Source organism: Malania oleifera, chromosome 13 (genome assembly GCF_029873635.1).
Source record: "Malania oleifera isolate guangnan ecotype guangnan chromosome 13, ASM2987363v1, whole genome shotgun sequence".
Taxonomy (NCBI): domain Eukaryota; kingdom Viridiplantae; phylum Streptophyta; class Magnoliopsida; order Santalales; family Ximeniaceae; genus Malania; species Malania oleifera.
The window spans coordinates 8,109,584-8,180,416 of record NC_080429.1 but is presented as its reverse complement, the minus strand read 5'-3'; the positions used below and the strand labels follow the sequence as shown (position 1 = coordinate 8,180,416).

The window sequence follows — 70,833 nt, the reverse complement described above, 5'->3', positions numbered from 1 at the left end:
GGGGTTCGGCCAACTGTGTCTACGTCCCCACCTCTAGCTCGCAAGCCCGAAGATTCCACTAATGCTCACTTAACGGGTAGAGCGAGACCGATTACAATTAGGTCAATTAACGGGGCTGACCTTAACCAACACGTTTTACCAGGATGGCGCACTTAACTTTCCTAATCAGGTCTAAACCAGTTCAGGATTATTCCACAGGGCTAGTCTTCCTCTTTAGGGCCATGCTTGGAATACAATCAATGTGTATAAAAATTGTACACGGAAATGCTTCTTACACAAGCGAATATGTACCACTACGCACAATATAATCAATGCACCTCAATGATGTAAGAACTATAAGCTCGGTGCCCTACGTGTGCAATCAACACTTAGTATAGTGATTATGTCAAGTCAAGCACATAAGTGTTTATACAAAGTAATATTTGAAACTAGGCAATGATGAGCTCTCAATGTAATGACCCGAAGAATAATGATATTTAAATAATAAAGAGAGAGGAAAATGGAAATTGTAAAAAGTGGGCAGCAGCAGACTTCGTCGATGAGGGCATGCTTCATTGACGAGAAGATACAGAGAGACTATTTTTTTTAGCTCTGAATTTCATCAACGAGGAATAGTATTCGTCGACGAATTGCCTTATTGACCTCGTCGACGAGGTGACGTGGCACGTCGACGAAGGGCAATGTATAAATAGCCTTGAATGCGATTTTTCAACTGAGTTTCACAGAGAAACCCTCTCCTCTCTCTCCTCTTCGGTTTTCATCCCTTCTCTCTAAGTTTCTGGACCAAATTTATGTCGGTTCGACAATCTGAAGCCACCACGACACTCCTGGGGAAGTTCTCTACATATCTACTAAAGTGGATCATCGGTGGGGTTAGTTTGAAATTCATCCTTGATTCAAGGTAAGACTATTTATTCAGAATTTGGTTTTCCCATAGTTATAGGAAATTTTATTTACGAAAAAATACTGAAGTTTGGTTCTGAGAGTTGTCGTTTTCAGGGTGTTGAATAGGGAACCCTGCGAGTGCAGGACTAGTGAATTTTAGAGTGATTTCTTTTCAGTTATCAAGTAAGGGAATAAACTAAAACAGTTATTTTTTCATGAAAATTATTATTAAATTATTAGAAGAATTATGTTTAGGAAAGCATGTATTATATTTTTATATTATTGAGAAAATGTTTATTTTGGAAAATACTATTATGATACTAAAATGTATGTATTAGTATGAAATGACAAAAAAAAAATGATTTTAGAATAGGATGCATGGTTTTATTCAGCATTGTGTAGCTTGAATATTATTTTACGTGAAAAGTATTATGTTATGACAATTTTACAAATAAAGTATGCTTTCAGAAATGATGAATTATTATAGTACATCATGGTTTCAAAATACATGATAAACATATTATTTATTCAGAATAATATGAATGAAATATTCGGCGCAAGGTCGTGATTGATAGTTGGCGCAAGGCCATGTATTATGTATGATTTCGGCGCAAGGCCGTATTTATGAATGTTTGGCGCAAGGCTGTATATATGAAAGAACTTGACGCAAGACCGTAAGTATGTATGTATGTATGTTATTACGGAAAATGCTATCAATCTAATTATGTTAGACAAGTATATTATCATGTATTATATGTTATCAGAATCTAAATGATAGTTCAGTTCAGTTTTAGGAGCACGGTACCATAGCTATACAGATCAGATTATTATGTTCAGACTTGTGCTAACTGCCCATGCAAGTAGAGGGGGTGGGAGATAGATAGTTGATGTGGCTTTCAGTGTAGAGTTGTAGACGTCAACCTGACAGTTTGGACCAGGGTGTGGCGGGCCCATTGTACTTACAGATATTTTTGACTCAGCAATGGTTGGCCAGCCATTGTCGGGTTCCGCCTTCGGGCTGCACAACCCGTCATGGGGGGTAATACATGACATCAACTAGCTATACATCCTAACTATAACACCTTGTGAGATATTGTTGAGTCATTTATCATTCTTTTGAGTTTGGACGTCAACTCAGAGTTCATGAAACTCAATTTTCCCTTTTATGGATATTCTTTGTACACTAATCTTTATTTTTGACTTGCTAGTCTAGAGGTGACATCAAGTGGGGAGATAAAAATCTAGGTCTTGTAGCCTACTCAAGATATGAAGATTAAGCCACCCCTAAAGATATACTTATTTCATAGGCTCATGTTCGATCTTAATTCTCATTGGTGGTATGAAAATAACAAAAGAGTTGTAATGATTGTCCTAAACTGACCAAGAAAAGAAAGACATTGAAGAATGAGCAGAAGAAGAGAAAAAGAAAAAAACAGAAATACACTAGAATGAGGTGAAAACATAACACCTGCTCCAGACTGTACAAATACAACAAAAGTCAAGTCAGGGACATGACACATGTCTTACACATAATAAGACTCTTCAGCCGCCCAATGCCTCAGATGTATTCATGTCCAATTTGTGAATAAGTTAATCTAGGGTAGTCTTGGTTGGATGTGGTGAGTAGGTGAGAAGACGCTAGGGTGAAGGACCCAACACCTCACAAATAGGCTAGATCCTTTTCAGATTAGTTCACTCCATATTTTTAGCATTCGTTCCTTAAAATATATGGGATGTTTGATCATGATTCTCCTCCTCACATATGACTAGAGAACCTTTTTTCATGAGTGTTTTTGAGGGTATACTAGTGAGGCTGATTTAAGACAATAGTTCTATAGGTGTCTGGGGATATCCTAAGTATAACGAATCACACAATTTACACATGCCTCAAGCATTTACCTATCTATACTCGAATTTATACAGCTACTTTAACTCTGAATTGTAATTTCCGGTTGACTTTATGTGAATTTACTGTTCTTAATGGCTACATAATGATGAGACTTATATGAGTAACTTGCTTCGGAGTTGCGAGTATAGCAGAGTTGTGTATGAATGAGCTTGTGTGTAATATGGTGATATGCCTATATGTGAAATGGTATATTTTTGTGCATGTGCATTCATTTAATATTCATTAGAATTAATATTTGTGGGTGTCGCTATGAAAATCCTCACGAGACTATAACTCGTCCATTAGGATAGACCTAAGGGTTTAAAACCTTGTTGCATATGGTAAATGCAACTGTGTTTCCCGCGAAAGAGGAGGTATATAGGATTTGGTAGCTTTCTTAGTTTTTGCTTTGCTCGAGGACTAACAAAGTGTAAGTTGGGGGTTATGATGAGTCCCTCAAATGCATGATTTTAGATCCTTATTTACCTTTGTTTGTCTTCCTTTATTAATTAATTACCTGTTGTTATCATTGTTTAGAGTTATGCAAGATTTGTCGGTCTTTTTAGGAAAAACAGGTTAAAACCGATCAAGTGGGCATACGAGAAGCTAAAGGAGAATTTGAGAGACACAAAGCTTAAATCAGATGCTCAGACAAATACCTAAAGCTCCAGATCATCAAGGGAGAAGAAGGTTTTCCTCGACCAAGCAGTGCGACTAGCAACACAAGGGGCAATGAAGTCTTCATCTGCAGATTCCCAAGTTCAAATTGAGGAAGAATTGTTACAAGGTTCGACCAAGTCCTCAACCAAGTGACTCTCCAGGGTGACCACGTCGAAATACTAAGGCAAAACTGAGACCAGAATTACAGAGAACATCGACGAAGTTCTCGACCAGAGAGATCATGATGGGTGACTATGTCGAGTTCTTGAGAGTCCCTGAAGATTGAGATCCTGCTAGTTTCGACCATCAACTCGACTAGTAAGACCCCATGGCGCGACAGAGTCGACAATGCTGAAGATTCGAAAACCTGTTTTCCCAAGAGAATCGACCAGGGCGCGATCAAACGAAGTATAGGAGCGAATTGGTTGACAGCGACGATCTTCTACGCGAGATTTGCAGCATACTTTCCTAAACTGTCAAACAAACTTTGTAAACCCTAGAGCCTATAAGTATTCGCTATGAACATAAGTTTTGGGTTCCTTTTTGGCCTCTCATAGGTTAGTGAGAGACCTAAGATGTAACGACCCAAAAAATAAATAAATAAATAAATAAAATAAAAAAATTATTAATTAAAAAAAATTTTATTATTATTATTAATTAATTATTATTAAGAAAATTAATTAAATTAATAAATTTAAGGATTTGGATAATATATATAAATATATATATATATAAAAGTATATATTTAATTATATATATATAAAATTATATATAATTAAGTATATATAATTATATATATATATATATATATATATATATATATATATATATATATATTAAAGAATGGATAAAGGAGAAAGAAAGGATAAAGGAAAGAAGAAAAAAATAAAAAGAAAGAGAAAAGAAAAGAAAAAAAAAACGAAAACTTAGTGTGTAAGTTTTCTCGCTGGAACAAAACAGAAGGAAAGAGGAGAAAAAAAAATTCACGCGCACAGAACAGATAAGAAAGGAAAGAAAGAAAGAGAAAGAAAAAAATTAAATATATTCTCTCACTCTCCACTCCTCTTTCTTCTATGATTTTACGGCCGATTCTCGCCCAATTGGAAATCCGAAGATATCACCGAACTCCATTCTTCACCACCGACATATCTACTGAAGTGGATTTGTCGTAGGAGTAACGTGGGAATATCTCGTGGGGTAAGCCAAATTCTCATTCTTATCTCAATTTTTCCTAAATTTTAAGCCAAATGGGCGATCGGACACCACCACGAGAATCTAGGGATGATTCTCTACAAGTCTAGCGGAGTGAAATTCTCGTGGGGTTATTGTAGAAATAGTCCAAAATTAGGATAAATGTGTTATTTAGAAATTAATTATCATTTAATTATTATAAATTAGGAAATGTTAAAATAATATTTTATTGGGGTTGATTTGATTGAATCAGGGTTCGGGTGAGCGTCGCGGGTATAAGTTTGGGAGCCCTGCAAGCGTAATTCAGGGAATCAGGTAAGGGGGAATAAAATTATATCAGTATTTTATTAAAGTGAACCAATTATTTACAAGCATACGAAATTTATTATTTATTTATATGATTTTCAGAATAGTTTGATTACTGGAAAAAAAAAATGATTATTTGGTTTACGGTTATATTTGGGATAATTGTTTATGATATTAAATTCGTGTGACATGGGAGTAATTTTCCTAATAAATTGGATATGAATTACTGTGGTATTTGGGTTTGCATGTGGGGGTGTTTGAAATGATTATGGTAAGATGAATGAGTTGTTATGTTTGATTCCTGTGTGGAAATGATTTAATGCGTTTGTGTGAACTAACTGTGTGGTTATTCGTATGCATCTCAATATAACGTTAGCATGAGGAGGTTGTTATATTGCCTATATATAAATGATGATGTGACGTTGGCAGGTCGAGGAGCTCGTCATATCGTTATTTATATGGGGTAGGACATTGGCAGGTCGAGGAGCTTGTTCTACTGATGTATGACGGGTAGGTCATGGGGATTGGATACTGGTGAATAATGGCGCCTGTGTGGGCCATGTTATATACCCTGTGTGGGTAGTGGTGCCTGTGTGGGCCACGTTATATCCTGTGTGGATAATGGCGCCTGTGTGGGCCATGTTATGTACCCTGTGCGGTTAGTGGTACCTGTGTGGGCCATGTGTAGATAAGAAGTACGTAGGTGCCTGTGTGGGCCACGTACTAACATATACGCAGTTGCTCTGTGTGGGCCACGTACTGAGGACATTGGAAGATGAAGTATGAGATGCATGTTTCCTGTGTGGATGTGTTGTGTGCATGTGAATTTAATTATAGCATAAAAATAATGGTATAGCATATTGTGAATGCATGTGTGTGCATGCGGCGAGGTAAACATACCACCGGGAGCTTGCTGAGAAAGGCGAGTGCTCTGTTAGGTAGTTTCTTGGTATCAGTGCAAAGGGATGCTACTTGTATGGGCGGGTAGACATCCCGATCCTCGGAAACCTTTGCCTTTAAAATAATAATTATCTGTGGACTAGCGGCGAGGTAATACTTCACCTAAGAGCTTACTGAGTAAGGTGAGTGCTCTGGTAGGTAGTTTTTAGTACCAGAGCAGAGGGAAGCTACTTGTATGGGCGGGTAATCTTCCCTATCCTTGGAGACTTTCGCTTGCATAAAAATTATATACTTGTGCATATTGAATGTGTGTGTGATATTGGATTCGGGAATGTTATTAATGGTACATTTTCTCAGTTGTTATTGATGTTATATAAGAAGCAGTTTATTTTGAGTTATAAATATTAAAACTCATTTGTCACACACTGTTATAATTTATTCCACCCTTACTGAGAAGTGGCTCACCCTAGTGGATTAACAATTTTTCAGGTTCTTCTGGAGACCGGGTTTGAAGGCCTAAGCTGGGACTGTTTGTGATAGTTTCTTTTTGGGGTATTGTGAGATACTAATATATGTATAGATATATTTGTACGGAATTACGTTTTAAATGCTGGTTGTGGATACAGATATTTGGATGTTATAGTGTTGATTTTTGGTTGTTATATAGAACTCTGGTATTTATTTGAGGTTATTTATTCATGTGCCGCTGCGTGTATGTTAATTATGGTATCAGATACAGGTGATTGGAACACGTGGCACTCGGGCCCCACTTGGCGGGTCGGGGCGTCACATCTTATGTCATTGAAAGCGAAGTTAGATTAGGAGTAGGTTAGATTTCAGTTTGTGTATGAAGTGTCTGACGGCCTATGACAACTGGTGGCGTTCATGTGCTTTCTATAGAGACCCCAAAAAATAATCACAATAGTAATAAAAATAAAAAGAAGGAATTTGGTTTGGAGCAGGCCAAACCGTCAATGGTTTGGTGGAACTTAGGAAAATCGTCGAAAGTTTTGAATTACCGAGGCACAGTAAAGGTTAAACGGTAAAAATCAGTTTGGTTAAAAACCAAACTGTCGACAGTTTTCCTACCTGCATACCTATAAATAAGAACAAGCTCATTTTTAATTGGAAAAATTTCTCTCCTTCTCACTCTCTCTAGGACTGCGGATGCTCTCTCTCTCTCTCTCTCTCTCTCTCTCTCTCTTCATTTTCTCCCAAAATTTCAGCTAAAATTGAAGAATAAACATTGTTTCTGGGTCCTAACTTCAATCCTCAACATATTAACCGGAGTTGATTCATCATTTGGGGATCCTAGGCACCACTCCAGGGATAAGGTAAGGAGAATAAATTATGTCAGTTGTTTTTAGAGATTAATCGATTAAAATGGAAAATAAGAATATAGGGATATTAGGTTGGTTGTTATTTCAAAATCTAACCAGTTAATTTGGAATATGTGAGCCTAGGGATGTTATAGTAGTTGTCATTCCGAAGTTGAATTGATTAAACTAAAGTATAGGAATACAAGGTTTTGTGCTCTGAACGTTGCAGGCATCGTTTCAAAATCCCTGCAGGCATATCTTCGGTAAACAAGTAAGGGGGATAAATTATGTTAGTTATTTTCAAAAATTTAACTGATTAAATTTTAGTATGTGATTACAGAAAATATATATACATATATATATATATATATATATATATGTATGTCTTGTGAGTATTTAGGCATACGGAAATGGGAATTTTGAAATTATTATATGTATGTTTCCAGAAAAATTGGGTAATTGAGTAAAACCCTAGAGATGATTATACCGTTATTTTTCAGCAGAAGAATATAGTGATCCCAGGCAGATTATTATATTATAAATTATCACTCAAATTGTGTGGCATGAGTAAGGTTATTTTACTGTATAATAAGCATGTTAGAATATTTTATGATGATACAGAACTAGTATGATTTTATACTGATTTTAGAAAATGTAATAAATAATGTGGTTTCTGTATAAATATATATTTTGTATTTCCTTTTTGATTTAAGTTGTTATTTTCATGAACTTATATTTGATTTGTGTGTGAAATTAAAACTCCTGCTAGACGGGATATACAAATTTATTAGTTTGTAAACACCTCAATTTTAACCAAGCCTTTCTAAGGAGGCTCTACGCATAAGAATCTAACTTTGTATCCCAGGAATGGGAGGATTCGATTGAGTCCTGATTTTTTTCAAATTTGAGTTTCGGTTATTTTTAATTGAGTCATTTATTCAAACTCGAGTTCTTTTATTTGAGTCCCGATTACCTTTAAATTGAGTCTTTTAATTTTAAAAGATTGAGTTCTTTATAGTTTAAAATTGAGGTATTCTAATTAAGCATTTTTATTTGTTGAGTTCTCTATTTTCCTAAAAATTAAGTGCCTTTTATTTTATTTTTTTGAGTCTTTTATTGAGTCCCGGTCCTTTTCATTTTGGGGAGTTAAGTTCATTTTTAACCGGGCTTCTTTGTTATAAAATTGGACACTTAAATGGGATGCATGGGCCATACAAATAAAGGCCCATGCAAAAGAAGGCCATGCGGCCGGAGAATAGGGCAACACTTTAGGGTTTCAAAGTTTTATAAAAGGGGAGGGGGCAGCACTTCTCTCTCACGGCGCTGGGCCACCATCTTCTTCTCTCCCTCACGGCACTCACACACCCACGGCTGGGCAGCGGCCTTTTCTTCTCTCCCTTACAGCTTGAGCCTTCATCCACACACAGCAGTAGCAGCGTCATCTACTGCTGCCAGTTTCTTCTTCTTCTTCACTCACGCTCCATCCCTGCAAAAACACCAAGAAAAGCAGCCGCCACAGGCCGCCTACACAACCCCTCACCTCACGGCCAAGCACCCAGCTCCCCTGCAACCTCACGGCATTCCCTCCTCCTCCTTGCACAGCCGCAGACAGCCCCCACAGCACTCCACGCAAAAGGGCAGCGGCCACGAACAGACGGCAGCAAAGAAGGCAATCCTCATCTCTCCGGTCTTGCTCACCACCTCCGGCGACACAGCAGAGAAGAAAACACAGAAAACGTAGCCGGAGACACTCAACCACCATGGCCCCACAGCAGCCCCACACCAGCAGATCAACTGCGGCAGCCCAACTCCAGCCACCCTCCACGGTCAGCCTCCCAACTCCGGCCGCGGCAATACACAGCAGGGTCATTATAGAAAGGAAGCACTTTTAGGTACTTTTTATATATCGTGTTGCTTTTTGTTATGGGTTATATTTTGTTTTTTATTATTAGGTTTTTTCTTCCTAGTTATTATGGTTAGTATATTGGTTAGTTTATTATTTATATTTATGTCTATTATTCTTTTTATTATCTTGTTTAGGATATTATCATGCTTATCTTTATTAGTATGTACAGTTTATGATGCTTGTGTTTATCATTATGTTGAGGTAAGTATTTTGGTTATGTTACTGTAATATTATTACGGTGTTTATGTTTATTATTATATTATATATATTTATGATATTTTTTAGTATTTTAATATACGCAGCATTATTTATTATGGTAAGTTTATTATTTTAGTATTATGCTATTATATTATATGTTAGTATTATAGTATCATAGTATTATGGTATTTTATTATTTTTTATGGTACAAACTAATTAATAAAGATAATCCATTATTTTGACATCATATTTCATTAATTTGACATCACTTTACTCACTTTGGCATGCATGTTACGATTAGCTTTCTCATATGTTCATTGATTTTGTTAATTTTTTTTTAATAATTTATGAAGTACACTATAATCTATAAAGAAACTAACAATGTCTTATCAGCAATATATAAATTATACCAAATGGATTCAACATGTACAATATCAACAATGAATTTAAAACTTCAGAATTCCTGTTTAATTTTAAAACTTCTATATATAAAAAGGATTCTTTGGAAATATGCTATGTACTTTGGAAATATGAATCTTTGGGTTATTAAATACTGTAGAAGATTTGAGTTGTTTTGTTCTTTCAGCTCCTAAAATTAAATTAATTCATTTTTTTTTAAGAAAGAAATAATATTAGTTTTAACCTATCAATCTTTTCATATACATATATTTTGTGTTTCCTTTTTTATTTAAATTGTTATTTCCATGAAATTATATTTGATTTGGCAGTAAAGCTTGTACAAATTAATTAATTAAAGATACAAGTAAGAATGATCGATTAACTTGACTTCATGACATGCAACATAAAATTTATTAACACAGTTAAATGATCTAACTTAAAAGGATTTCACATCACTTAAGTTATATTGACATGCATGTTACCATTAGCTTTCTCATATATTCAGTGATTTTGTTGACTTTTTTGATAATTTATGAAGTGTCCTATAATCTTTAAAGAAATTAACAATGTATAATCAACACTATGTAAATTATGGCAGATTAATTCAACATGTATAGTACCAATAATCAGTCCATTACCATCTTCTTCGTCGACCACCAAATTAAACTAAACGTAATTCCAATTCAAGGAAGTTGCTTGGATTCTTTAAATAAGAGGCGTGATTAAAATCACCCCTGCAAATTAGAAATTGGAAGCCTAGTAGTTAGGAACTGCATAGAATCAATGTCTGCTAGCTACAAATTATAATCTATTTACCATAATTAAAATAATCCAGAACACCCAAGGCTAAGAACTAAATGACATAGAAATAGAATTAATAATGTCTCTTAAGTTATGTGGGCATCTTGAATCGGCAAATCCACAAACGCTTCCAGACATATGGTGCAGCGGCTCATTCTTTGGCAGTCGTCCTCCACCGCCGCCTCATTCGTCGGCATCATCGCCGGTTGGGGCATCGCCATCGCCGTATAATAGCTTTCGTCCCTCACTTGTTCGGCCTGCTCTGATCTGCTGTTGCTGCTGCTGATCTGTTCTGCTGCTGCTCTTGCTCTGTTCTGCTGCTGCTGCTGCTGCTATAATGTGAATAAAGAGCAGCAGCAAGTGTAGATTAATACGGTCACTGCAGATAGCACGACGGAGAGTCGGAGGGGGTCGGCGGGGTTACCATTCGCATGGACGCGGTTTCGGATTATGTGCCGAGTTTCTTGAATAAGCATGTGAACGAGTGAGACACGGTTGGCGAGGTTTACATGGAGGGCAGACAGGATGCCAGAGACGGCGCGGTAAGCGGCGGCGGTAGATGTGAAGACTTGAGCTTCCGTGTAGTGTTCATGGAGAGACTCCTCTCGCGACCAAGAGAAGATTTGTGTGGATGATCCAGACGCACAAATCCACCAATGATGGTTTATGAGTTTGAACGCAAACTGAACGAGGAGGAGGATGCTAAGGTTGATGATGATGGATGCCCTACAAAAGCTTGATTGACGTATATATAGTGATAGGGAAGATTTGGTTTTCCAAATTAGGGTTAATTTTCTCCAATAAAAATTAAATTATCTCGAGATTGTTGATTTTAATTTTTGAAATAATAAATAGATACCATTCACTAAAATTAGCTATGTACAAATAAGCAAATTTTAAATACATAAAATCCGGTAAGTATGAATGTCTGCTAAAATATTGTTTTAAAATATTTATCATCTGAAGACAAAACTTTCCACATAAAGAAGTTATGTAGTTTTTTTAATAATTGTATACAGTCAAATAAATATAAATGTCTTACAAAATAAATATTTTACCATAAAATATGATTGCCTTTCTTTTTATATTTTAAAGTTTGGGTTTAAGATAATTAGTGATCAAACTAAGAGATTATATTGCTTAGTAGAATATCTAATTATAGAGTTACAATAAAAAAGAAGATAACATGAACATTACTATAAAATATAGCCAAATAGGTGTTAAAAAATATAGCATAAATGAAAGACAAGAATTAACTAATATGTTAAAATGGAAAAATGCATTTATCATTTTGTCAAGTTTGTTGCAATCAAATGATGGCAAAATGTAAATAAACAAGTAAACAAATTAAATAAAAAGAACGGATGAATCAAAAGCAAAAGAGGAATGAGAGTAATTGATTGTTGTAGTGTGGAGTGGACATGGCTATTGCTATAATTATAGATCTAGCTAGCAAGCATGCAGGAAATTGGGGAGATATATCAATCAATTTGGAAACAAAGTTACCTCGATGATGACCGAGTAGGCTAATATTGATATGGGTAATGACATTGCGAGGAGAGATGATTGCGTGAGTCACGAGAGGGCTACCGATCGATTGGTGTCTGTGAATATATAACACGACGTGAAGCATTGATTCTTCCATAATGAAGCACTGAATTGACCATGCAACAACTTCTATCCAACATGAAATCTTGAAAAATGAAAAGAGTTTGCTTCGAGAAGACATGATCTACTTAATTAAATGGCACCATTAATAAATATCTTAAAATAAAGAGAGACCAGACCTTAATATTGTAAGGGTAGATGAAGAGGTGTAGAGATAAGTAATAACCATGTTGAAAATGCTGATTTTTTTTTAAATGTCACATGGACACATAGAACAAAGTCCACTAGAGAGCTCTAAAATCTTTTATTATAAGTTATTATTACAGATGTGCCAATTTATATTTCAAAGAACAAAGAAATATGAATATGCTACATCATTTACACATATCATTAATTTTTTTTTTTTTGGTTCTTTCCAATTGTAGTCAGTAGCAGGAAGAAAAGTTGCCTATATACGTGTGCACGTTTTAATCTTTCCATTTTTATATATTTTTTAATTCAACTGATTTTTCATAAAATTACATTAAACTTGGTAACTAAGGGCCTAACCTTACTTCATCAATTTCATTATGATCAATGCATTAGGTTTGGTCGCCATGAATTGCTACTTCACCACTCATCATCATGCGTTATACCACTATTGTATTATTTCAGAACCGGAACAGCCCAATACCGCCGATACTTTTGATAGCCTTCGTGTTAAACTCGACTTCAAACTCAGAGCAATGGTGGGCTTCTGCTCTTGACAACGGACCATCCCCCCAAGTTTTCTTCAAGAAACGATACGAGTCATTGTATGAAGACTTCAAGCAAGCCTAGGTGTTCACATCTTATGTGGATGCATCCCGTGCCATCTCTCGCATCCTCTTTGCCCTCCAAATCGACCGCACCTTCCACCCCTACTTCTCAGAGAACTTATTTGCAGGGTCCACAAGATGATCGCCAATCGTGCCTCGCAGCTCCCCTTATTGGCACCCCAACTCGCGCCCTCCCGCTTTCCGTCAAGCTCTTGGTGGTGATTGAGCACATCTACGACGAGAGGAATCTGTCTGCAGTGGTGGAGATGCTCAAAACCTCAATGGCATGGCCGCTGGACTATCAATCTCTTAGTCTTTGCTTGGTATGCTTAGAAGATTTTGCGGCGGGAAAAAATGTGGAACGGTTGCCTTGCTCACATGTTTTTTACTGAGGCTGCATCTTTTCATGGTTAGGGAGTAGTTGTTGTTGTCCTATCTGCTCCTTCGAGTTGCCCAAGTAAAGTTAAAAAGAGACATTAACTCTATTTTTAGTACTGTTTTTATTTTCTTGGTTTTAATTATCATTGGTTTAGATGCTCTTATAATAAATGCACAAGTAATCAATAATGATTTTATGTTGTGTTTTCTTCCAATTGCAGCTGAAGCATATTTGGAAAGCTGAGCTGAAAAAGTACTTTAGTAATGAAAATGGCTATACGATCTTAACAGGAATGGCGAAAGTGGTCTTTTGGTTTTTGATGCTTTACAAGGATTTTTGAAATTTTAGGTTTGTTATTCTACGCATCATATTTCTTATGGTTTAAATATTTTGTGGGAACTTTGCTGTCGTAGCAGTGTCTTCATGCTTTAAGTTTGATTCCGTTTTTTGCTAAGAAATTATTTTATAAAGAAACTGTATATGGTTGCACTAAGTTTGTGATCTAATGTGGTATTGATATATTTATTCTTTCGTGCTAATCATTTGCTTATTGGAACTGAAATCACTAAAGATAAATTGTGATATCAGAACATTCTTTATATATCACCTGATTATTTTTTGAACCAGTAATAAGTTGTGTTTGTCGTGTTCAATTGTTTAAGTCTTTAAAATTTAAAAGGCTAAAGTTGGATCACTACCTTTTCTTTAAATGAATCTTACTATGCTACTAATTTTAAAGTCAGATTTCTAACTTTACTTGGGCAACTTGAAGGAGCATATAGGACAACGACGACTACTCTCTAACCACGACAAGATGTAGCCTCGGTGAAAAACATGCGAGCAAGGCAAGCGTTCCACATCTGTTCCCACTACAAAATCTTCCAAGCATATTGAGCAAAGGTTGAGAGATTTACAATCCAGCACCCGCGCTACCACTTGATTTTGCAACGTCGTTGCGGGCTTGAGCATCTCCACCATTGCAGGCATATTCCTTTTGTCGCAGACGTGCTCGGTCACAACCAAGAGCTTGACGGAAAGCAGAAGGGCGCAAGTTGGCGTGCCAGTAGGGGGAAGTTGCGGGACACGATTTGCGATCATCTCGCGGACCTTGCAAATAAGTTCCCTGAGAAGTAGGTGTGGAAGGCGCGGTCGAGTTGGAGGGCAAAGAGGATGCAGGAGACTGTGCGGGATGCATCCGCATAAGACGCGAACACCCGGGCTTGCACAAAGTGTTCATACGACGACTCATTCTGTTTGCTGAAGAAAACTTGGGGGGAATGGTCCGTTGTCAAGAGCAGAAGCCCACCATTGCTCCCTCAAGAGTTTGAACTCGAGTTTAACACGGGGGCTGTCGAAAGTATCGATGGTATTGGACTGTTTTAGCTCTGAAATAATACAATAGTCGTACAACATAGGACAATGAGCGATGAAGTAGTGATTCATGGTGGTCAAACCTAAGGCACTGATCATGATGAAACTAATGAAGGAAGGCTAGGCCCCTAGTTACCAAGTTTAATGTAATTTTATGAAAAATCAGTTAATCAAAACTAAATTGGCTACTCCAGGGAGAACCAAATTTTGGCGGTTCGGTTATGATTTTTTTTTTTTGTTTTTTTAATGACTTTTTTAACTATATAATGAAATTTTTTGCAAAGGTTGTTGAGATTGAAAACCTAGTGGACGTTTTGCTTTCTTGTCTTTGCCCACAAAAGATAGCTTTGATGCATATGACCATATGGGAATAGACCCATCAGCCATTGTCAAATCAAATGCAAAGAAAGATTAAAGAGGCATTCAAAACAAAAAAGGAAAAATTAAAACAAAGATAAAAAAGAGATGTGTAGAGAAGATATAGTAAGTTGATGGTTTAATCCATCGAAGAGCTCAAATCGATAAAAAAAAAGACAAGAACAGGAAGATCCAAGTAAGTTAGAGAAGTTTAATTAATTTTATCATAGAATAATGTTTAAAAGTTTTAAGACAAGTCAGAGAAGTTTAATTAATTTTATATTTATTTTAATTTTACTTTGGATGATGTAATGGTAATAAAATGCATTTTGTCCATTTTGGGAGGGTAATTGGGTGTTTGGGGGGGGGGGGGGGGTTCCTTTGGAATGAGTGAAAGACTCTCTGTGGCCTTGATCGATTTGCTGCAGGCTTGCTTTTCCAGTTTCAGATTAGGGACGGTATTGGCTTATTGGGAGATAAGCTCTAGTTCCTTTTTTAAGTTTTTGTTTTTTATAGCCGCTGTTGCATTAAGTTTTTCATACTTAGTTTGTTGTCTTTGTTGTTTTGAAATGTAATTGTTCTGTCTTCTCGAGTCTCTCTAAAAAAATTTGAATTTAATTAGCCTTAACCTATCAATCTTTCCATATACACATATTTTGTATTTTTTTAAAATTATTTCTTAATTAGAACTTCAATACATTTATAATTAGCTTGATTAAATTTTTTTTTTTTTTTGTCGATAAATCCGTTACTATTTTTTTCATCAACCACCAAATTAAATTAAATGTAATTTCAAGAAGAAATTAGTTGGATCAAGAGGCCTTTAATTTGTATTTGTACTAAATTTAGATAAGATATAATGTAAAATTAAATTTAAATTTATTCAAATCTAATTTAAATATTCAAAGTCCATGCTTTCCACCACAACATAAATCTATATTATATAAAATTAAGATCATTCTTGTTGATAGACAAACACAACATATTGATTATTGATTGCGAATGCAACCAAATCTATATAACTCCACAAACTATGCCCTAACTTACAATACCAACCTTTCTATTCTAATATCTCTATTATATATATATATGTGTGTGTGTGTGTGTGTGTGTGTGTGTGTGTGTGAAACCCTCTCTTTTATTTTATAACTTCAGAAAAAATAAACAATGCTTTTTTATTTATACATGGTTTGATCAAATATCTATTTTATTTTTTAGCAAATTATTCCCCTACTTCTATTTATATATTATCTTTCCCTTGGATGACCAAAAAAAATTAAATGTAATTCCAAGAAATTAAAAAACAGTTGAATCAAGAAATAAAGCTAAATATTAAATATTATTTATTTCTCATTAAATTAGAACACTAACTAACAAACTACAAAAATAATGTCTTAACTCATCATACCTACGTTCAGAACGTGAAATCAAAACCTTAAATTTGATCAAATATGTATCTACTTAAATAGAATACAATATAAAATTGTATTTGATTTTTAAAAATCTACTGTAAAATCAAATAGATGTGTACAAAGAACTTGCTCCTCAAAGAGCTAGTTAGTACAACAATTACAGCACAACTAATATACTTCAAAGTAAATTCAAAATATGAAATTCAGAATTGAAGCTCTAGAATTGTATCACTGTAGAGTTCTTTCAATAGATGAAAGAATTAGAAATTGAAGCACTAGATTGGTGAGAAGATCAGCAAGACTTCAGTACATTTCATGCAAGATGTGAGCTTTGAAGAACTTTCAGAATTTCAGAATTTCAGAAGGCTAGAGAGATTATAATTGCTGAATTTGATTTTTTGATCTCTCTTTTTGTTTAAAAAACAATGTATCTTGAGGTATTTATAGAGGTAGAAAACCTCATTTCTTGTTCCTCAAGAATACTTAGAGTTGTTTCCAAATATTAAAATTATTTAAGCTTCCAAAAATTTGAATTTCAAAAATTATATTCGTTGGAAAATTGAAACATGCCACGAGCCAAACGATTGTGAAGTCCTGGTAGTCGTCTATCCATATGTTATAACTATAAAAACATAGGCAAAGAGGTGGCAGTCGTCTATCCCTTGATTGACAGTTGTCTATCACCAGAATAATGTAGTTATAATACAACTCAATAGGGTGATAGTCGTTTGTCCATATGGTGACATGCGTCTGTCCATAAATAATTCAAATTTTTTAATATACACAAAGGGTTGACAGTCTTCTGGCAAAATACTCACAGATTTCTCACTTTGCACTGGCAGTCATCTGTCAAAACCTTGACAGTCGTCTGTCAGGCTTCTGTCTTTAGTTATACTTCTCCAAATTAGCCAGTCGTCTGTCCATAGACAGACAGTCGTCTGTCAACTGATTAATTTTCTTTTTCAAGTCATTTTTTATTTCTCTCTCATTTTTTTTCTTAGATATTCTTGGAATATAGATTTATTTAACTTTGAAAAACATATTCCAAGACTTAAGCTATGGTCTCTAAGTCCCCTTTGCCTAATGAGCTTCAAAATGAAAAATTCATATTTGAACCAATCTTGAAGTACTTGCAAATACTTTGACCGAAGCTGATTTAACACCTTTTTTGCTTTAAGGTCTATTGATCTTCTTTGCTGAACTTCTGATCTTCCAGACTTCTCCGAGCTTTCAATTTGGATCACTTGCATTTATATAAGGCTTTCATGTTCCTTGATCCTTTTGAGCTTTCAAGATATATCATTTGAAGTTTGAGCTTCATTTGATTTTTGAGTTTTCTGTGTTGAGTTTTGGCTTTTGGCTTTTTATTCTTGAATTCATGCCTCAAGCTTTGATATAATTATCCTTTTCTGAAGTACAAGCTCTCATGAACTCTTTATCCTTGCATTCTTCATTTAGTCCTGAAAATAAAAACACTTAACCAAATATGTTAAGTTATACTTGTTTGTTAGTATCAAAATAGGATATTAAACCTTGTAAGGCCAACAATCTCCCCCTTTTTGATGATGACAAACAAGAGGCAAGAATAAAATTGGTGTGAGCCTTAAATAAGACTCCCCCTTTCAATAAGCATCATTTTAACAACATTCAAGTTCAAATACTTCTCATCCTTTTGATATATATATATATATATATATATATATATATTATGTTAAAGCTCAATTTTTGTAACTCAATTTTTTCTAAACACTTCTGCCCCTTTTGACATCAATCAAAAAGAGAAAATATATATATATATATATGATGATCAAGTTCAAATGTCATTTTGAGTATATCATCAGACATGTGTACACCTCAATTTATTTTTCAATATAGCATGGGTAGTGTGTGTTAATAGGCATATCTTTACTAACATCTTTTTCTTCCTTTGTTATTATCCAATTTAAGATATGTTTCATGGTATCAATTGACTAATGGGGAAATAAGCATATACATGTGATAAGTCATAACACTCCCCCTGTCAATCAGCATACTCAATAATTTCTTTTAAGTCATAAGTTCAGAAGATTCAAAGTTTCAAATTTAACATTAACATTAGAACTTATAGTAAATCAAACTGTTAACAAAACATTACATAGGTTCAAAGCTTTAGAACTAGAAACAAATACATACAAAAACTCATAGACTTTGCTCACACATACTCCCCCTTTTCACATTAACAAAAAAAAACAAAAAAACAAAAAAACAAAATACATCTAGATTTTGAGCATGTGTAGCATACAAAGTGGTAAAAACAACATCAAAAGTCTATGTATCAAAATTAGTGTCACTATCTTCAGCAATTCATTTTCCTTTGGATTGCTGTGAGTCTTCTTCTTCTTTTTCTTCTTTTTCTTCTTCTTCTTCAGTTGCTTCTTCATCATCTCCTGCATCTTCCCCTCCTTCTTCAGCTTCTTCTTCATCTTCTCCTTCATCTTCAGCTTCTTCACTTGTAGCTTCTTCTTCATCATCATTTTCATTACTCTTTTATTTTGTGTGACATGATGTTCTATTTTGGAAATGCGTTGGTCTAGTGAAGTGTATTTTTCATCAATGTTTGCCATTTTATCCTGAAGAGAAGCAAAATTTTCTCTCATCTCAAAACTGAAATTGGTATAATTCTGATAAAATAGAACAAACCAAGGTGGCATATTAGCTTCTTCAGGAGCTGGATTCCTTTCTTTTTGTACAGATCTGGCCGGTCTATTGCCCCGAAACATCCAACCCTTAGTATACTTTTTGTAACCCATTCATTTCAGTGTAGTAGTTGAGAAAATATGATAATGAGTTCTCTTTACTATTATTGAAGATGGAGAGAGGACTTGAAAATGAGCAAAGATCAAGGAAAGAATGCCGCCATACGGAAGCCTAATTCTAGGAGATTCAAGCTTCATAACCATCCATTTTAGTATAATGTTGGATAAGTCTAATTTCTTTCCTTTTAGTAAGCACCACATTATGAAACAATCGAAGAACGAAACATGATCAAAGGATCCAGACCTCGGAATGATATGATACGCAATGATCTTATGCAGGATTTTTGCTGAAGATTGACATGTTTATATGGTGGAGAATGTCCAAAATAAACAGGTGCATCGTTCATCACAAGAGGCAGAAATTCTTGTGGTGAAAAACCTTGTTCCATAGTCTATTGCTTTTCAATTGGAGTACACTCAAAATCTCCATGCTTGATGCGAAGAATTTTTTGTAAAGAGTGTGGGGTAAGAGTTATCTTCTGGCCATAGATTTCAGTAGCAATTCTAACTTCTTTCTTTACCAAGTTTGAATAAAAAACCTTAATCTGATCTGGGTAATACCCCTTCACTTGGTGAAGAACGAACTTATCCCATCCTATAGTTTTGAACATTTCGAGAATTTCAGGAAAATTTTCTTCAAAGAAAGTGACATCTAGTACCTTGCAGAACATTGGATCGATTGTCGAAATGTGATTTTGATATATTGCTTTCGCATGCGATGAAACCAACCATTTTTCTATGTCATTGTTGCTTGCAGGCTTTGAAGAAGATGAGGAGGCTTTTTCTTTTCTTCCTACGGTTTTGGTACGAACCATTTTGAACTAGTTGAAGTTCAGAAACCCTAAATATGTATGGATTAGGGTTATGATGAATGATCATTGGGAGAAGCTTAGGAGAGAAAGAACTTTGAAGAGAGTTGTAGACACCCTATTTTTACCCAGGCCCAATATTATTATTTTTAATACTATTATTATTTTGCTATTATTATTATTATTATTATTTTTATTACTATTATTATTGTTATTATTATTATTATTATTTTATTATTATTATTATTATTATTTTCACTATTATAATCATTATTAATTATTTATCATTATTATTTTTAGTATTTTTTATTATTATTTACATTATTATTTTTATTATGATAATTATCATTATTTTAGATATTACTTTATTATTATAGTATCATTTTTATTATTATTACTTTACTATTATTTTGCTTATTTTTATTTTTCTTGATTATTATTATTTATTATTTTTATCATTAATATTATTTATTTATTATCAGTATTAGTATTTTTATCTTTATTATTATTATTATTATTATTATTATTTTGTTATTATTATTATTATTATTATTATTATTATTTTGCTCATTATTATTACTATTTATTTATTTATTATAATTATTATTATTATTATTATTATTTAGGGCTTGGTGTAGGGTTTTGGTTAGAAGCCTATATATAGGCTCTTATACACACAGCCGGGAGAGGGGCGCTGCACAGCACAGCCGACGCAGCGAAGCCAAAGAAAAAAAAAAAAAAAAAGGAGTTTGCTGTTTCTTCTTCTTCTTCATCTTCTTCTTTTGGCCAACCCCTGCGCCTCCAACCTTCAGTCTCCCCCTGGTTCATATTTCATCCTCGGCCAACCACCAGTCTCCACCGAAACCGAGCCCGTGCAGACATCACCAGACACCAGCAGACCTTGCTACAGATCTCCGGAAGACACCATCTCCTATCCGAAGCAGCACACAGCACACAGCGCACAGCACAGCTGCAACCGCACCTCCAGCCATCATCCTCGCAGCCTCCGGCCACCGCTGCAACGACGGCCACTCCTGCTCCCGGCAAGACCCCCCAGCAGCGGCGACTCCACTGCTGCAACACCAGCAACCCTCCGACGTCGCCGCCGCCGTGGCCACCTGTCCCTAGCCGTGGTCGTCCCCAACACTGCTCGCCGTCGTCTCTGTCTCTGCCTCTGCTGCCAGCACCAGCCCTCTGTTCAGCAGAAGTCTACAGCAGGTCCTCTGCAAAACTCGACAACTCCAGATCACCGTCACGACCACCTACCCAGGCAGCAGCAGCAGCAGCCGAGGCAGCAACCACCACTGCTAGCCTTCTCCCGGCCTCCCTCCGGTACCCCCCACTGTGAGATTCCTGCACACACAACACTCACACACACACACACACACACACACACACACACACACATACCTATATATATATATATATATATATTTATTTATTTTAGTGTTAGTGTTAATATATATGTACATATATATACCTATGTATTTTACATTGATTATATTATTATTGCTGTTCCTATATTATTAGTAGTATTAATATCATTATTTACATTTTATTACATTGTTTGTATTTAATTATTTGTAAAAACTACTATATTATTTGAACATTGTTATTAGTATTGTGATTATCATGTTGATTTTATTAGTATTGATATTCTATTGTTTGTCTATTATTGGCCTGGTTATCATATGGATTATATTAGTATTATACTATTTGTACATTATTCCTTAAATTGTTATCATATTATAAGAATATTTATGTTATTATCATCTATATTATTATAATTTGTGTGTTATTATTATCATCATTGTAATATTAGTATAGTATTATTAAAAAGGCAATGTTTATGTAGCATATTAATTTTTAGGGTTGTACACCAATTTTTGGTTTGATTTATTTCCGCGATTTCCCATTTAGTGGTCTTGTTAAATATTTACATATTAATGTTAGCTTTTAGACTGTTTCCATAATTTATCCGTTTGCTTACCCTTGTATAGTTACCTCTTGATTTTAGGGCTACTTGGTTTCCATAATTTGATGAGTAGATTGTTTCCTTATTTTTGATAATTTTGTTTCTATATGTATTGATTGTGTGTTCATATTAAGGTGAGTGTCCTATTATAAAAATATGCATATTATTATTATTATTATTATTATTATTACTATTATTATTATTTTACTAATATTGTTATCATTATCCCTATTGTTATTATTATTATTATTATTATTATTATTATTTATTAACCATATTGTTATTATTACTATTAATATTTTTGTTATTATTACTATTATTATCATTATTGTATTATTTATTATCATCATTACTATTGTTGTTATCACTATGGTATTTATTATTATTACTCCTAATATTAGTATCATTATCACTAGTATTATTTATCAATATTATCATTTCTATCATTATTTATATTATTATCACTATTTTTAGTATTTTCGTTATTTGGCCTTATATGCACTATAGCAATTATTTTATAAAATATTTTCTTGATTTATTTCCCTATGATTTTATTGCGAGGGTATGAGCCTTCGGGCATCATGTACCCTAAGCTCCGAGGGAATATATATATATGTATATATTATCTTTATTTATTTATTATTTTATTTATTTATTTTTTACATGTATTTATAAATTCATAAAAGGAGTAATTTAAAGAATTATTAGATTAACTTAGGGATAATTTCAAATTAATTAGGTACCGTTCGTAAGAACGGGCGCGTAGGGGGTGCTTGTACCTTCCCCTCGCGTAACCGAACTCCCGGCCCCAATTCTGGTAATGTAGACCGATTCTATCCCTAACGGGGTAGTAATCATGTGTTCTAACCGCACTAAAGGTTAGTGGCGACTCCGACCGATATCCATGTTTTTCCATTAAAATACTAAAATGATTTTTATTTCGCCGCCCGGGGCACACGCGCTCCCGGGACGCCGCGACAGCTTGGCGACTCCGCTGGGGACTTAGAGAGTCGAGCCATTAATTAATTGGAAGTTATCCCAAGTTTAAATTTAGTGAATCTTTTAATTACTCCTTATTTTGTAAATATTGTAATTTGTAAATAACTTTGATTAATTATAAATATTTAACTTCCATAATTTGTAAATAATCTCAATTAATTAAAAATATTTTGTTTCCTAATTTGTTGAACATTAAATGTAGATATTTTGTTTCCAATTATTCTGAATAAGCATATTAATTTTAGATATTGTGAATAAGCATATTAATTATAGATATTGTGTATACTAATCGTAAATATTTTGTTTCCTTATTTTTGTTTCCAAATTTTTTTATTTTTATTTTTTTTTAATAAACATATTAATTGCATATATTGTGTTTCCTTATCGTTTGAATATATGTATTAATGGTAGAAATCTTGTTTCCATATTGTTTATAGCATGTAAATAAATGTGGGGATAGCGGGATTAGGTTAAAAAATTGAATTCACACAAATTCACGCTCTATACCCGAGCTTTCCTTACTAGGACTAGATAGGAGTGTAATAGCGTCAGTCCCTTCGTGGCAGAGCTTGATGGGACCCGCGAACCACTCCACTCAGTGCGGGTTTTATTCGGACCCCTATGGGGGAGGATGAAATTCCAAACTGGGAACCTTTTATCAATAGGGTTAGAGCCTACCCACACATACTTGTCTATAGTCTTCCCTAACTAGGATAGAGCCATGAAGAACCCTGTATATACATACCTACCCTGGGTTGGGACATCCTTATCCCCATACTGTCTATTGTGTATATGTTGTGAGATACCTTGTATTATACCATGCATGCTGCATCCATTTTAGACTTACATACTACTTAGCCAGTATTCTAAAAAAGCCCAATAATGAGACCATGGCCCATCCTTTCAAAAAATGAAGCACTTGGCCCAAGCATTTTAAAATATGGGTTGGCCCAACCCTATTTAAGTAACTCGGGCCCAATTTTTTGAGAAATAACAAGTATAGGCCCAACCTTTTCCTAAGTAAAAACTCGGTCCAGGCCTGATTTTCAAAATGGGTCAAATCCAGATTTCCATAAATGGGCTTCGGCCTTATTACCCTAAAAATCCGGGCCCATATTTTCTAAACAATCCAAGCTCAAATCCTTTTAAAATTAGGGTCTGATCCCATCATGAAGTATATTGAAGCCCATATTTTAAAATACTTGAGGCCCAAGTGCACACTAAAGTCCACAAGTCCGCACTGAACAAATCCAACGGGTTGACCAACCTGGGTCAACCCCAACCTCAGATCATAATTTGACCCTTCATAGAATCTGAGATACATGAACCGATTGAGGGAAGAATTGAAATTAAATTGTGGCCCATCAATGATTGTCTTGAAATCTCTCATTAGTGGGACTTTTCCTAGAATGTTGACAAAGTAGTTAGTTAGGTTACATTGCATCCATGTATTCATGCGTAATTTCACGCGTAATCATGCACGCTAGGTCACATGCATGTTCATATCTCTATTTGTATGTATAATTGCACTAGTTACATCCATGCACAAACATACATTGCATCCATGCATTCATACCTATGCATTCACGATTCTAAAAAGGGAAGGTTTTGGTTTGCAGTGCCTAGCCACAGAATTCGTCTGAGCAAGCAACATTGAGACTGTCACGCATCAATACAATACCAGGAGAAGGGCAAAAGAAATGAGTGAACAATTGGAAGGTAGAGTCCTGGGCATAGAACAAGGACAGGAAGAATTGATTGAAAAAATGAGTAAAATTATGGAATTGTTGATGAACAAAGGAAAAGCGGTACAAAATGATTCTGAAACAGATATAGACCCTACTCATCCTCCAGGGTTCACCCTAAATCATGGACAAACATCAGCTTCCCTGCCGGGTGTCATGGGGGATCCAATGCCAAATATGCCTCCATTTATCCCAACTGTGCCTGCACAGGGGTTTCCAGTGGCAGGGACTTCCCCCTTAGCAACTCCTGATATGGGGATAAATAGACCTGAGTCTGAGCGTCGTTGTGACGTATTGGAGGAGCGCTTGAAAGCAATTGAAGGGTATAATACATTTGATTCCGTTGACCCTAATGACCTTTGCCTAGTACCAAAGGTCACTCTGCCGCCAAAATTCAAGTTGCTAGATTTTGAAAAATTCGATGGGACCCACTGTCCTCGGACCCACCTGTGCTTGTATTGCCAAAAAATGGCTGCACATACTGATGATGAGAGGTTGATGATGCATTGCTTTCAAGATAGTTTGACTGGAGCAGCTATCAGATGGTACATTCAGCAGGATCGAGCTCGAATCCGTACTTGGAAAGATCTGGCAAATTCCTTCATAGCTCAGTACCGCCACGTGATAGAAATGGCACCCGATCGCATGACCCTACAAAGCATGCAAATGAAACCAAACGAAACATTCAGAGAATATGCATATAGATGGAGGGACATGTCCATCCAAGTGAGCCCTTCAGTGGAAGATAGGGAGGCTATCTCCCTATTCGTGAATACATTGAAAGATCCTTACTTCAGGCATCTCCTAGGGACAACCCCCCATGACTTCATGGACATTGTTTCTACCGGAGAGAGAATTGAAACGGCCATCAAAGTTGGAAGAACCAAAAGTGATGATGCAGAAACTGACCCGAGTAAGAGGAAGAAAGACGAGGAAGCACAGATGATTCAGGGGCATCATTACCAAGAGGGTAAAACCCGGTGGACAAATAAGAATTTTGCTTACAAGCCCACAGTCCATCAGATAGTGCATTCAGGTGTGCAACCCCAAGCAGTTTCCTTTGGACCTAAGCCTATTTCAAGGCAGCTGAATGTTCAGGACACGGGAGGGAGCCCCCTAATGGAAAGAAAGAGAAAAGAAGTTCAACCTATTCCGATGACTTATGCAGAATTGTTCCCTCAATTGGTAGAAATTCAAATGGTTGCACCAATACCAGGATTGTTACTACAATCCCCTTTCCCAAGGTGGTACGACCCAAATGCTCGATGCGAGTATCATTCTATGGCAATAGGTCATTCAATCGAGAAATGTTGGCATTTCAAGCATAAAGTACAAACCTTAAGAGATTTGGGTCTGTTGGCAATTGATGTGGAGGAGCCTGTTGTGCAACATTAAAAGAATATTTTGAAGTTCAGATCAGTCAAAGAAGTACAACAAGTTTTGAACCAGAGATATTCTGCATATAGTCTGAATAAATGGGTTTACTTTTTGACCATGGAAACAGAGAAATACAAGTGGCAAGCTTTTGATTGTTCGCCCCCTTCAGGGATGCTTTTATTTTCTTTTGTTTTCTTCTTTCTTTTGTTGCAATTTATTAAAAGTTTTGTCTCCGAAATTTCCTTTTCTATCAAAGAAATGAAATTATGCATTTTCGTATATCACTTGCATCGAGAGTTCAATGTCCAAAATTTTGTTTACTCGTGTTTCTTGCTAAGATAAGGAAGATAAAATACCAGTATTCATGAACCAAAAGCAGGTGTTAGTTATGAAAAATTCAAGCTACAAGACGAAAATAAAGGAAGATGAAACAATGTTCGTCACTCGATGAGTTCAAATACTGCGAAGAAGTTCTGAAAGCCTCAGTAAAATATATGTTGGTTCCATGAATCTCATGTCAGTCCGCTAATCAAGTTTTGATCGAATGATAGATGGCCATCTTTGGCCGACCAGTTATCCCTAAAAAGAACCAAATATTGATTTACCAATTGTTAACCAAGTTGAGCCTAAATGTTAAACTAGTCTTTTCTTAAAAGCCAGTTCACCAAAAAGTTAACCTGGGTTGGGTCTCCTAGCGTTTGGCAAGTCATATGAGACAACAATGGGCTATCGAAATGATGGCAGGCCCTTTTTCTGCTACCCAAAAGAAATTCAAAGAAGAAATCTCTTGCAAGCCCTTTTGAGCCTGAAAAATTTCATTCTTAACCCGTCAAAGGATCACACCCCATACTGGGGCAGTTTTAAGAAAATGATCAGTCCCAAATGGAATTCAAATGAAAATGAAGTTAAGATTCCTTCATAAAAGGAAAAGCAAAAGTTGCGATAAAAGGAAGAAGAAAAGGAAGAAGAAAGAAAAATAAGGGACGTACTACATATGTGATCTTTGACCAAATTACCCTTGATAAAATCAACGATTTTGAGCCTTATTTAACTCTTTTCTTCTTTAACCCAAACCCTAGCCTGCATTACAGTCCAAATGAAGTCCTGACCAGATTGGTATACATTGTTGTGTCAAATGATTTGTCAGACGCAATATTGTGTCGGAACTACGTAATGACCTGATCCTGAAAGGATACGTAGGCAACTTGTCCAAATGACAAGTTCGGTCAATATCTTGCAAGTGCCTCAATTCAAACTAGGAGCATAAAACATCATTATGGGATGAGATTTTTGAGCCTTAGTTTTCCTTTTATTCTGAAAACCTGTATCCCTCATCCAACGTTTCGTCCCGAGTCTTAAAGACCATCTTGAGATCAAAACATTAGTTGGACTTGACTGAACTAGGAGCAACCATTAAACAAAAGGTTCTCAATGGTTTCACGGAAGAACAAGGTGGAAGAATAGTCCCCTAATAAAACTGGGGCAATCGGTTAAAAAAAAAAAAAATCAGTTATTCAGTTCGAAAAGTTAGCACCATCATCATTAGGGCTCTCGAATACTGGTATGAATTTTTTCCATTGAAATAGCAAGCGAACTCAGCAAAATATCTATTTTGTGCATATGACCTTTTGATTTAGCAAGTTGATGTCCTAAATGCATGATCATTCATCATTCATTCCCCCATCAAAAAAAAAAAAAAAAAAATCCATTCTTCAAAAGCTCTAAAAGGAGGACGGATGGTCAAAAGGGCCTAATCACTGACACATTCGCCAAAAGAGGATCCTTGTGAAAGACAAGTAAAATTGTCAAGAATAGTTACAGATGCACTCAAATGATCCAAACTCCGTGTTGAGTTCTAGTGACGCTGATTTGGGGTGCCTTCGTGCCAAAGTCAAATTTGAAGTCAATATCAGTAACAAACGATGGTAAATGGGGCAGATTTTGGGTTGAGTTTTGTTTGGACTAATTCCGATGCCGTCATATCAGAGTGCATGATGAAAACATAGCCAATATCAGTGGATGAGGATCGAAACTAGGCAATTTTTGAGTTCATTGGAGCAAATTCAAGAGCTTTCAGGACAGAATCAAAGTCAAAAACAAGGTCATGACCAGTGGCATGTAAACACTAGGGCAGATTTTGAGTGCCTTTTGGAATTTGAAACATGGCCAGAATCAGCAGGCACACCCAAGATCAGAGATTGGGTTGTTGATTACAAGCATGTTGGAAGGAGAAAAGATTCATGCATTACCATGCATTTCATTCATTACCATGCATTTCATCCATTACCATACATTTTATGCATTGCATAAGAAAGAAAATATAAAGGGCATCTCATTCAATATGCATACATCTTTGCATTCACGCATCACTATGCACACAGAACAACATTTCACTGCATTCTAGCATCTTAGGTAGCAACATGCATACATATAGCAATAGAGCACTATTCAATCACACTTGCCTGGTTGAATAAACTTTTGAATAATTCTTTTGCCTCATTGATTGAGCCATTCTGGTCTAGACATATTTTGAAATTAGGGCAACTGGCCCCAATGCACAGATTAACATACTTTGAAACTGTGGCAGTTGACCCCTTGGTTGTTGAGTCTCAAAGAGGGTAATCCAAAGACAACCAAAGAAACTCAGGTTTTCATTCCCGATTGATAATCCCTAATGGAATAATTCTGAGCCCTATGCTTGAGGACACTTTCTAAAAAAGCTCAAGACTTCGTACCCGATTCATCATCCCCCATACAAAGTAGCCATTTCCCTGGTCCAAATTGAGTCATCTACCTTAAAATTAGGGCATCGACCCTCACGTCCAAAATTGATGTTGTTCACGACGAAACCGAGGTGTTGGATCACCTCAAAGCTTTCTTGATTATCTCATTCATGAGAGCAGCTTCATCCAAATTATTTTGATTATCTTATTCACCTTATTGACCCTTCGCGGTCCTACCTTATTGACCCATCGCGGTCTCACTCTTATTGACCCATCGCGGTCCCACTTATTTTGACCCTTTGCGGTCCCACTTTATTGACCAATTGCGGTCCCGTTCTTATTGACCCATCGCGGTCCCACCTTATTGACCCTTCGCGGTCCCATTTTATTGACCCATCGCGGTCCTACCTTATTGACCCTTCGCGGTCCCACCTTATTGACCTATCATGGTCTCATTCTTATTGACCTATCACGGTCCCATTCTTATTGACCCTTCACGGTCCTACCTTATTGACCCTTCGCGGTCCCACCTTATTGACCTATCATGGTCTCATTCTTATTGACCTATCACGGTCCCATCCTTATTGACCCTTCGCGGTCCCACCTTATTGACCCTTCGCGGTCCCATTTTATTGACCCATCGCAGTCCTACCTTATTGACCCTTCACGGTCCCACCTTATTGACCTATCATGGTCTCATTCTTATTAACCTATCATGGTCTCATTCTTATTAACCTATCACGGTCCCATCCTTATTGACCCTTCGCGGTCCCATTTTATTGACCCATCGCAGTCCTACCTTATTGACCCTTCGCGGTCCCACCTTATTGACCTATCATGGTCTCATTCTTATTGACCTATCACGGTCCCATTCTTATTGACCCTTCGCGGTCCTACCTTATTGACCCTTCGCGGTCCCACCTTATTGACCTATCATGGTCTCATCCTTATTGACCTATTGCGGTCCTACCTTATTGACCCTTCGCGGTCCCACCTTATTGACCTATCGCGGTCCCACCTTATTGACCTATCATGGTCTCATTCTTATTGACCTATCACGGTCCCATTCTTATTGACCCTTCGCGGTCCCACCTTATTGACCCATCGCGGTCCCATCTTATTGACCCTTCATGGTCCCACTTTTATTGACCTATCGCGGTCCACTCTTATTAACCCTTTTGCAGTCTCACTTATGTTGATCCTTCACTGGTCAAGTTTGAGAAGCCACACTTTGGTCACTTTTGATGCATTGGGCCCGGTCCAAAATCAGCGTCTTTTATCTTTGCAGGTTTGTTGCTACAAATAACGTAGGAGAGTTCCTACTTTTACTTTGAAACAACGAAACCTACAAAGAGGGGCAGCTGTAGACACCCTATTTTTACCCAGGCCCAATATTATTATTTTTAATACTATTATTATTTTGCTATTATTATTATTATTTTTATTACTATTATTATTGTTATTATTATTATTATTATTATTTTCACTATTATAATCATTATTAATTATTTATCATTATTATTTTTAGTATTTTTTATTATTATTTACATTATTATTTTTATTATGATAATTATCATTATTTTAGATATTACTTTATTATTATAGTATCATTTTTATTATTATTACTTTACTATTATTTTGCTTATTTTTATTTTTCTTGATTATTATTATTTATTATTTTTATCATTAATATTATTTATTTATTATCAGTATTAGTATTTTTATCTTTATTATTATTATTATTATTATTATTTTGTTATTGTTATTATTATTATTATTATTATTATTATTATTATTTTGCTCATTATTATTACTATTTATTTATTATTATTATTTTTATTATTATTTAGGGCTTGGTGTAGGGTTTTGGTTAGAAGCCTATATATAGGCTCTTATACACACAGCCGGGAGAGGGGCGCTGCACAGCACAGCCGACGCAGCGAAGCCAAAGAAAAAAAAAAAAAAAAAGGAGTTTGCTGTTTCTTCTTCTTCTTCATCTTCTTCTTTTGGCCAACCCCTGCGCCTCCAACCTTCAGTCTCCCCCTGGTTCATATTTCATCCTCGGCCAACCACCAGTCTCCACCGAAACCGAGCCCGTGCAGACATCACCAGACACCAGCAGACCTTGCTACAGATCTCCGGAAGACACCATCTCCTATCCGAAGCAACACACAGCGCACAGCACAGCTGCAACCGCACCTCCAGCCATCATCCTCGCAGCCTCCGGCCACCGCTGCAACGACGGCCACTCCTGCTCCCGGCAAGACCCCCCAGCAGCGGCGACTCCACTGCTGCAACACCAGCAACCCTCCGACGTCGCCGCCGCCGTGGCCACCTGTCCCTAGCCGTGGTCGTCCCCAACACTGCTCGCCGTCGTCTCTGTCTCTGCCTCTGCTGCCAGCACCAGCCCTCTGTTCAGCAGAAGTCTACAGCAGGTCCTCTGCAAAACTCGACAACTCCAGACCACCGTCACGACCACCTACCCAGGCAGCAGCAGCAGCAGCCGAGGCAGCAACCACCACTGCTAGCCTTCTCCCGGCCTCCCTCCGGTACCCCCCACTGTGAGATTCCTGCACACACAACACTCACACACACACACACACACACACACACACACACACATACCTATATATATATATATATATATATATATATATATATATATATATATATTTATTTATTTATTTTAGTGTTAGTGTTAATATATATGTACATATATATACCTATGTATTTTACATTGATTATATTATTATTGCTGTTCCTATATTATTAGTAGTATTAATATCATTATTTACATTTTATTACATTGTTTGTATTTAATTATTTGTAAAAACTACTATATTATTTGAACATTGTTATTAGTATTGTGATTATCATGTTGATTTTATTAGTATTGATATTCTATTGTTTGTCTATTATTGGCCTGGTTATCATATGGATTATATTAGTATTATACTATTTGTACATTATTCCTTAAATTGTTATCATATTATAAGAATATTTATGTTATTATCATCTATATTATTATAATTTGTGTGTTATTATTATCATCATTGTAATATTAGTATAGTATTATTAAAAAGGCAATGTTTATGTAGCATATTAATTTTTAGGGTTGTACACCAATTTTTGGTTTGATTTATTTCCGCGATTTCCCATTTAGTGGTCTTGTTAAATATTTACATATTAGTGTTAGCTTTTAGACTGTTTCCATAATTTATCCGTTTGCTTACCCTTGTATAGTTACCTCTTGATTTTAGGGCTACTTGGTTTCCATAATTTGATGAGTAGATTGTTTCCTTATTTTTGATAATTTTGTTTCTATATGTATTGATTGTGTGTTCATATTAAGGTGAGTGTCCTATTATAAAAATATGCATATTATTATTATTATTATTATTATTATTATTACTATTATTATTATTTTACTAATATTGTTATCATTATCCCTATTGTTATTATTATTATTATTATTATTATTATTTATTAACCATATTGTTATTATTACTATTAATATTTTTGTTATTATTACTATTATTATCATTATTGTATTATTTATTATCATCATTACTATTGTTGTTATCACTATGGTATTTATTATTATTACTCCTAATATTAGTATCATTATCACTAGTATTATTTATCAATATTATCATTTCTATCATTATTTATATTATTATCACTATTTTTAGTATTTTCGTTATTTGGCCTTACATGCACTATAGCAATTATTTTATAAAATATTTTCTTGATTTATTTCCCTATGATTTTATTGCGAGGGTATGAGCCTTCGGGCATCATGTACCCTAAGCTCCGAGGGAATATATATATGTATATATTATCTTTATTTATTTATTATTTTATTTATTTATTTTTTACATGTATTTATAAATTCATAAAAGGAGTAATTTAAAGAATTATTAGATTAACTTAGGGATAATTTCAAATTAATTAGGTACCGTTCGTAAGAACGGGCGCGTAGGGGGTGCTTGTACCTTCCCCTCGCGTAACCGAACTCCCGGCCCCAATTCTGGTAATGTAGACCGATTCTACCCCTAACGGGGTAGTAATCATGTGTTCTAACCGCACTAAAGGTTAGTGGCGACTCCGACCGATATCCATGTTTTTCCATTAAAATACTAAAATGATTTTTATTTCGCCGCCCGGGGCACACGCGCTCCCGGGACGCCGCGACAAGAGTGAAGAGGAGTTGATTTAGAGAAGGGGAGACGAATGGACAGACGTCTGAGGGGTTTAAAAATATTGTTTTTAAGTGAAATGAACACTACCTGCCGTGAGACAGTTGTCTGTCACTAAGTTGAGAATCATCCATCCACTATCTTGTACACAGACAATAGCCTGCCAGTCGCCTGCCAGCTCTCTAGCAGTTGTCTGTCTTGAACAACTATTCTCTTCTCTCTTAATTCACCTCTCGTACATGTAATATGCTTGATTTTTGCTTTCATATGACTTTTTCTTTCAAAAACTCTCTATCATTAGTTTGTATGAATCTTTTTATGATTTTTTTTTTGCCAACAATGTTATTTAATTATTTATGTATTTTAATAAACACTATGAGTTTTTCAATGCTTTTAATCTAGGTACCCATACCTTTTTGGGTCCTGTAGGTTTCACAAGGGATGTTTCCTTAATTCTCCATAGTTATTTCATTTTCACATTCTTTCTCTTGAATGGATATTCAAGCTTGATATGTCCTTTTTTTCTTACATTGATAGCATATTGTATTAGTGTAGGCATTACTAGATATGGTAGCATAGTCTTTGGATTCTTTCAAAAAATAACTCATATAAAGATTCTTTTTCCTTGTATTTTTAATTACATTCAAACCAATGCCTTCTTTATTTAGAGTCATCCTTTGTGAGCCTATCATCTTGTCAAAGTTTGTTTTTTCTTTTGTAAAGTTATAGATGATCATTTCTTTATCTTCAACTTTACTTTTGAGGTCATTTATTTCTATGTCTTTCTTGTTATCAACCTTCTTTTGAGATTTCTCTAACTCTAGAGATAATTTTCTTATCTTATCCTCTAATTCATAACTGTATATATTTTTCTTATATTCTATAAAGGATAGGGATCCAAGGTCTTCTATCATTTTTTCATTCTTGCATTCTAATTCTTTGATTTTCAAGTCTTTTTCCTTTTCAGCAAGATTTTTGGATTCTAACTCCTTTGAATAATGTAAGAATTTGAACCAAGCCCTGTTGTGAATGATAATTTTATACTTGCTAATATCAATTTGCAGCCCTGCCGTGAATTTGCTTCTTCAATATGATGTTCAATATAAAATTCAATTACTCTTTCCAAATATTTAGAATATAAATAAACTTTGAGTTAATTTATCTTTGCGTATTTAACCAAATAACGTACTCTCGTATGGTTTCCGCAAAGAATGGTTTAACCAACGTACTCCCTTTTCGGTTTTCGCAACCCAAATCAAAATTGAACTTTAAGTTTGTTTGATTTCCAAATTTACGTAGTATATATGATTTTCAATTTAAATCATCCACGCAATTTAAATATGTACTGAAAATAAAGAGTAAGGGAAAGAAAGAGTGAGACGAATATTTTTATGAGGTTTGGATTATACCCAGCCTACATCCTCGCCTTCGGCAAACCACCAAAGGATTACTAAACCTATTCCTTTAACGAGCGGAACAATACCTTTACAACACTCCTTGGTTAAGGCTAGAGCCCGCCTTCTCCAAACAATATCTTCTCATCCAATCACTCCTTAACTAGGCTAGAGACCACCTCTCCAAATGATGTACCCTCGCTTGGTCACCCCTTAAACTAGTCTAGAGCCCACCTCTCTAAGCAATATCCCCTTGCTTAGTCAACCATCCAAACAGTCCTTAGATTCGTCAATCTACAAGATAAAAATCAAATAGATGTGTACAAAGTACTTGCTCCTCAAAGAGCTGGTTAGTACAACAATTACAACACAACTAATATACTTCGAAATAAATTCAGAATTGAAGCTCCAGAATTGTATCACCATAGAGTTCTTTCAATAAATGAAAGAATTAGAAATTGAAGCACTAGATTGGTGAGAAGATCATCAAGACTTCAATATATTTCATGCAAGATGGCACCAACGGAATTGAAAGAATTGAAGGATATGTTAGATAAGGGGTTTATTCGCCCCAACGTGTTGCCCTGGGGAGCGCCAATTTTGTTTGTGAGGAAGAAGGATTGGTCGATGAAAATGTGCATCGACTACAGAGAAATTAATAAAGTAACTATCAAGGATAAACACTTGCTTCCCCACATCAATGATTTGTTTGACCATCAACAAGGGATACATATTTTCTCGAAAATAGATCTATGGTCTGGGTACCATCAGGTGAAGGTCAGGGTGGGGGATGTTCTAAAAACAGCATTCCAAACTCAGTATGACCATTATGAGTTCCTGGTTATGTCATTTGGACTGACGAATGCTCTTGTCATATTCATGGATCTGATGAATATGGGTTTTTTATTAGTACCTAGATCATTTTGTTGTATTTTTATTGATGATATTCTGGTGTATTCAAAGGGCCCTGAAGAGTGTGAAGATCATTTGAGAATAGTTCTTCAAATACTGAGAGAGAAAAAAATGTATGTGAAACTCAAGAAGTGCGAGTTCTAGGTAAAGCAGGTTACCTTCCTTGGACATGTGGTATCCAAGGGTGGTATTTTAGTAGATCCGAGCAAGATTGAGGTAATAGATTGGGTGCAACCGAAAAATATGTAGGAAATCAGAAGTTTTTTGGGATTGGCTAGGTACCACAGGTTTGTTGAGGGCTTCTCTAAATTGTTGGGTCCGTTGACTAAATTGACTAGGAAAGGTGTGAAATTTGAGTGGACCGATGAATATGAGCGGAGTTTCTAGGAGTTAAAGCAACGCCTCATCATTGCACCAGTATTGATGATTCCTTCAAGTGAAGAGGGTTTCGTAATTTACAGTGATGTGTTACATAAAGAACTCGGCTTTGTTCCGATGCAGTAGGGGAGAGTTATAGCATATACCTCACGATAGTTGAAAGACTATGAGAATAATTGCCCTACCCATGATCTAGAGTCAGCAACAGTAGTTTATGCGTTGAAAATTTGGAGACATTATTTGTATGGGGGTAGGTGTGAGAATTTCACAAATCATAAGAACTTGAAATACTTCTTTACATAAAAAGAGTTAAATATGAGGTAGAGGAGGTGGTTGAAGTTAATTAAAGATTATGATTGCACCATCAGTTAGCACCCAAGAAAAATTAATGTTATAGCTGATGCCTTGAGTCGAAAATCAGTAGATTCTCAGTATTAGCAGTGGTGACTCAGCATCCGATCCAAATGAATTTAGAAAGGCTAGGTGTGGAGTTGGTAGCGGGGAATTACCAAATATTTATTGCCAATCTGGTGCTTCAGCCGACTCTACTGGACCAAATTAAGATTGCTCAGATGTAAGATACAAAATTGGTAGAGATTAGGGATAAAGTGCAGAGTGGACAGGGAGGTGATTTTAGTATCTTAGGTGATGGAGCGTTGAGATTTCCTACCAGACTGTGTATACCTTCTGATGCTGAGATTAAAAGAATCATCTTAGTGTGACGGTATTTACTTCCTTGCAAGGAGATTGAAGTCATTGAGTCTACACTATACTAATTTTCTATGAAATGAAGAATAGATGGATTGGTTGCCAAGAAGTTTGCCTAAGCGTGCGTTGTAGATTATTTTCTAGCTTCCTCTTCTATTGCTTAACTAAGTTCTGTTAATCCACTCATGTTAATATTGTTGGCAGTTAATTTTGATTGGGGCTTTCTATTGGAATTTTATGTTAGGAGCTTTTAAAAGAATATCCAAAACATATAGTTTGCTGAGAGATAAAGGTTAAGTTCATGATAGATTTTGGGGAAACTGAAAATGAGATTTGAAGTTGTTGGGTGTTGATGTTGTAGCTTGGGATATTAGAGCAAGATGGCTAATCCATCGGATCATGTTAATTACTAGTTTTAAAAAGAATTGTTTGCGAGTTTAACTTAAAATTGTTGGGTTAACGAAGGATTTTATTTGAAGTGATATTTAACAAATTTTGAGGACGAAATTTTTATAAGAGAGAATGTAATGCCCTAGAAAATTATATGCATGGAAGTGTGAATAATAATAATAATAATAATAATAATAATAATAATATATTTAGATAAATTATTAATTAATTAATTACAAAAATAAAATGAATAGGGTATTAAAGATAATAAAAAACTTATTGGAATATATATATATATATATATATATAATATTTATATAATATGGTTTAATGTAATGATATTATATAATATATAGTTAGAATTCCTAAAGCTTCTCCTAGCTTCAGGAAATTAGATTTCCTTAGAGAAGCATTTGAACCCAGAACGAATTGCAAGCTTTTCTCTTTCCTCATCCTTCGTTTCTCTCTCCTCAACTCTCTTTCTCTCTCCTCAATTTTTTCGGTGAATCGTGCGCCGATTGAAGAACGAGAAGTACCACTGGGTTCCTATCTCGATCACCAACATTTTAACCGGAGTGGATTTGTCGTAGGAGCGTCGTAGGCATCACTCATGGGGTAAGGTAAAATCTCACTCTCTCCTCAATTTCTTTCAAATCTTCAACCTAATTGACGATCCGACACCATTTCTAGGGCCTAGCATCGATTCTCGTCAATTTAACCGAAGCGAATTTTTGATTTGAGGATCCTAGGCACCACTCCAAGGATAAGGTGAGGAGTACAAATTTAACCAATTAAATTTTAATATTTAATTATTAAATTGTAGTATTTGATTATATTAGATTTTTTGAGATATTCCTGGAATTAAATAAAATTGCAAGATTTGATTATATTAGATTTTTGGAAATATTTTTGGGATTAAGTTAAGCTACAAGAATTGATTAAATAGAATTTTTGGAGAGTATTTTGGAATTAAGTTAAATTTTAGGGATTTTATTAAATTTGATTTCTGGGAATATTTTCGAATTAGATTAAATTGTGGGGATTTGATCATATTGGTATTTTTAAGTATGTTTGAAATTAAATTTAAATATGGGAAGTGGATCAAACTTGCATTTTTAGAATTTAATGGGTTAATGGGAGCGTGCGAACCTAGAAATATTAAAATAATTATTATTCTGGGAATTGAATTGATTGATTTGGGGAAAATGTGAATTTCAGGATTTTAAGTTTCGAACGTCGTGGGCGTAGATTTGGGTATTTTAGCAAATCTCTCAGTAAGTCAGGTAAAGGAAATAAATTATAGCAGTATTTTTAAAACACTGTTTGAATTGATATATGAAAATGAGCATATGGTATTTTGCTTGAAATTATTATGATATGAATATCAGATAAGCTGTGTGACATTTGAGTAATAATGATTGTGATATTTTGGAATATGAAATATGATTATAGAAATATTTTCTATAATAAATGGGGAAATATGAGAATATGATTTGTACTATTGAAAAATGTGAAAATTAATGAAATGCGATATATATATATAATAATGGAATGTGTGTTGAAAGGATGGAAAAGAAACAGAAAATGATGAGAATATTGAAAAGTGATATATACCTTTACGAGATGAGACATGAATATGAAAATGAGAAAACTGCAATGTGAATACTGCACTGTGAATTTTGTAATGAGAATACTGGAAATGTGAAAATGGTAATGTGCATACTGGAATGTGAACGAGAAATGCGAATATGAAAATGTGGAAATTGTGATGTGAATACTGCAATTGTGAATACTAGAATGTGAATGAGAAATGTGGAGAGAAAGAACCTCGACCATGGGCTGAAGCATGGCGTAGTGAATATTTTTAGGGGGTGTAACCTCGACCATGGGGTGAAGCATGGCGTAGTGAATATTTTCTGGGGGGGGGGGGGGGTGTAACCTAGACCATGGGGTGAAGCATGGTGCAGAGAATATTTTCATGGGACCATAACCTTGACCATGGGGAGAAGCATGGCGTAGAGAATATATTCAGGGCAGTATAACCTCGACCATGGGGAGAAACATAGCATGGAAAAATATTTTCAGGGCAGTATAACCTTGACCATGGGGTGAAGCATGGCGTGGGAAAATATTTTCAGGGTAGTATAACCTTGGCCATGGGGAGAAGCATGGCGTAAAGAATATTTTTAGGTGAGCATAACCTCGACCATGGGGAGAAGCATGACGTATAGAATATTTTCAAGGTAGTATAACCTCGACTATGGGATAAAATATGGTGCGATAAATATCTTCAGAGTAGCATAACCTCAACCATGGGTTGAAGCATGGCGTAGAAAGAATAGTCACAGGGCAGTGTGCTAGATGATGAAATGAAATTGAAAGTGGAAAGAAAGTGCGTGAGTGTAATAACATGGATAAATAAGGCGAAGTAAAACTCTCTACCTAAGGGCTTATTGAGTAAAGTGAGTGCCCTGATAAGTATCAGTTGTAGTCGTACTCGAGTTAATCGGGTAGAATTACAAATGATATCAGAGTAGAGGGGAGCTACATGTATGGGCATGTAATCTCCTTTATACTCAGGAACTTTCGCTGGTAAATATGGGTTGCATGAGAATGAGATGAAAGATGAGAATAAAGCTTATAAAAGTTTGTATTTTATATCTATATGATTGTGAGAATGATTGGTGTATTTTCTCAGATGGTGTTATCACTTAAATGTATATATACATTATGATATAATGAAACTCATACTACCACACACTATAAATAATTTATTCCATCTTACTGAGATATGTCTCACCTAAATACTTAAATATTTCAGGGAACCGTGACTGACCTAGAGATAGAGTTTTGAGATAGAGGGGAGCTGATACCCTGATTAAACAGGGTGACTATTTTGAGCTAGGGATGGAGGATTCCCCTAAAGTATTTTGTGTTTGTTTTGGGAATGTGATAGTGATAGGAATGGTGTATTCCGAAGAGTGGGGTGAATTGGGTATTTAAAAATTTCTTTCTAAGTCAACTTCAATTCACAATTAGTATAGCACAACTTAGGGTCTTTTTAAGAATTCACCAATTTCACGGGTATTAAGAATATGCGAATATTTAAACCATGCACAATAAATATAAACATAAATATGCACGTGCTGGAATGTTAAGAGTATAGGGAAGAAAAAGAACACCAAATTTGTTATCAAAGTTTGGACAAACCAGCCTACGTCCCCACCTTAAGCCAGTAGCCCAAGGATTCACTAAATGCCCACTTTAACTGGGCGAAGCGACACCACTTACACTGCCTTTATGGGGCAGACACTCCCCAGCTCAAATTAAAGGGTCGAGCCACAACCAATACACCTTACAGGATGGTGCTCATAGTTCTCTTGACCGGGTCTAAACCAATCCAGGACTTTCTTAACAGAGTCTAAGTCTATTCGGGACTCTTTACAGGATGAGTCTCCCTCTTCAGGCCACGCCTAGAATACAACAGATAATAAAATTTATGTACAAGTAAATGCTTCTCAAAAAGTAGATGTGTACAAATTGAAATACTATATGCACTCTCATATAATTTAAACATGAAGCTCAATAGAGTACGGTTTTTCCTCTCAAAAATATTTTTCAAATGAAAACATGAGAGTATAGAAAATGATTTTTTTTTCTTTTGAAATGACCTTAAAAGATAATCAAAAAGCATTTTGAGAAAATATGTATACGATTAAATACATGCTCAAGGCTTTTCTCAAAAACCTTTTCAAACCAATATATATCAATTAAATATATGCTCAAAGTTCTTTAATAACCCAAGGAGTTCTTCTCCAAAAATATTTTTCAAATAAAAATAATAGAACTTGGGTTTTCTTTCTAAATGATTGACCTTAAAATATCGAACTCAATAAGGCTTTCAAGCAACACATATATGAGATTAAACATGTGCTCAAGCCTTACTTGAATAACCAAAAATTTCTCCAAAAATAATTTTTCAGATAAAAAGAATGGGAAAAATTTTGATCTTTGAAAACTAATGATGTAAATAAAAAGACAATCAAGCATTAGATATTTACATGAATATAAGCTCATGCCTTTCTAAATAAAACCCCCAAGATGTTTTTCTCCAAAAAGAATTTTTCAGAAAGAATAGTAGAGGAGAAATTTGAACTTTGAAAAATAGAGGGAACAATGCCTTCAAGCAATATACATATGAATTAAATATATGCATGATCCTTTAAAAAAAAAAAACCCCAAAAATATTTTTCTCCAAACAAATTTTCAAGGAGTAGGAGAAAAAGAAATTTAAAACATGAAAAGGGTGTAAAATGGGGAGAGAATCATAGAATGATAAGAAATAATTTTAATATGATTCTCCAATATTTTTTAAGTGTTTGGGCATGTATTTATAGGCTAAAAATCATTTCCAGCCATTATATGGTCGTTGGGGGTGAGAAAATAATATTTTATTTTGAATTCTAGTCGTTTTTCAGCCGATGGGATGCTTTCCAAGAAGCTCGGTCGACTGAGCTCAAGCCTAGGTCGATTGAGGGTTCAAAAAGTAAGGTTCGATTGGCTGTGGGCAAGCCTCGGTTGGCTGAAGCTTCAAACACGCGAGGTTCGGTCGACTGTCCTTGGGTTTTCTATGCAGATACCTTTCAGTGTTTTGACCATAACTTTTTCCATACAATTCCAAATTGAAATCTCTTGGTATCAATATAAATCTAAAAGAAAATTTATAACTTTCATGTTAAACACGTTTTAAGATAAGAAGTTATGGATTGAGAAAAACACCCATCAATAAGATGGAAGAAACATGAAGGGAGTTTTTCTGTTACGGACACCTTTCAGTTTTTTAGCCATAATTTTTTCTATATAACTTTAATTTGAATGTTCTTGGTATCAACAGAAAGCTAAGAGAGAATTCCACAACTTTTATGTTAAACACTTCTCAGTATAAGAACGATTTTTTGAGAAAATCACCTCGGTCTACTGGTTGATTGACTAACCCCTTTGTAAAAGTTTTTTTTATTTATTTTTTATTTTTTTTGCCTTCTTTTAACTTCAAAACCATTTTAAAACCTTTGCATAAGTTAGGCATTTTATGAAAAAGGTTTTTCATGTTACTTGGAGGTCCTATGGTAAATCTAAGGTCATTTGAGTTTCAATTTAAATCACATGAACATGCATGCACATACAACCTTAAGTTACTATTACAACCAAAAAATAAAACAAAGTCTTCATGCTTTGCTCCTCTACAATCCCATGAAATATGCCAAGATATGATTGTTTACGTTCTTTTACGACTTCCATATGGTATCCATCACTTGTGCTTATAGAGATATACACCCGTTCAAATACTTAGTACACAAGTGAGATACTATGGTTTGTTATAATCAAAATAGGGATTGAACTCAAAAAGTCAACAATCTCTCCCTTTTTTATGATGACAAACACAGGAGCAAAATTGGGTTTGCCTGACAAGGCTCCCCTTGACAATGTGCATAATTTAAAAGATATTCAATACAACTCATATTCAAACATGAAGACTCTAAATTTTTCAAGTTATACATTTTAGTCCAAATGGGTTAAATGTGCAGTTTATGCTTGAAGCTATACTTTGAAAAATATATTCAGTTAAGCATAATCATCATTTTCTTTTATTATTTAAAACACAAGAGCAAGAGAATATAGTTATAAAATTTTGCTCATACATCTTCTCCCCCTTGTCATCATCAAAAGTGTAAAAAAAAAATCTTCTTTGAAAAGAAGAGCATTTAAACTTTCTCCCCCTTTGCCTTTTAATTTTAGAAATATCATGACAAAAAGAATTTAAGGAAATTTCAAAACATATGTCATGAATGTCTTTAAGTAGACATGCAAGAGATACGATATTTCATAAATAAGTTCACTTCTTGCCAAAAAGAATTCATTTTAAAGAAAATTTCCTCCTTTGATATTACTAATAATTACTGGGGATTATGCTTGCTGAAAAAGAAACTTTAACAAAGAAATTCAAGCAAGCTGTGTTTTTTTCTGGTATATGTTTAAGCACAAAAACTATAGAGACTCAAAAATTATAATAATTAAATAATAGAAGGAAGGAAAATTAAAAGGGGAGAAAGCATAGTTCGTCGACGAACGCCCTGGTTTCATCGACGAGCTTTCATGTAGTGTTCGTCGAAGAGTTCAAGTGTTTCATCGACGAAGAGATACCGAAAGGGGGTATTTCAGACCCATTGTTTCACCGACGAGCCCTTCACCTTCGTCGATGAACTCCCTTCTTTGGTTCGTCGACGAGTCCACATGTCTCGTCGATGAAGCCACGTGTCCAACCACTTATAAATATGGAAAAATAAGATTTTCAGCGAAGGAATTGTTTCTTTACTATTTCTCTCTCTAAAATTCAGTCTCTCCACCTTATCTCTAAGATTCCCGCACCATTTTTCCTCAGTTCGATGATCAGAAGTTACCATGATAATCCCAGGGAGATTCTCGACAACTTAGTCGGAGTAGAATTTTCATTGGAGTAGTTCGAGCACCATCCCAAAATCAGGGTAAGTACGTTATTTTAGGGTTTCTATAGTTATTAGACTTTCCTAAACTCAAATTTTGTATAAGATGGAAATATACTGGTATTTGAATTGATTAAACTAGGGTGTTATGATTTCAGAGTTTGGGTTTTCAAACACCTCAAGCATGAGATGAGGATCCCAGTGGGTGTTCCCTCAGGAATTTAGGTAATGTTGATAAATAATTAGTATTTTATAATTTTGTGGATTAAGAGATATGTAAGCCCAGGGAAGGCGAGTATTGTGGTCATTCCGAGTGAGGTTGATTGATTAGGGGAAAAATTTAATTTCAAGGATTTGAACTTCGAAGGCCGCGGGGGTGTAGATCTAGAATTTAGCAGTCTTCACAGGAGTCGAGTAAGGGAAATATGTTATGCCAGTTAAAATAGAAATTTTATCAGTAAAGCATAGTATTTAATTATGAGTTATAGAGTATGATTTTTGAATAGTCCAAAGTATGAAAATTATACAGATTTACAGATTATGTTTAATGAATTTTATTTAATTGTGTGGCATGAGTAATACAGGGATATTACAGAATTTTATACAGCTTATATAGTTTTATTTACAGTGTCTTCTAGAATTATAGTTTACATGGTTATACAGAATTATGATATACAATTTTTACAGTATTATGATATTTAGATTACAGAACCATGATTCTATAATATTTTACAGAACCATGATTATATAGTATTTTATAGAACCATGATTATATAGTATTTTATAGAACCATGATTATACAGTATTTTATAGAACCATGGTTATACAGTATTTTACAGAACCATGATTATATAATATTTTACAGAACCATGATTATACAGTATTTTACAGAACCATGACATACATAAATATAAATTATACAGATTTACAATTAATACAATGTCATGGTTAATATAGAGAATTACAAAATTATGGTTAATTCAATTGATACAGAATCATGGTAAAATAGATAGATATTATATAGAAATAGTATTATATAGTATCAAACCCTGATGGAACAAGCAATTTACAGAGCACAGTACCGTAGCTATACAGTATAGACAATGCAACCCTATGCCTCAGATAGAGTATGGTATTGCCGATTGTACCATAGGTAGAGTAGAGGGCTCCCTGGCATCCGGACCAGGTGGAGAGGGCCTTTCGTGCTATAGGCATATACAGACATATGCCTACAGTTGGACTAGCACTAGTTGGCCAACCAGAGTTTAGTCCCACCTACGGGCCAGACAACCCTGTCATGAGGGGATTGAATCATGACATATAGCCATCCAGGGGAGTTTTCAGAATGATGTATATGTATATAGTAGACATAGAAACAGAGATTACTTATTATAGTCAGAAGTATGATTAAATAGATAACTCAAAAATTCTGTAATTTAAATGACATAGGTGTGGGTTATTATACAAATACTTTTACATGATTTCTCATTTATAATTTAATTACAGATTATGTTTTGTATTCAGGCTCATATGCCACACACTAGTAATAACATGTTTCTCCTTACTAAGAGGTGTCTTAACCCAGCATTATGAACATTTCAAGTAACCCAGAGAGACGGATAGGGCCGACTCAGAGATAGAGGAGGCGGCTGAGTTGGCATAGTTTTGGAGTGAGTCTCGGGCTGAGTACTAGAGCCCTTAGTATTTTGGGAGTTTTGGGAAATGATGTACATGCGTGTATATATTTATAGGTGGATCAGTAGTACTCTGGTATTGTTTATTTTGAGAAATGGTTTGGATATTTATGTTTTCCCATTGCATAGGTAGTATACATGGTATGCACAGGTTACCACGACATCTACTCTGGGTCGTGTTGATGATAGATTATTTATATACAGGGTATCAGAGTTATAAAATATAGCTTGACAATAAAAAAAAAAAATTGTTAGCAAATTTGGGTCGCTACAAAAACAATTTATATATCAACCAGAAAAACGCAATTGTATAGGTCTAAAATATCAGACATTTTAATCCTAGATCATATGGAAAATCAAAGAAATGTGGCCAAGCAACATGACTCAATCTAAGATTTTCAATGAAATGATCATACTTTTAAAGTAAATAAGCCACAGAAAATTTCAAAGCAGATTTAAGCCAAAACCTGTTGGTGAGCATAATAAGATAAAAAATCATTTTCAGATGCTCTCCCTATCAATTTGAATACGTGCTTAGATACTTTTAGCTACTTATACAAAAATTAATTATGAGAAATTCATTTAGGAGTATAAGCAACAAATTTAAATCATTTAACTTATTTTTGCTAGATATATGTTAAGATATTTGTGTTCAACCAGTAAAATAATTTAGAACACACATGCATAAGAACTTTAACATTTAAGACATGCAATGTGTTCATATGCCCCTAGAACAATCAATATCAAATATTGATTCAATAGGCACAGGATATGATGTTCATGGTACACCGATAAATCTTAGGACTCAAAAAGTAGAAACAATATTAATGTGAGTCCATGGGACAGGTGCTTTTAATCCTTTTCTCAAGGATGTGGCTTAAGCTCTCCTGTATACTTGCATGCACACATACTTGCAATTTAGCTCAAGGATGATGTACATTTAGCACAAATTTATCATATATTCATCCTTTCCAAAGATTTTAGCATACATCAAATACTAAACATTTAACACGTACACATGCATGACCTATTGCATTTTAATTTAGTGCACGATAGCCAATCAAGGCTATACTCAAGATTATGCAATAAGGGTTTAATATAACGGAAAACACAACTCAAAATACACAATGAGTGTGTGTAAGATGAAAAACTCCCCCTAAGTCATGCAATTTCCTTAGTTACATGGACTTGAATATTATAACATGATGATCAACCATTTAAGTCTAAAGTGAAATTCATAATCCAAGGATTAGGACCAAATGGTGTCCACGAACTAGACTTTCCTAGGTACATAGAATGTGTAAAGTTTTGAGCATTCTAGGAAAAATCAAGGAACATAAAAATTGTGCATGTTTTTTAAATATGCATATACCGATTTAAAATTCAACATGTACCAACTTATTAAATTATTTTGCATGCCTAATGATATTTATAAAAACTAACTAGCATGCAATCTAGTAGCAATTTATATAAACTATCCATTCAAAGAGTTTAAACATTTAGCAAATAATGGATATTCGCATTTAGCTCAAACAACGGATTATGCTAAAACTTAGGTCATCCATCAAATGATATAAGCATTTGAATATGATTAATCTTTTAAATTCCATGATAAGTGTAGGATTATATGATATATAATACTACGATAAATTCCCTAAACCTCAATCTTAGCAATTTGCATGATGAACAAAATATGCTATATTTAAGATATTTAACCTTAAGCATATGTATAGCAAAAAAAAAAAACTTTCAACTAATAAAGCTCCTTTGTCCATATGAAGGGGATTCGAAAATTATGATCATGCAATAGCCAATATCTTAATATATATTAACCAATCATGATAATATATAGGTTAAGCAAAGGATTGGATATTATTGCTTCAGATCACATATTGGCTCATTTTCCTAATAATCTTAATATAACAATAGCGTATACTAAAATTTAAAATTTTAAGCATAAAACACTATTTAAGCATTTAAAGCAATGTAACCCCTTATATATTATATCCTAAAATCTTAAAGAGTATATAAAAAAAAATTCCTTTGAAATGAACCTCATAAGATGACATGGAAACAATACAAAAAAATCAAATGATTCGCAAATAGATTTAACACAATATAAACTGTAACGACCCAGAAAATATTCATATTTAAATATTGAAGAGAGAGGAAAATAGAAACAAGAACAGAAAGAGGCAGTAGACTTAGCGTTTGTCGATGACATCGCATTTTGGAGATAATAATAATATCAAGGAATTGTCAGAACTCGTCGACGAATACAGGGCTTCATCGACGAGTGCATAAGGAAACTCGTCGACGAATACAGGGCCTTATCGACAAGTACTTAAGGAAATTCGTCGACGAATACAGGGCATCGTCGACGAGAAAAATACCAAGAGGGGGTATGGAGCAGCCTAAATTTCATCGACGAATACAGGGACTCGTCGACGAATTTAATGAAAGACTCGTTGACGAGGTGACGTGTCTCGTCGATGAATCTGGCAGTATAAATGGAGGGAAACCGGGATTTTTACCCATTTTTCAGCGCCCCTCTCTCTCTCTACGACTTTCTCTCCTTTCTCTCTTTGATTCTGGCCCCACCAGTCGTCGGATCGATGATCCAAAGCTACCACGACGCTCCTAACGGAGTTCTCTACAAGTTTGCTGGAGTGGATCGTCGGGAAAACGAAGTTGGATTTCATCTCAAATTCAGGGTAAGGTCTTTTATCCAGATTTTGGCCTTATGAAAGTTATAGGAAATGATGTAGGCAGAAAAATACTAATATTTTGTTCTAGGATATTGTGTTTTCAGGATGTTGAATTAGGAATCCTGCGTGTATAAAGCCAGAATTATATAGGGGCTTTTCAAAGTTAAGGTAAGGGAAATATGCTATGCTAAGAATTTTTATAAAATTTTCAGAGATTTTATAGACATATATTCATATCAGTTTATTAATTAATTTATACAGAATATGAGTTAAATGCTTGTGTGGCCTGAGTAGATTTTCATGAGATAAAAAATTTATATAGTTTGGTGATGTATCATACTATACTGAGTACATAGTTGATGATAATATATGCAGTTTATATAGCTTTTCCAGTATGTGGGTTTACACAGAATATACAGATATAGATTTATATTCACAGAGAAATGTACATGCATATACAGTTTTTATATGAATAGTTTCATGAAACAAATATATGCATATATATACATATACATGTATACAGATACTCAGATCAGTATTTATATTACATCTTTATATAGAACAGTACACACAGAGTTTTAGCATGCCATGTTCCTATTACCATAATAGCCATATATAGACAGAATATACAGACAGAGATACAAAGGTAGCATCAAGATGCTACGGATGCAGTGTACAGTTTTACAGTATATATATACAGTACATAAAGATAGCATTATGGTAATTTTGGAACATAGCGAAAATAGTAAAAGAATATATATATATATATATATATATATGTATATAGTATCAAATCCCTGTTGAAAGATTATAGACAGACACAGTACAGATAAAGTTTACAGAGCACGGTACCGTTGCTATATACAGATAAGAGTGCAATCACATATCTCAGATAGTATGTGGGTACCGTCTAATCGAGCTCGAAGAGGATGCAGCTCCCCCATACACTAGGTAGAGGGAGCCGGTTAGACGAGGTAGCAGCCAGTCCCGCGCCTAGGAGAGGATGCATTTTGGTCGGGTTGAGGTAGTGTAGAGTATATTGACTTATCTAGAGGGCCGACCAGATAAAGTCCCGCCTATGGGCTGCATAACCCTGTCATGAGGGGTCAAATCATGACGTACAGAGTCCCAGGGAATAAGCACAGATATGTATGCGTATACAGTATTACAGTATATGATGAGTATAGTATGATATTACCAGTATGAAAAGTAGAAAAACAGACGATAAAGTATGTTTTAAATTGTGAAAGAAAGATATGTTTTACAGATGATTTATTACATTACAGTTCAGTTATTATTTTTAAAAGTATCTTTAACTTAGTTGCCACACACTAGTAATAGCATATTTCCACTTACTGAGTGTCGACTCACCCCATTACTCTAACATTTTTCAGGTGAGCCAGATAGGTGAGCAGATCAGGCTCGCGGATAGAGAGAGTGTTTGGTCGCCCTGGTTTAGGGTGAGTTTTTGACAGAATTGGGTATATTTTTGAGTAGATGATGATAGAAGGGCATTTTTGTACGATTATAGTCTATATATCCTAAATTCTGGTATTGTATAGTAAACATGTGAATGGTTGTAAGATATATGTTCCCGCTGCTTAGGGATGGATGTGAATTCACAGATGTATATATATATATATATAAGTGGTATGAATTTTGAGGTCGTTACATAAACAACATGAATCATTTCATAAAACATTTAATAAAGTAAAAGGAGAAAAGATATACCTTTTCATTTTAGCTCCTTCTTATTCATTTAAGTTCGAAATCCTTGGAGTGACATTCTCCTCTCTCTCGGTTTTTCCATACCACTTATGTTTCCCATATTTCCTTAGTACTAGTATAAGACATAAACCCTTTAGAAGCATTAGTAACTAAGGCACAATATAAAATGCATGACCCTCAAATGATATGCATTAAATACATGTCATACATATTCAATTCATTTTCAATTTTTGGGAAATTATGCATTTAAACATTTCCATTGGGATAAAATTCCTTTGACAAAAAATTTTTCCAAAGACCTCTAATCAAATCATTTTACAAAAATACTCATTTTCCATTTTCAAATGGTAAAATCTGCACAATAAAAGTACTGGAGGATTTGCAAAGGACTGACCCTTAAAATAGGGATACACTGAAGAAGAGTCATTGCAATCTTTATGCAAACGTGGTTAAGCTTATTACAATTGAGCTCTAATACCAATTGATAGGAATGGTGTATTCCCAAGAGGGGAGTGAATTGGGTATTTAAAAATTTCTTCCTAGGATGACTTCAAATCACAATCAATATAGCACAACTTAGGGTCTTTCTAAGAATTCACCAATTTCACAGGTATTAAGAATATGCGAATATTTAAACTATGCACAATAAATTTAAACATAAACATATACGTGCTAGAATATAAAGAGTATGAGGAAGAGAAAGAACACCGAATTTATTATTGAGGTTCAAACAAACTAGCCTACGTCCCCGCCTTAAGCCAGCAGCCCAAGGATTTACTAAGTGCTCACTTTAACCGGATGGAGCGACACCACTTACACTGTCCTTATGGGGCGGACACTCTCTAGCTCAAATTATGGGGTTGAGCCACAACCAATACACCTTACAATACGGTGCTCCTAGTTCTCCTAACCGGGTCTGAACTAATCCAGAACTTTCTTAACTGAGTCTAAGTCTATCCGAGACTCTTGACAGGACGAGTCTTCCTTTACAGGTCACGCCTGGAATACAACAGATAATAAAATTTACGTACAAGTAATTGCTTCTCAAAAAGCATATATGTACAAATTGAAATACTATATGCACTCTCATATAATTTAAACATGAAGCTCAATGGAGTATGTTTTTTCCCCTCAAAAATATTTTTAAATAAAAACGTGAGAGCATGGAAAATGATTTTCTCTTTTGAAATGACCTTAAAAGATAATCAACAAGCCTTTCAAAAAAATATGTATACGATTAAATACATGCTCAAGGCTTTTCTCTAGAACCTTTTCAAGCCAATATATATCAATTAAGTATATGCTCAAAGTTCTTGAATAACCCAAGAAGTTCTTCTCCAAAATATTTTCAAATAAAAATAATAGAACTTGGGTTTTCTTTCTAACTGATTGACCTTAAAAAATCAAACTCAATAAGGCTTTTAAGCAACAAATATATGAGATTAAACATGTGCTCAAGCCTTATTTGAATGACCAAAAATTTCTCCAAAAATAATTTTTCAAATTAAAAGAATGAGAGAAATTTTGATCTTTGAAAACCAATGATGTAAATAAAAAGGCAATCAAGCATTATATATTAACATGAATATAAGCTCATGTCTTTCTAAATAAAACCCCCAAGATGTTTCTCCAAAAAAAACTTTTCAAAAAGAAGAGTAGAGGAAAAATTTGAACTTTGAAAAATAGAGGGAACAACGCCTTCAAGCAATATACATATGAATTAAATATATGCTTGAGCCTTTAAAAAACAAAACCCCAAAAATATTTTTCTCGAAACAAATTTTCAAGGTGGAGTAGGAGAAATAGAAATTAAAAACATGAATGGGATGTAAAAATGAGGAGAGAATTAAAGAATGATAAGAAATAATTTTAATATGATTCTCCAACATTTTTTAAGTGTTTGGGCATGTATTTATAGGCTAAAAATCATTTCTAACCATTATATGGTCGTTGGGGTGAGAAAATAATATTTTATTTTGAATTCTAACTGTTTTCCAATCATTGGGACGCTTTCCCGAGAAGGTCGGTCGACTGAGCTCAAGCCTTGATCGAATGAGGGTTCAAAAAGATGGGTTCAGTCTACTGTGGGCAAGCCTCAGTCTACTGAGGCTTCAAACACGCGAGGTTTGGTTTGCTGTCCTCGGATTTTCTATGTGGTCACCCTTTAGTGTTTTGACCATAAATTTTTCCATACAATTACAAATTGAACGTTCATGGTATCAATAGAAAGCTAAGAGAGAATCCCATAACTTTCATGTTGAATACTTTTTAATACAATAAGTTATGAATTAAGGAAAACGTCCATCAATGAGATGAAAGAAACATGAAGGAAGTTTTTCTATTACGAACACCTTTTAGTGTTTTGGCCATAACTTTTTCTATATGAATCCAATTTGAACATTCTTGGTATCAACATAAATCTAAGAGATAATCCCACAACTTTCATGTTGAACACTTCTCAAGATAAGAACGATTTTGTTGAGAAATTCGCTTCGGCCAACTAGTCAGTTGACTAACCCCTTTGTATTCTTTTATTTTTTTATTTTTTTGCCTTTTTTAACTTCAAAGCATTCTTAAAACCTTTGTATAAGTTAGGAATTTTATGAAAAAAGGTTTTTTATGTTACTTGGAAGTCCTATGGTCAATCTAAGGTCATTTGAGCTTCAATTTAAATCACATGAACATGCATGCACATACAACCTTAAGTTACTATTACAACCAAAAAATAAAACAAAGTCTTCATGCTTTGCTCCTTTGCAATCCCATGAAATACGCCGAGATATGATCATTTACGTCCTTTTACGACTTCTATATGGTATCCATCACTTGTGCTTATAGAGATATATACCTGTTCAAACACTTAGTACACAAGTGAGATACTGTGGTTTGTCATAATTAAAACAAGGATCAGACTCACAAAGTCAATAGATAGATATGTATATGTGAATGGATGTTTAGTACTTTGATTATTTGTATTCTAGAAAGTATTTAAATATTAACTTCCGTGGTTAGGATTGTTTGAATGTCTGTTTACCCGGTATGCCATTGCGGGTTGGGTTATGTTGATATGGTATCAGGGTTTCTAACATGGCTGATGTTTGCATTTGTGGAATTATTGGTTAAAAAAATTTTATGAAAATCAGGGCGTCACAAGGTGCCCCTGAGTCAGGTTGAAAATTTCCTCCACCTTTGCATTCCTGGTGCTAGTAGTGAAAGACCAAACGTAGAAGACCTCCATGAAACGTCCCCACGTCATCACCATGGCAACTGCTAATTGCTCTTCCAGCAGCTTCACCGCTTGCCACCATTACTCGACCTCTCCTATCAACTTGAAGGTGGCGAAGAGAACCTTCTGTTCCTCAGTGCAATTCAACACTGCTAGTATTTTCTCCATCTTCTGCACCTATGTCTCGGCCATGATTGTGTCATTGCCATCTACAAAAGCAGAAGGTTTCAGGCAAATGAATTGATTGATTGTACAACCCTCATTAATAGGTGGGTATCTCGATCCCTCGGGGTCCCATCTCATCTCTACCATAACATGTCGAGCTATACCTCGCAATAGTCTAGAGGTTTCAATCTTATCTCTGCTGGAAACGCCCAACTCGTTCTCCCCTCGAGCATCCACGCCTTTACCTCTAGGATCCATCCTCAAGATACGACAGAGGCAAGTTTAAAATTTCCACATCTTGACATAATTAACACAGTTATAAAACAAGAAACTAGATTAATATTCATATCCTCAATTAAACATCCAACACCCAATTAACCTCAATTCATCAAATTACAATGCTTAAATCATCATAATTCCCTTTTAGAGGTTTATCCCCATAAATCACCCATCCTTACCTTCAGGTTCTACTTCCAAATTCTTGTCTCTCTACTTGGAAACATCACCGTCGATGGATTTACCATGGTTTTCTAAAGTCAGCTACCACTTCAAAAAAACACAGAAGACCATAAGAAGATTTTCTGCCCCCAAACTTATGAAACAAAACTCAAAAGTCCTAACAATATCCTGATCTACCCGCTCCTATCCTCGTCCTAACTCGAACCTATACTCTGGTATTAATCCCCCTAAAGTATGTAGAACCTATTTCCTAAGCTCTGATACCACTTTGTCACACCCCAAACTTGCCAGGTGGGGCCTGAGGTATGATGAGACCATTCACCGTCTCTGATACCATTCACACAACGGAGATAATAAACAACCTCAAATAAAATACCAGAGTACTATATACAACCCAAAAAGGAGTATAACAAATTCTCCATATTACATCACCAGAGAAATATAAAAACATAAACTGTATGTAAATGACCATATAATGACCTTTATACAAATGACCATATAACAACCACCTCATGCCACTGTTAACATTATATGGTGATTTATATCAAGTATGATATAACGACCTCCTCATACCACTAGCAATGCTATATCACAATTTACATGAACCAAATTACACATCCAAGACATTTACAACATTATTCACCACCAGACAGTATTTACAACCAGACAGAAACCACAACCAGGCAGTATTCTTAATCAAGCAGTATCCACAATTAAGCATTCTCAACTGAACAATATTCACAAGCACTAGTATTCTCAACCAACAATTATTAACAACCAGTTTATTATAAAGGATTTTCTCATGCCAACAGTTTTTCCCAAATATATATATTATAATCGAAACCTTTATTTTCCAATTGCTAAACTGTTAAGAAAATCATACTATAAATATATGACTTTTATACTCAAAGGTAACCGGTTCAAATTAAAATAAAGCCTAGTAAAATTTATTTCCCCTTACCTATTCCTCAAAATTCTGCCCAAGCCGAACGGAAAACAAGACCCTGTATTCCAAAAATCCTAACTTAGTCAGTTCAACCCCAAAATACCTAATATTCTAATATTTTCTAGCCCATACTATTAAATAATTAATAAATCTCAAAAATAACTCCCTTACACTAGTTTTGGAGTGGTGCCGAAGAACTCCAAATCAAGATTCTGTTCCGATTAACTTGGAAAGAATCGTCCCAGGAACCTCATGGTGGTTTCCGATCGTCAAATCAGGTTATAACGGAGCCGAAAACGAAGAGAGAAGGTGGGCTAGCCGTAACCTAAAGAGAGAAAGTGAGGGAGAGGAAATTTTCATGGAAAGAAAATGTTTCACGACCATTTATAGGCTAGCGTTCGTCTACAAGTCTAAAGGGTTTGTCGATGAACCAAAGAAGGACATTCGTCGATGAGAACATTAGGTTCATTAACGAATCAATTAAAACCTAAAATTTTCTTGGTCTCGAGATCTCCTCGTCGACGAGCACGTGGTACTCATTGACGAGGCCCTGCTATGCTACCCTAAAAATTTTCTTTTAATTATTTTCCCTTTCCTTTTTATTTATTTTTATTTTATTTTCTAGATTCGGGTAACTACACAATTGCTTGAAAATAAATATTAATTGAAATAACGAAAAAAACTAAATAATAATAAACTAATTAATCCAAGGAATTCAAGAGACTAGAGAGAGAGAGAGAGAGAGAGAGAAGAAGAAGATAACAGGCCGTGAGGTTGAAGAAGATAGAAGCAACAGTGCTCAAGTGCCCCTACTGTGCCTCCAGAGCTGCTCTGTGGCTGGAGTTGAGAGAGATGAGACAGAGAGACTGGGACAAAAGCGTGAGAGGTACAAGAGACAAGGAGGCGTCCCTCTCAAACTCTCGTCTCTCTATCTCTCTGTCTCATCTCTCTCAACTCCAGTAGCATAGCAGGGGCACCAGAGCACTGTTGCTTCCATCTTCTTCAACCTCACAGCCTACTATTTTCTTTCCTCCCTCTCTCTCTCTCTCTAGTCTCTTGAATTCCTTGGATTAATTAGTTTATTGTTATTTAGTTTTATTTTGTTATTTCAATTAATATTTATTTTCAGTCAATTGTTACATTATATGCTTTTATTCAGATTTAATGTTGAGTTAAATGGTTGTTTAAATTAGTTGGTGCATTAATTTATTTCTTTATTGAAGAGTATTTTTTTTAGTTCTCTCTTTTGTTTCGATTAAACTTATTGTTTGTTTGAGTTAATTTCATAGTTGAATTTATTATTGTTTGCCATTATTGAAGTAGTTTTTTTTTTTTATTGAGTTATTTTTAATGTTGAAATTAGTTGTTTTTATTTAAAGTTGTTATTGGAATTAAATTGTTTTAAGATAGTGGTGTGTTAAAAATTTACTTTAATGTGCGCTCATTTTAAAGAGTTAAATTGTTTAAGCACTTAGTTGAGTTAATAGTTTACTTTAATTCATTCGCTTGTTTTAATTTCGTCACAAAATCTCAAAAATCCCAGCATATCGAATCTAAACTATGTTCAGTAAAATCTTCTTTTTCTCATTTTCTTTGCGATTTACACGAAATTTTGAATTAAAATGCATTCGTTGAGGAGACAATGTGGCTCTTGGGCTAAATATTACATAACAGAACTCCTATACTTGGGATAACTTTCGAATTGCTCATTTTTAGAGTGAGTCAAGTTTTTGGGGCCGTTGCTAGGGAATGTCAGTTTTATTTTCAAACTAGTGTTTTTTCCATTATTTTAATTTTTCTCATGAAAAAAAATAAAAATAAAAGAGAAAAAAAATGAGTTTTGAAGAAGATATGGCTACACCTGCACTATACAATCTTATGGATTTTTTGCCGCCTACATGCATCACTGCATCATCTTACATTGCTTTACCTAATAACGCACTTAATTTCATGATTCAGCGTGGGAGGACATCATTGATACCTCAATTCTACGGGATGGAATCCGAGTGTCCTTATCAGCACCTGACATAGTTTGAGTTGACTTGGAGTACTTTTTTCCCTAGTGCTAGAACTGATGAATTTACTAAACGTCGTTTATTTACTTCCTCTTTGAATGATAGAGCGAAGATGTGGTTTAATTCTTTGATGCCTCATTCCGTCTCAAATTGGGCTGATATTGAAGGTGAATTTCTGCATAAATTTTCTCTCTCACAAAGAACTCAATTTTTGCAAGAACAGATAAGTCAATTCAAGTATGCACCCCTTTATCAGTGGCCATATCATTAGACTGTCTTTCAGCATCAGTATCAGTCACAACAGATCTCTTATAGCTATACACCAGCCACAACAGATCTCTTATAGCTATGCACCTATGGGATTTTAATCTAATGTAGCACCTGCTCCACCAAAGAAGTCTCTTGAGGATACTCTTCAGCAATTCATGCAGATTCAGGTCACAACTAACAATCAGTACACTCAGGCCATGAAAAAGGGGAATTTTCAATAAAACCTCAGCCTAATCCTCAAGAATACCAGCAACAAATACATAATATTTCTCTTGAGACAGCGAAGGTCGTTGTTATTTCGAGAAGTGAAAAAGAAGTTTCCTAACCTGAGATACTCATCGACAGACAAACAGTTGTCCTAGCATATGAAGTTACAACTGAGATAGATGAAGTCAAAGAAAAATTAGAGGAAGCGAGCCTACAAGTGAAAAAGTTAGATAATGAGGAGGCCGAGACTAATAAGGAGTACCAACCTGTGGTATCTTATCCTCAAATATTCAAGTGCCTAACAAATATAAGTGAATATGTGTGTGTCCTAAGGTCACTTTGGGGTCCAATTTGAGATCACTGAAAAAGTCCGGTGTCGGTCGACCGAAGGTTCACCCTAAGGTCTTTCTACGGTTCGGTTTGAGCTTGCAAATTAAATCATGTTTGTGATGTGTGTGCTTATTACAAACCGAAGAACCCTAATTACTATTACAGACAATTTTACTGAAAATTATTACAATTAAGAGTTATGAAATTGTCTTCAAGCCTTTCTTGCTTTGTGCACATCTTAATCTTATCATTCTTGATTCCTGCACAAAACTCAACCACTCATTAGATACAATGAGTATTTGTCATAATCAAAACCGGGCGTGACCAATAAGGTCAACAATCTCCCCCTTTTTGATGATGACAAATACGACAAGCGAAAATATAGGGTTAAGCCTAGCCTAAGAAGGCTCCCCCTCACAATATGCATCTAATGTATTTAAATAAATAAAACCATTAACCCATTATTTTTGCCTTTTTTCATCTCCCCCTTTTGGCACCAGCAAGAAGGGTCACTGGAATTAAAGTCCTAGGCGATGGGTGTTTAAATACATTTATACAAGGGTAATTTTGGAAAGAGATTTTGAAAAATTTCGGCAGAGTGCCGTTTGTAAATAGCACTTTCCAAAAGATATCCTGTATAAGTGTGACCTGTTTGAGTTTAAAGTTCCTAACAATTTATCCACAACTACTCAAACAGTTCAGTATGGTCCAATTACAGCAAGTGAAATATTAATTATTAACATGAATTGGACAAGTTGTGCAATAAAGGTATAAGGTGTGCACATAATCAACATATCTGGTGATAACAAGGTTCAAATGACACAGCAAACCTGATTAAACCAGAAATATACACAAACCTTTTAACAATGAAAACATATCATAAAACCCGTGGAAGATTTGAGTTAAGGACACACGGCATATGATACCAAAAAGAGGGTTTGAGCATAAATAAAGTCTAATTAGTTCACATGCATTTTCACATATTATCAATGAACCAGTTATATAATGCAACACCCTTAAGATATTTCATGACATAAGATTTCATACTAGAAGCATGTCATGAAGGCATGTAAGCAAATTAGCAAACAAACATATATCCAATTGAGTTCAAATTCTTGCCTTCTAGATAGATGTTCTATATTGCCCTTTAGTAATGTGCCAAAGGTGCCGAGACGTTGCTTGATGAAAAAGAGAAATTGTCTATTTCAAGATAATCAAGCAATTTTTTCTGAGTCAATTATGGCAATGCTAAAATCATGATCAGCAATCATAACCATAAGAGCCAGAAAATTTAGGAATTCACATGCATGACTATGGCAATCAAGTACAGTGGCAACAGACATGTTGTCAATGCTATGACGAAGGCATTCCATTTGAGCACAAGCGCACACTTGATTAAAAAATACACCCATCCCACATTTTTATGAGCAGACAAGATGGACATTTATTTTTAGATCTCCCCCTAAAAGTATGCAAAGTATGAACAACTACTTACATGAATATATACATTTGGCACACACAAGTAATTGTTTTTGATTTGTGGGCAAATGCCTACAGAAAATTCGGCAGCATGCCGACTGAAACAGGGCTTTCCCATTTTACCTGCACAAATCGCTCTCAACAGACAATATTATAGCAGTAGGGCACAAGAACCTATCATCACCAGCAGGCAATTCTCAACAACTCATCCACCATGCATTAGGCGTTTATACGACTCAATCATTTCAATATTAACACGATTACCACAAGAAACATGCACGTCGAACCTGCAGATGTATATATATAGTATATATATATAGATATATAATTATATATTATATATATACACACACACACATTAGATATATAATTAGATATATATCATAAATAACAAGGGTGGTTATGTCAAGAATATCACAATCAGTACAAAATAAAGGCAAGAGCTTTTGAATTTAAAGAAGACCAGATAATTAAAATAAAAACAAAAAGAATCAGCCACGCTAAGCGGATCTGTGGACAACTCGGGGAGTCTAGATGCTCTCCTCATCATCTCCTCATCCTCTCCTCCATCACCACCATGCGGCTCAAAATCAAAATCCATCGTCATCCTATCTCTCTCATCCTTGCAATCTCCTGAATGCGTCCTTAGCTCACTGAAGCCAGCCTGTCCATGTTCCGCTCCAAGTCTGTAAGGTGGCGATCAGTGGAATGGAGTGCTTTGCTGAACTCCTGCCCGAAGTGCGTGTGATGCCGATGCAGATCCTATAGTAAAAGACTGTACAGATCGCTCGAACTGTATGACGGTCTACAAGCCAGAGATAGCACCATGAGATATACCATCGAGCGGTGGAGCTGTGGTGGCTCCTGTGGGGCCCAACATTTCTACTCTAGAGGACGCCCAACCGTTACTCGAGATCTACCCCATCATCTAAGGTCACGCAGATAAGGTTTCCGCCGGTCCGTCTCCTCTTCATGAGCCACAGTCGTCTCGCGTGACTCCAAGGCTTCTGACAATTGGTTCAGGAGTACCTCCATATGGCAGATCACCGTGGCCAATCGGCTTTGCCATCTCCATCGGATAATCAAGCTTGGCAGGTCCCCTTCTCCGACACAATGCCCAATGACGAAGCAATTCTAAAAAGAGACGTTCCACTCTAGATCCCGCCTTGGGCAGGATATTATACGTATCAGATGAGGCACGATCTTAGCCTCTAAGATGAACTTCGTACTGGGGAGGAATGGATCGGCTAGCAGTGCCATGTCAGACATGGGCAGATGGGCGATGTGGCTACGTAAATCCCTGATCAGGATCCAGGTGTTACCCACCTTGGGGTTACTTAAAGCACCACGCCAAGTTCTAGACTTCATAGATATATTGTTCATCAAACAAGCACCTCTGCCTCAGAACCGAGAGAACTACACGTTCTCATCATTTGCCAAGTTGCATAGAACATCCTAAGAACGTCGGTAATGTCCACCAGGCTGGTAGGAGATAATGATCTCCACCCCTGATACTCGAACATTCTAATATATTCTGAAAATATTGACCTAGAGACTTAATCGAGTATCTACCAGTATAACCTCCTTGGACGGACGCCCGTATTACGCATCCTTGCTCTGGCTGAGAGAAATAACTCATCCTCCGCAATGTCAGATCGTGAGCTTCAATGTGTTCATGGGATGATATGGGAAGGCCGAGGATATGGGAATGCAAGAATGGAATGGTAAGTTTTTTCAAGAATTCTCCGCAATGAGCTGAAAATGAAGAGATTCAACATATATATCGCATCTCGGTCGACCATAGTAGATACGGTCGACCGACGCTTGAAATTCCCCAGGTACCTACACCTTTCGGTCGAACGAGGTGCAAATGAACGGGATGCCGGTCGACCGTAGGGTGTATTGTGCCAGTGTTTCGTCGACCAGGGGGAAAACCGCAACTGCGTTCCGACGAGACCTTTTGTTCATGAAGGTTCGGTCCAGCCGTGAGGTAAAGTCAACAGGGCTGGTCGACCGGGCGTTTATAACTACGCCCCCCAAAAACCCCAACCCACAATCAAAGTGCTCGGTCGACCGAGCATAGTGATTTTCCCATTTTTCCGGATTTTGATCCAAAGTGTCGCCGAAGGTCACAAATTTGAATGTGTAATAGTAATAACCTCATTCTTAGGGTTCTTGTGGAAGAGATTCCTCAAATAAGGTGCGACCGAGAATTTAACTTATCGACCTATTTGAGGTATCGGCACTACGTATATGCGGCTTTTCTACTTGTGCTCTATGGTAAAGCAGAGAGTATCCTGCAGAGATGAATGGGCATAAAGAGCAGGAATGAACAGTGAGAAATGAGGACTCCACCGAGTATGATCGTGGTGGTGTAATTCCGATGGATGAGATACAAGACGAAGCCCTAAATTTAACTTTGTGCAATGGACAACTTATCTTACTTTAGTTTTTCATATGGCAGGGGTTAGATCAATTATACCTAAATACGGGCGTAACATGTCATGTCCATTTGGAAGTGGTAAGGTTCTTAGTATAACAAGATAGTTGGGGGGGGGGGGCGTATACTAAGATTTTCATTTTAAGTAGCCCCATTTCCCAAACCACAGTCCGCACAACCTCTTAATTAGCATAGGAACTAGGAAATATATCAACATTATTTGATGTGAATTTTTTCTTTCCCTTAGTCTACGGGTTTGCTTCGCTATTATCCATCTCCGTTCCTTTTCATAGTCCATGGTTTCTCTCACATTCTTAGTAAGCAATAAACCCGTAGCCACACAGATTTGCAAATGAGCAGGTATAGATAGCATACAGGATTGTGCTTATCTTTTCCGTTTCTTTAGTGAGACTAGACTATCGTTTTCTATGTAAGCAACCTGCCCTTTTTGAAATGAGTTTTCTTTTAGATCCAAGTTTATTATGATCATTCATGTCATTTTAATCTCAAGGGCAAATTTTCGAATAATCATCTGGTTCTTCATCCAAAGCATGCAATATTCAATACGTCTCACCCTTTTCTTTTTAAGAATAGCATGAAGATTTTTCAGCCCCTTTAATTGTTTTGCTATTCTTTTGTTCTCATTCTTTAGGCGTATTTCATGCTTAGAGATTCTAACTAGAAGCTTGTGCATTTTCAATAAAGTCTTTTCTAGTTCTTCATGTGATAGCATGCTTTTAATATTCATCATAGCACATGATCCACCAAGAGAATTGTCACAACAGTTTTCATACAAATCAGTGCATGCATGCTCAATAGGGCTATCATGAAGCGCAAGGGATGATTCATTCCATAATAAACTACAACATTCAATATATGAATCATCACAAACATCATTATCAAAATTATTATGATATTCAACAGATGGTCCAGCATTTGATATGTCACACAAGCAAACATATGATTCATCACAAGATTTTTCATGGTAAACATCGCATGAACCATATGCAGCAATATCAGCAGATGATTCAGTATATGACCCAATACAGCATTTATCACAGAGACCATCAAACGGGCTAGAGTGAGAATCATATACCTCACCATTGATGTCTAACTCATGAATTACCTCCTCTTGATCATCTGGAGGAGTTACCATCTCTGTTTCCTGGGATTTTTCATATTGCTTTTCTAATTCATCCCAGATTTCCTGTGCAGTCTGATATACTACAAACTCGACAAAGATATCAGAATCTAACGTAAGATATAACATGTTCATGGCATCATAATTAATCATGTTAAAATCATTTTCATTTATTTGTGCACATCTTCCTTTGGCAGTCACAAGCCAGACCCTCCAGTCCATAGATTTCAAGAATATTGTCATTCTAACCTTCCACATGGTGTAGTCGACACCACAAAATACTGGAGGACTGGAAAGTGACTGTCCCTCAACGAATGGGGATACACCAATGTGAGCCATTGCGATCTTTTTACAAAAACGTTTAAGTCAAGTGCAACCTAGCTCTGATACCAATTGTTATGATTGGTGTATTCCCAAGAGGGGGGGTGAATTGGAATTTTAAACTTTTTCTCCTAGGTTAATATATTCAGCGACAGTATATGCACAACCGAGGGCCTATCTATGCAATTTCCAAGTGCGTAGATAAATATAATATGGAAATTAAGTTATACACATCATTCACCCATAATATACATGTGCGGTAAATATAAGGTACGGAAATGTAAATGAGCACAAGATATGTTATCGGGGTTCGGCCAACTGTGCCTACGTCCCCGCCTCTAGCTCGCAAGCAGGAGGATTCCACTAACAGCTCACTTAAGGGCGGAGCAACACCGTTTACAACCAGGTCAAATTAACACAGGGCTGACCTCAACCTTAACTAGGTCAATTAGCGGGGCTGACCTCAACCTACACGCCTTAACAGGACGACGCACCTAGCTTTCCTAACCGGGTCTAAGCCAATCCGGGACTATTCCAGGGCTAGTCTCCCTCTTCAGGCCCGTGCCTAGAAATACAACCAAAGTGTATTACAATGAAATGGTATAGTGATTGTGCTTTCAAGTAAAGCAGATATGTACCCAAATTCGCGCAATGATATACACCACAGTATGATTCAATATGTAAGCTCAATGTGGTCTAAAATGTCAACTCTCAAATAAATTTACTATCGTTGTAATGAGTGCGTGAGAGTGCAAACCTAAATGATCTTTGTATCACAGGATATTCAATCTAAGTGCTCAAACAAAGATATTAATCAAACTTCATATATTTCAATCAACGAGTTTTCTCAATACATATATGTATATGAAGCTCTAGCAACGTATAGGTTTGGTTTGCAAAAAGGATATTCAATCTTTGTATTCAGCAAGGGATATATGAGTTAACGAACATTGCAACAAAGATTTTATCACACTAGCAAATATCTCATCAAATATTTTCAAGATAAAAACACAGTAGATATTTGAAAATGTTTTTGCAGCCAAAATGCAAATACTAACTTCTTAAGAAATTGCAATGACTATGCAATACTCAGAAGTTTTATATAAGTCTTCTTAGGAGAGACTTACTAACAAAGTCCCCTAAGAATACTTAAGGTTTGGCTCTCAAAAATAAATCCGACAATCCAGAGATGGGAGAACAAACCAATTACAACAAGCACTCAAAATCAACTTACAAATGATGTAGGCAATATGAGAAGGTAAGATTGAGTGTGTGGAGCTTGGAAATGAGTATTATAGGGTTTTGGATTTTCAAAGAATTTTCCCTAATCAAAGTGGCTAATCCCTCATTAATCTTTGCAAATGTACCCATATATATAGCCATGGAAGGAAATATGACCGTTGGGGACCTATAGGGTATTATTAGAAAAGTTTAATGACGTTTAAGGCATTTTAACCCTGTTTAGAAAAATATTAACCACGGTAAAAATTGGACCAACCCGAGAGGTCCGGTCGACCAAAAGTGGTTCGGTCGACCAGGACTCAAGTGGCTCGGTCGACCAGGGGCATTTTGAACTGAGTGGTCGGTCGACCGGGCAACGGCGATTTCCAAAAATACCAAGGTTCGGTCGACCGGGGCCTTTTTGAACTACAGGGCTCGATCGACCATACCGCTGGGAATTCTCCCAAGACCCCTCGGTCGACCAGGTCGTTGGAGTACAAATCTGGTCGGTCGACCGGGAGGTCAAACTGTTGACTCCCAGGTGGTTCGGTCGACCGAGGTCAAATGACCTATAAGGGCTCAATCGACCGGGCCTGGGTCAAATAGTTGACCTAGACCGGTTTCGGTCGACCGGGCCAAATTGAACTGAATTGGCCGGTCGACCGAAAGTGCACCAAGTGTGTATTTCGGTCCCGTATCTACCCAAACAATTCCTATTCAAGTGCCTAACAAATATATGTGAATATGTGTGTGTCCTAAGGTCACTTTGGGGTCCAATTTGAGATCACCGAAAAAGTCCGGTGTCGGTCGACCGAAGGTTCACCCTAAGGTCTTTCTACGGTTCGGTTTGAGCTTGCAAATTAAATCATGTTTGTGATGTGTGTGCTTATTACAAACCGAAGAACCCTAATTACTATTACAGACAATTTTACTGAAAATTATTACAATTAAGAGTCATGAAATTGTCTTCAAGCCTTTCTTGCTTTGTGCACATTTTGATCTTATCATTCTTGATTCCTGCACAAAACTCAACCACTCATTAGATACAATGAGTATTTGTCATAATCAAAACCGGGCGTGACCAATAAGGTCAACAACAGAGTATGCAAAATTCCTTATTTGTGAACGTTACACATTAAATTTTTTTCCTTTTCTTTCTCTTTTTGAGAATATGGAACATGTAGGGTATAGTGCAAATCATAGTTTAAATCAAAAGAGAATTTTATCCATTTCACTTAGCTTCGACCAAAGGAAGGATGTTGAAAGTCTTGCTACATACACTACACAGGTTAGAAGACTTAAAAAGACTACCTTAGATCATTTTTGGTTGATATACACTTCATTTGTTTGGGACTCTAATGAACCATATCCTAATGGCTTAGAAAAAGAAAATAAAGAAAAATAAAAAAAAAAAGTTTGAAGCAAATGAAAACAAGAAACAAGTCAGGGATCAGTTGCAAAAGGGAGAAAAAGAGAGGAAAAAAAAAATCAAGTAGAGGGGAACAATTGTGTATTGGAAAGGGCTACCAATTACTGGGGTCCTAACTAAACAAAAAGTGGGTACCTTTTAAAGTGTAGTGGCGTGAAAGCCACTTTTATACATTTATGCACTGGAAACAACTACCTACTACCGGGGTCTTAACCAATCAAGAAAGTGGGTGCCTTTTAAAGAGTAATAGTGTGAAAGTTGTCAGTACAATGGTTTGGATTAGAATAAAATCATACGATTGTCTTAGATTAATTGGTGTGTTTGAAACCGTTAATGTTTGCTAATGGTCAATCTTGGAATTCTGATCTTCTCTTGTACACGTGAGTTTGTTACACTCCATTATCTTGGTTGTTTTACTAAATGATGTATAAATCTTTCAGTTGATACGTAACTTGGGTTAATCTGTGTCCTGTGTTCCTAAACTCATTAATCATTGTTCATGGCATGTGGTTTTCACAAGTATTGGAATTTTAGTTGCTACTCTCCTGGTCTGATTGCATTCGCGTTATTTGTTAGAAACTAACAAAACGTTAGTTGGGGAGTATGATTACGCGTCAGAATTGCGTAATTAGGTATTTAAATTCATGCATCAAAGATTATAATTTTAATTAAGTGCATGATTATGTCCATTATTTTAACATTAAGCTCGTTTGACAATTTTAAGATAATTATCTTATTTTTGTTAAAAAATTTACAACTTTTTATATTTTATTATTGCAGGAAATATTTTGACATTAAAATTGAAATTAAAAATGTTGGTGCATGTACATGAGTCGTGTGCGTGAAAGGAAGTTGTGAAGAGATTTGTGCTGGAATGAAGGTGCCTAGGCCGTGTGGCAATTGCCCATGCATTGGGTCGAATTGGAAAGGACCAAAGGTGATTTAAAAAAAAAAAAAAACGGAAGAAGCAAAGAAAAAAGAAGAAGAAGAAAAAACATGCATGAGTTGGGCCTTAATGAGGGGGGTGATGTGACCTAGCCATGCACACCACAAGCAAGGAGTCATGTGGGGTTGCCTTTCATCTATTCACCCCCAGGGTGTGGTTCAGGTGGTAGTGTGGGTTGCGGGAGTGCCTCTCATGAGGTCAGATGTTCAAACCCTCCTGGACTCATTTCCGCCCCTGAACTCCTGAATTTACCCTCCTTTTGGAGTTGTGGGGTCAACTTCAAGGGGCGCAGGATTAGTCACGTGGACCGTAAAACGGACACGTGGATACCTGGTGCATAATCCAAAAAAAAAAAAAGGAGTCATGTGGGGAGATTAAAGGTGGGCTGAATTGAGCCCAATAGCTGGTAGCAATTGAAGCAATTTTTTGGGAAGGGAAATAAACAATGAAAAGTCAAAAAAGTGTGGGCTAAGGGATAATTTTTATTAGGGTTTTCTTTTGTGTGTTTTTGGGGAGGGAAGAGGTCAGCCGACCTTGGAGAGCGCCGCTAAGAGCAACTTGCTGCTTGAGGACCTGAGCCACCTCTCTCTCCATTATTTCTTCATCTCTCCCTCTTTTTTATCTTCTCTTTAATTAAATAGTTTTATTAACTTGTTATTTATTTTTCTTTGTCATTTTCATAGACATTTTAATGTGTAGTTTGAGTTATTTATTACATTGAGTACTTTTATTTAGAGTTAATGTTGAGTATTTTATTAGTGTGTTTAATTTGTTTTTATTTTTGCTCTCTCTCTCTCTCACTCTCTCCCTTTGTGTTATTCTAATAATTGTTGGAGTACTATTACATTCTATTTGTTCCATTTTTATTTAATGCCATTGTTGGAATGAATTCTTGATTGAGTTATTTTCATTATTAAAGTCAGTTTGTTCTTTTTTATTTAAAGTTGTTGTTGGAGTTAATACTTATTTGAGCATTTTTATTATTGAAGATTAGCTTGCTTTTATTTAAGATTTATGCTGAAATTAAATGTTCGTTTAAATTGTTTAGTGTTGTCACGACGTCTCGGAGCGCGTGTGCCCCGGGGTGGCGAAATAAAAATATGGTTTAAATTTTCAAGAAAAACAAGAATGGATTCGCCACTAACTTTTTAGTGTGGTTAGAACACTTAATTACTACACAGTTAAGGATAGAATTGGTCTGTGTTACCAAAACTAGGATCGGGAGTTCAGTTAAGCGAGAAGAAGGTACGTATAGTGACCCGAAGAATAATTGTTTTTTAATAATAAAGAGGGAGGAAAATGGAAACAGGAACAGAAGGAGGTAATAGACATCGTCGACGAACGCTCCACATTCGTCGACAACATCGCACTTTGGAGGTAATAATAATTTCAAGAAATTTTTGAGGCCTCATCGACGAATACAGAGGTTTCTTCGACGAGGGTTCTTCGCGTTCATCGACGACATCACACTTTGTAGGTAATAATAATTTCAAGAAATTTTCAAGCCTCGTCAACGAATACAAGGGTTTCGTCAACAAGGGTTCTTCAGGACCTCTCGACGAGGTTCTGTCTCGTCGACAAGAAAACACCGAGAGAAGAATTTGGGCTACTCTAAATTTCGTCGACAAAGGGTAAGGTTCGTCGATGAAATTACTTAAGGACTCGTCAACGAGATGACGTGGCTCGTCAACGAAGCCCACAATATAAATAGCCCTAAACTCATTTTAATCACATAAAATCAACGCCGCTCTGTTCTCTCTCTCTCTCTCCTACGGCCTCTCCCTCTTCTCTCTTCGATTCTAGCCCCGTTTGTCACCGGATCGACGATCTAAGGCCACCACGACGTTCTTGGCAGAGTTCTCTTTAAGTTTACTAGAGCGGATCGTTGGTATAACGAAGTTGGAATTCATCCCAAATCTAGGGTAAGGTCTTTCATTCGGAATTTGGCTTTCTAGCAGTTGTAGAAAATGTTGTAGATGTTGAAATAGTGACATTTTGTTCTAACGAAAATTATTTTCAGGGTGTCGAGTAGGAAACCCTGCGGGTGTAGGATCCGTCTCAGTAAGGGATTTTAGCAGGAGTCAGGTAAGGGAAATATGTTATGCTAGGCAATTTTACTATGTTTCAGTATAAACTATACGTTTTTATCAGATGATTATTCACGATAAAAATTTATACAGTTTATCATTTATGTACAATATGTTTAAAATTACTGTGTGGCTTGAGAATATGGGTATAGTAAAGAAACATGTTTTACAGTATTTTTCAGAATATACAGCCAGTGGTTATGTTTTATAGTAATTACAGAATACCATGATTATATAGTTTTCAATACCATGATTATATAGTTTTTAGTACTATGATTATATAGTTTTCAGTACCATGATTATACACTTTTCAATACCATGATTATATAGTTTTCAATACCATAACTTACAGATTACAGTTCAGTTCAAAAATACAGATGATACAATTACAATTTACTACAGTGTCATGGTTAATACAGTTATTACAGAATCATGGTAAAACAATTAGTTGAATATATAAATATATTATATAGTATCAGACCCTGTTGGACCATAAAGCAAAGCACGATACCATAGCTACAAATATTCAGTTCAGAGTGCAACCACCTACTCAAATAATACGTGGTAGTAGTAGGTCGATCGTATAGTACCTTGACATGGACAGGCTCCCCATCAGATATGAGTTGAGGAGGGCAGATCAGACTGAGGGAGTATAATGTTTTACCCTAGTCGGCCAGCCAGGATAGATCCCGCCTACGGGCCACACAACCCTGTCATGAGGGGTTAAATCATGACACACAGTTATCCACAGGGAAATTTTCAGTTATTATTATGTATATACAGATTTGTAGAGACATAGAATATACTTATGTACATTAGAAGTATTTTGACTAGTAACCTAAAATTACAGATATGTTAAGCAATATGGAATTGGTGGTGGTTTATGTTATTGGTATATTATTCATAGATCTAGTTATACATGATTATATAGAAACATATTTTCATAGTATTGTAACTCATTTGCCACACACTAGTAATAGCATATTTCATCTTACTGAGCGTTGGCTCATTCCAATTACTTTAACATTTTTTAGGTGATCCAGGTAGGCGAGCAGATCAGGCTCCCAGATAGAGGGGTCTCAGTATTGCCCTGATATTAGAGTGAGTATTTTTGGGAGTATTTTTGTAAAGCCCTAGCCAGTTAAGGATATTTCTGGGGAACAGTTATATATATGTATATTTTGGGAAATAATTTAGCATTCTAGTATTGTATATAATTACATATGGTTATGTTTATTTGATTTATGCTTCTCGATGCTTAGGTTGATGATTGGGTTTAATCCAGTGTGGTATCAGAGCATTTTAAATGTTATAGTATACAAAAAGAAAAAAAAAATTAGTTTAAATAGCAAGTCATTACAGAAACACTAGGTCGAATGAAACCTCTGTCCAGTAATTCCTACAATTGCTCCTTTAACTCTCGAAGTTTCACTGGAGTCGTCCAGTATGGAGCTTTAGAGATCGGTTCTTTTCCAGGCAGCAACTCTATCGCAAACTCCACCTCACGATTTGGAGGTAAACTAAATCAATCATCTGGAAACACATTTGGGAACTCGCTGACCACCTGAATATCCTCTAGTCTCAACTCATCCCACGACGGTTCCTTCACACAAGTTAGGTACCCCTGACACCTGTCCAAGAGTAGCCTTCTCGCCTGTAATTCCGATAGAATTTGTGGCATCGAACGCACACACGATCCCACGAATTCATATTCCTGCTCCCTAGGAGGTCTAAACATTACTACCTTCCTACGACAGTCGATCACAGTGTAACTAGAGAACAACCAATCCATCCCTATAATGATATTAAACCCCGACATGTCGTATACCACAAGATGCGCCGGTAGCAGCTTCCCCTAAATTACCACTAGGCAATCTTCTAACATTTTCCTACAGAATGATACACTCCCAGATGGTGTAGTAACAGATAACACCTCGTTCATGACTCGGGTCTCAAACCCACACCGTCTCACACAATTCACAGATACAAAAGAATGGGTTGCACCCGAATAAAACAAAACAAAAGTCTTATTCGAAAGCAATAATAAGGTACCTATCACCACGTTCCCTGCATGCTCAGCGTCTGCTGAAGTAAGAGAATATACTCTACCCGGATCTGTATTCATTTGAACGGTTCCCCGAGGTATCTGGTTGCTCCTTCGGTTACACTAGATACAGGCACGTCTCGCTTCGTTGCATGACAATCGCGAGCCATATGACCTGGCTGGCCATAGTTGTAGCAGTTACCCTCGAAAGATCGGTACTCACCCTCGTGCCATCTGTGGTATCTGACACAACGATCCCTAGTTTTGCTCCCTTGGGAACTCTGGCACTCGATATTCTGATGGTAACTCGAGCCCTTGCTTCTTTTCTTCCACAATCCCTGAGAAGATCTTGTTTAAGAACCAGAAGGTATTGTCCTCTTCCTCGATTCTTGATCCACCTTATCCTCTCGGATACCAATCTCAATCACCGTGGCTTTATCCACCAATATCAAGAACTCGCGGATCTGAAGCATGCCCACTAGTCTGCGGATATCCTTCCTCAAGCCCTTCTCGAACCTTCGATTCTTCTCATACTCGCTCGAGATCAAACATGATGCAAACTAGGATAGCTATATATACCGAGCCGCATACCCCCTGTACTGTCATACTCCCCTAAGTCAGAGTAGAAAACTCATCCGCCTTCGCATCACGTACAGAAGCCGGGAAGTATCTGTTGAAGAACACCTCCTTGAAACG

General features: G+C 35.7%; 1 protein-coding gene across 1 annotated transcript; it reads right to left on the bottom strand.

The window, feature by feature from the left end:
* Positions 1–20,812: 20,812 nt before the first annotated feature.
* On the bottom strand, positions 20,813–52,719 carry LOC131145669 (uncharacterized). Its single transcript, XM_058094870.1, has 5 exons — positions 52,630–52,719; positions 31,284–31,370; positions 30,925–31,211; positions 21,248–21,323; positions 20,813–21,190 (listed from the first exon to the last, which is right to left on the bottom strand). Exons 1-5 carry the CDS (start codon positions 52,717–52,719, stop codon positions 20,813–20,815), a joined length of 918 nt encoding a protein of 305 aa, XP_057950853.1.
* Between the last annotated feature and the right edge of the window lie 18,114 nt (positions 52,720–70,833).

Coding starts and splice junctions, on each gene's coding strand:
- LOC131145669 (XM_058094870.1), bottom strand. CDS start 52,719: ATGGTGGCAAGCGGTGAAGCTGCTGGAAGAGCAATTAGCAGTTGCCAT. Junction 31,371..52,629: donor ATGGAGGTCTTCTACGTTTG/GTCTTTCACTAC, acceptor TTGTGTGTGCAG/GAATCTCACAGTGGGGGGTA. Junction 21,191..21,247: donor CTGCTGCTGCTGCTGCCTGG/GTAGGTGGTCGT, acceptor GACCTGCTGTAG/ACTTCTGCTGAACAGAGGGC.